Genomic DNA, 70,743 nt, shown 5'->3' on the forward strand with positions numbered 1-70,743 from the left:
ATGTTTTCTCTACACTATTTAATTATGCAGTTTCTCTTTCTCAAAAAAATAATAATAATTATGAAGTTTCTAGGGCACGTCATATATATGATGGCTGATTTAAATGATTTCTTGACAAATCTTTTTTGAATAATTTAATAAGTTAACGTTATATATCTTCGGTTATTTTTTTTTTTAGTAATGGTAGTTTATTAACTTATTTAGTAATAATTTTCTTTTGTGATTCACAAAATGATCCTTAACTAATTATTATTATATATTTTTTACGTTAAAATAACTTTAACCATAAAATGATCATTAAAAATATTCTCATGTATCGCGTGGGTTTGTGACTAGTAATTATTTAAGAAGTGAAGAAATTCTTAATAACAAGAATGTTTTAATGAAGCAAGAAAGAGATATGAATATCACCAGCAATAGAAAAAAGATTGCAACAATGTATATTGAAAAGAGAAAGTCCAAGAAAGTGAGAGAAAGATTGAGAGAATAAAACTTGTATTGATCAACTAAAATTTCTTGCACAATTACAACTAAGCTTAATGCTCTATTTTTATAGCACAAGATAATCCTAACTACTTAATTAACCTTCCACCTTATGTGGATCTAAACCTAGAAATTCAAAGATTATAGTTCAGCTCCTCTAACAGAAATTCGCACCAAGCCAACTGCTCTTTGAACTGAGCCATACGATATCATTTCACTAACACATGTCTCTAAGTTCAATCGTTTAACAAAACGATGTGTTTTGTCACAAACGCTCCTTTTAAATGAAATGATGAGTTTAATGCAATGTTAAACCACTGTCGTTTTGACCATTTGTTATCTTCAACCTTTGCCTCTTTTCTTTACAAGTCTGATACTATCATCTTCAACATCCTCCCTCAAACTAATGGGGGAGGAATCTACCAAAAGTTTGGCACAATGAAATTGAAAAAGAGGAGTAGGGATTGATTTGGTGAAAACATCAACAAAATTGTCCTTGCCAGAAACAAACCCAATTTGCAATTGCTTGCGAAGAACCTTCTCACAAGTAAAATGGTTATCCACCTCAAGATGTTTTGTACAAGAGTGAAAAACAAGATTAGCCAATAAAGCAATTGCAGAAACATTGTTGCACCAAATCATAGGTACATGATGAAGAAAGATACAAAGCTCTTTGAACAAAATACAAAGCTAAGACAATTCCATCGTAGTTGTGGCTAAAGCACAATATTCAGCCTCCATAGAAGAACAAGACAATGTACTTTGTTTCTTAGCAGACTAGAAAATAGGATTGGGCCCAAGGAAAACAAGCAAACCTGTTGTAGAGCGAAGGTCAGCGGGATCCCCAGCCCAATCTATGTTTAAGAACGTAGTAAGTGTCAAAGGACCAAGAGTGAAAGAAATCCTAAGGCTGTGTTTGGTTCGTGTAAAAGTATTTCCGGAAAATATTCTATTTTCCGGAAATGCTATTTTTCGGAAAGGAAAATGTTTTCATGTGTTTGGTTGCATTTCAAAAAATGTTTCGGAAAATATTTTCTGATGTTTGGTTGTGTTCTTGAAAATAGCATAGAAAACACATTTTCACATTTTCTCACATTTTCTTGGTTACCAAACGATTATATAATATCATTTATTCATCAAAACATAAACAAAACCCAAGAAAAAATCATCAAATCCGGACAAACGAAGGCGAGATCGCGATCGGAGAGATCGCGATCGGCGCGATCGTGATCGGAGCGGTCGGTGCATCGCGATCGGCGGCGCGATGCGTCGATCGCGATCGCGATCGCGCCGACGGCGTGATGCGTCGATCGCGATCGCGATCAACGCGTTCGCGCGATCGCGATCTCTCCGATCGACGCATTGCGATCGGCGGCGCGATGCGTCGATCGCGATCGCGATCGACGCGTTCGCGCGATCGCGATCTCTCCGATCGACGCATCGCACTGCCGATCGCGATCGACACATTGCGATTGGCAGCGCGATGCGTCGATCACGATCGACGCATCGCGATCGCGCGAAGATCGAAGCGGAGATCGCGATCGAAGCTCTGGGTGGCTGGATCGATCGGAGCTCTCGCACTTGATCTCGCTCGTTGGCTTCGATCTCGTTCGTTGGCTTGATCTATTCCGCACTTGATTTCGCTCGTGGGCTGTTGTGTTCTTCGATTGTTTTTTTCTGTTCTTTCTCTCTCGCTCTCGTGTTGTGTTTTCTGTTTTTTCTCTCCCTCTCTCTGCGTTTTGCAAGCCACGGAAATCAATTGAAGTGAAAATGAAGGCAGATTTTCATTTCCGTGGTCAAGGCTTCAAATTTCGGTCAACAGGAAATTCATTTCCGGAAAATAATATTTTCCGTCACAGCCAAACGCTCCATTTTCCGAAAATTGATTTCCGGAATTCATTTGAAGTCGAAACAAACGCACCCTAAAATGCAAGGCGCCTTTGATATAACGAAGAACATGCTTAGTTGCCTTTAGATGAGTAGTATTAGGATGACTTATGAACTAGCATAATTGATGAACACTAAATGCAATATCTGGACGAGTGAAAGTCAAGTACTGAAGAGCATCAACCATGCTCCTATACTCAGTAGGGTCTGAAAAAGTAACACCATCATAAGGCACCAATCTTGTGGAAGGACAACAAGGGGTCTTAGTAACTTTGGAGTTCTCCATATGAAACCTGTGAAGCATATCAGAGGCGTATTTGGATTAAGTAAAAGTAAGACCATGAGCAGTTTGAGTAATTTGAATCCCCAAGAAGTAATTAAGAGGGCCTAAGTCCTTAAGCTCAAAAACCTGACCAAGAGCAGCTATAAGATGTGTAATCTAAGCTGAATCATTCCCAGGAACAATGATATCATCAACATACAACAGAAGATATATAATTGTATTGGCTAAGCAAAAAATGAATAAGGAGCTATCTGCCATTGATGCAGTGAAGCCAAGATGAAGTAAGTGAAAGGTAAATCTCTCAAACCAAGCCCTTGGTGCTTGTTTGAGACCATAAAGAAATTTGTGCAACTTACAAACATAATCAAGGTGATTAGGATCCACATAGTCTGGAGGTTATTGCATATATTCCTCCTCTTTGAGATAGCCATAGCAGAATGCATTAGATATATCAAGTTTCCTCAACTGCCCCTTACAACTCACAGCAATAGCTAAAACAAGTCTCACAGTAGCTAGCTCAACCAAAGGACTAAAAGTCTCATGAAAATCTACACCTGCTTGCTGATGAAACCCTTTTGCAACCAACTTGGCCTTGTACCTTGATATTGACCATCACTATTCAATTTTAGTTTAAAAACCCATTTGCACCCAACTAAATTCACATGAGGGGGTGCAGGAACAAGGGACCAAGTTTGCTATCTTTGAAGAGCTAGAAACTCAGCATCCATTGCCTCACACCACTTTGGATATTGAGAGGCAATTTTGTAAGAGGGAGGTTCTATGTAGGTATAATCCATAGTTACCTTGTAACAAAGTTTAGATTTTGGTTTGGTAATCCCACTCTTGGATCTAGTTTGCATAGGATGAGAATTTAGTGTATAGTTAAGTTGAAAAATGGAAGATACTAGTACTGCAGGAGTAGGAAGAGTAGGTAAAGAGTCTGGAAGAGGATTTGAGGTGAACAGGATTGATGGTTCTGCAGATAAAGACACATCAAATGGAGAGGAAGGTGAAATTGTAGGTGGAGAAGGTACTAATGAGGTAGAGAAATGTGGAGGTGAAGTATCTGAGGGAAGAGTAATAGATGAAGAGGAATAAGAACAAAGTAAAGAAGGTTGACTGGTGGAATGTAAGTATAGTTGATTAGAAAACCAAGTGGGAACATTAGTAGCAGTGGAGGAGGATGAAGACACCAAGGTGACATTAGATGAAAAAGGAAATTTAGACTCATTGAAAAGAACATGCCTAGAGGTATACACACGATTTGTTTGATGATCAAGACAGAGATATCCTTTAGAATTAGTAGGATATCCAGTGAAAATGCGTTCTTTAGTCCTAGGTTGAAGCTTGTAATTATTGTAGGGTATGAGATTAGAATAGCATGCACAACCAAAAATTTTTAGTTGGGTCAAATCAAGTGTAGTAGAGTACAGTTTAAACCAAGGAGAATTCCAACCAAGAATTGAAGTAGGAAGAAGGTTAATCAAATTAATAGTTGTTTGAGCTACAAAAGTCTAGTAAGAATAAGGCATAGAAGCTTGTGACAAAAGAGTAACAATAGTTTCAATTATATGTCTATGCTTTCTCTTAACAACACCATTTTGCTTAGGTGTATGAGGGCAAGACAGATGATGAGTAATACCATGTTGTGACAAATAGGTTTTGAAGTCATTAGAGGTAAACTCTCCACCTCCATCAGATCTAAATATTTTGATTTTGGAGGAAAACTGATTTTTAATCATAGCATTAAAATGAACAAATTTAGCAAAGGCATTTGATTTGAAGTAGATAAAGCCAGCTAAATCTAGTATAATGATCAACAAACAAGATGTAATATTTGAACCCATTAACAAAATTCATAGGTGCTAGACCCCACAAGTCAGAGTGAACAAGCTTAAAAGGAGAAGAGTCTGTAAATCGAGAATTTGGAAAAGATAGATTGTGCATTTTACCAAATAAGCAATGAGTACAAGGTTGATCAACAATATTATTCTTATTTAATACAAATTTGACATTAGGAAACAAACTATTGAGAGCTTGATCATGAGGATGACCAAGCCTCATATGCTAGAGAGACTTACTGAAAACGGGCAACATAGAAACATTATTGCAGACCTTAGGTGACAAAGAAAGTTGAGAAGCTTGTTGAGGGTAGATAGGGTAAACACCACCTTCACTCTTGCCCTAGTAGAGAATTTTCCTCGTGGCCAAGGCCTGAATTGAAATAATATTTTCATCAAAATAGCACCAGCAATTATTATCATGACAAAGCTTATGAACAAAAGCAAGATTTGATGTAATTGAAGGGACTCTATGAGCATTGTTAAGTTGAAGATTAGAGATAGATGATGGAATAAGGGTTGTACCTATATGTGTAATGGGTAAATTTTGACCATTTCCAACAGCAAGATGATCTTGAGTAGTGTAAGGCTTTGGGAAACTGAGATGGTTGAGGCTAGTTGTTCCATGATTAATGGTTGCACTGTCAGCAATCCAAGGTTGATCTTGAGCAAGACATGCATTTGATGTTGTGGTCATTGCAGCAAGCTTGGTAGGTGGATGCTTGCCTTGATAAGCATAATCCATCCTATGATAGCAATCAATAGCCAAATGTCCAAGTTTTCCATAGATTTGGCATGTTGGCCTTTTTAATCTAGCATTACCAAAACCAAATTGATTTTGTTAAAGATGAGTGAAAGGATTGAATTGAGAAGGTTGACCATTGGAACCTCTTCTACCCTCTACCTCCTCTATTGTTAAAGTTTCATTTGTCCCTTCCTCTATTGTAAGACTGATTATAACCACTACCATTAGATTTCTGATTAGCTATTGCAGTCATGAGAAAGATGGTATCTTTGACCTCTATTCCTTCATTAAACAACTCTTCCTCTGCATTTAGCATAGTTGAGAGCTCATCAAAACTAAGCTGAGAACTCCTAATTTTGATAGCAGGTCTGAATGCGTTGTACTCCTTAGGAAGTCCCTTAATAGCAATATGGAACAATTCTTCATTATCCACAATCACTCCAACTACTAGCAACTTGTCCCTTACAACTTTGATTTTCTATAGATAGATATCAACAAAATCACTCCCTTTCTTGAGATTATGAAGCTCACCTTTAAGATTCATGATGTGAGACCTTGAGATTGAAGAAAACATATTCTCAAGCACCTTCCAAACTTCTATAGAAGTAGCACATCCAACAATAAGTACTAGAATAGAAGGAGACAAAGTTGAACTTATGAAGGTAAGTAAAGCCTTTTCCTTTGATTTCCAAACTAAGAAATCTGGATTCACAATTGTAGTGTATGAACCAGAAAGATCTTTGAGAAATTTCTCAAGAATCAGTTGAGGCTCTTCAAGTAACTCAAATAAGGAATAAGTTTCAAGAACCATGGAGATTTGATGCTTCCACACAATATAGTTAGTATTGTCTAATTTCACAGTCATCATATTTGACATATTAGACAAATTTACCAGATTCACAGCTAAGCTTGAAGACATTGTAGAAGTAGATGAGGATGATGCCATTGTTGCGCTTGAAGCTACCATTGTTGAATTTTGAGCAGCAACAATAGATGGCTTTGATACCATGAAGAAATTCTTAATGACAAGAATGTTTTAATGAAGCAAGAAAGAGATATAAATATCACTAGCAATAGAAACAAGATTGCAACAGTGTATATTGAAAAGAGAAAGTCCAAGAAATTGAGGAAAAGTGAGAGAAAGATTGAGAGAATAAAACTTGTATTGATCAACTGAAATTTCTTGCATAATTACAAATGAACTTAATGCTCTATTTTTATAGCACAAGATAATCCTAACTACTTAATTAACCTTCCACCTTATGCGGATCTAAACTCAGAAATTCAAAGATTACAGTTCAGCTCCTCTAACAGAAATTCGCGCCAAGCCAACTGCTCTTTGAATTTAGCCATACGATATCGTTTCACTAACACGTCTCTAAGTTCAATCATTGAACAAAACAATGTGTTTAGTCACAAAAACTCCTTTTAAATGAAACGATGAGTTTAATGCAATGTTAAACCACTGTTGTTTTGACCATCTGTTATCTTCAACCTTTGCTTTGCCTCTTTTTCTTTACAAGTCTGATACTATCATCTTCAACAAGAAGAAGTATTAGATAGAGGATGTTATAAATAATGTGGAGATTTAAGGATTAATTATAATATAAATTTTAGTTTTAATGTTAACTTTGGTTTATTCAGTAATTTTTTTTTCAATCTAGTGAAGAATGGTGCTATTGTTACATGTTATTTTCTTTCTTTTCTTTAATTTTCTTGGAAATAAACAAAGACGAAGGATAAATAATTTAGAAACAACCAAATTTGACTTAATTATGCCCTAGACCCCAAGTTTAAATTATGACTTCAACAATTCTAGTCTAATATAACAATTTGGTCCAAATTAAAGTGATCAACTGATTAACATAAGCTTGGGTGATAACATAAACATGAAAAAGCATATAAAATAAACAACCCACAAAACACCATAACACATAGATGTGTTATTGAAGACAAAAATATTGAAGCTTCAAGAAAGAGTCACACAAACCAAGCATGAGTCATGTGTCGGACAAAGTAATCAGGCATCTCAACTCCTTGCTTCTTGAGTTTCAAGTCAAATTCATCGATGGTCTTATAGTTCCGGGCCAAATCAGTGATAAATCCATCGGAGTAGGTTGGTTGATTGCTGTTCTCATAGGTCGTTATGGGTTCTGTGCCTTCGTTTTTCGTCCAACTCAACAGCCAAATAGACAAGAGAAGGCAAAGTATAACATGGGGTATAATACGAGAGGGTAGTGTAATTTTCAACCAAAAAAAAAGTACATAAGGCATAATCACGTCAAAGTAGAATGGCTTTTCAATATTAGCGTATTTCTTTTAGCAAAAGACCAATATGGAACGCTCTCACTCTCTCTAGCGTGACGAAGAAAACGAATTGCTCTGAAGTAATAAGAAAGTCACACCATGCAAGTGAAGATGCATGCCCAAACCGAGCTGGGACACTTGCCAACCTCCCTAAACTCTCCTTTCGAGATAAGCTAGTTGGAGAGATCCCAAGAGCTTATTCTCAAGCTTTTGACTTCTCAGATTACATGGATGCGGAGTTGGACTCCAATGAGGAAGTGGAGGAACTTAGCGAAGGTTTTGCGGAGGTTTTGAGCGGACTAACCCTCTTCATGCTAAGTATGTAGTAAGTTAGACACAGTTTGAAACAAATTTTGAAAATAGCATCTCGAGTTTCAAAAAATCGAGATCCACTTAAAACTCGACCTTCAAATACTCGCTTTCCGTCATTTTATTCCGGCTGATGTGGACAACGTTGCCACCTAGATCTCGAGTCTTTGAGACTCGAGATACTTGAATTTTTAAACCAATTTTATTTAACCAAATTTATATAATTTATTTTGTGTACTAAATAAATTAAATAAAAATACGAGGATCTCGAGTCTTAAAGACTCGAGATCCTTGAATTTTAAACCAATTTTATTTAACCAAATTTATATAATTTATTTTGTGTACTAAATAAATTAAATAAAAATACGAGGACCTCGAGTCTTAAAGACTCGAGATCCTTGAATTTTTAAACAAATTTTATTTAACCAAATTTATATAATTTATTTTGTGTACTAATAAATTAAATAAAAATACAAGGATTTCGAGTCTTAAAGACTCGAGATCCTTGAATTTTTAAACAAATTTTATTTAACCAAATTTATATAATTTATTTTGTGTACTAATAAAATAAATAAAAATACAATGACTTCGAGTCTTAAAGACTCGAGATCCTTGAATTTTTAAACAAATTTTATTTGAATTTATTTAATTTATTTTGTGTGGTAATAAATTAAATAAAAATACGAGGATCTCGAGTCTTAAAGACTCGAGATCCTTGAATTTTAAACCAATTTTATTTAACCAAATTTATATAATTTATTTTGCGTACTAAATAAATTAAATAAAAATACGAGGATCTCGAGTCTTAAAGACTCGAGATCCTTGAATTTTTAAACAAATTTTATTTAACCAAATTTATATAATTTATTTTGTGTACTAATAAATTAAATAAAAATACAATGATTTCGAGTCTTAAAGACTCGAGATCCTTGAATTTTTAAACAAATTTTATTTGAATTTATATAATTTATTTTGTGTACTAAATAAATTAAATAAAAATACGAGGATCTCGAGTCTTAAAGACTCGAGATCCTTGAATTTTAAACCAATTTTATTTAACCAAATTTATATAATTTATTTTGCGTACTAAATAAATTAAATAAAAATACGAGGATCTCGAGTCTTAAAGACTCGAGATCCTTGAATTTTTAAACAAATTTTATTTAACCAAATTTATATAATTTATTTTGTGTACTAATAAATTAAATAAAAATACAATGATTTCGAGTCTTAAAGACTCGAGATCCTTGAATTTTTAAACAAATTTTATTTAACCAAATTTATTTAATTTATTTTGTGTACTAAATAAATTAAATAAAAATACGAGGATCTCGAGTCTTAAAGACTCGAGATCTTTGAATTTTTAAACAAATTTTATTTAACCAAATTTATTTAATTTATTTTGTGTGGTAATAAATTAAATAAAAATACAAGGATTTCGAGTCTTAAAGACTCGAGATCCTAAAAGTTAAATTCCCCACTACAGCTACAGCTACAGCACTTCACTTTCGTAGGTGCAACTGAGGGTAAAAATGCATGTAACTCGAGTCTTATAGACTCGAGTTCTACTGGGGACAATTATTAAAACAGAACACTCTTAACACTCAGCCCGTATATCACATTTTCTAACATTCTACACAGCCTTCTCACCCAAAAACAGAGTATCCTCACTGACTCTCTCAGCCTCACTAGCTCTTACCCTCACTAACTCTCACTCACCCATAACTCCTACACCACATTACCTCTCTCACTCTCACTCATCACACTGCCTCTCTCACTGCTCTTCCCTCTCAACAAATTGATATCTCAGGTAAGGGTTTGCATTATTTGATTGTCATTGTAGTTGGGTATTAGTTGTCTATGGGTGTGGGTTAAAGAGTTTGACTAATTATTTTGTACATAGTTGACATAACTTAGTTAATTTACCTATATTGTGTGTTATAGAAGCTTGTTTTGTTAGTGTTAATTTTTTGAGTATTTATTTGCCCATTTTGTGTGTTACAAGTTTTTTTGACTTTATTCATCATTATTTTGGGTATGAAATAGGTAGTGATTGAATGGAATGAATGGGTATCATAATATCTTAAAATGTAGTTACCTACAATACATGACTGTATAAGGAATTGGTCATTTTGGAAACGGTTTGGTATTTGGAAATGACATTTGAGAATTATTTGATCCTTTTATGATGATCATGTTATTGGAAAACTAAGGCTTGTTTGAAAGCTAAGAAATATAAGTTTTATTTAGAATTGTACGGACTATGGTAAAGGAATTAGGTGATATCATTTGTTTTCTACCTTCGATGAAAATTTTAACATTAGAATTGTTATCATGACTGAACCTTATGAATAATCATAAACAGTTTAGAGTAATGCTCATACCATGTTTTTAACTTGTATTATGGTATATTACTTGCCAAGCGATGGTCTAAGGTTTTGAGTGTGGTAACTTATATTTCTGTTCTAGAGTCTGGATCAGAACCATATGTTTACATAAGATCTACCTTAATTAGTTTGTTGAGTATCAATAGGCGACTCCAATGTTTTGCAACTAAGGTTGGGTGGTTATTACTGTTGTCTGGACCTGTGGGCATGTACTGGTGAAAAAACTAGATGAATTGTCTGTGTGTGTTAGTTGATTAAATTGTGTTCTTGTTATCAACTAACTAACATAGTAACTTGACTTGAACAGGTTCACAATGCCTGAAATTGATATAATCCTATATCACGGTGGTCCGCTTAAGAATGTGAATGCGAACAAGGGATTGCCATTTGAAGGGCCGGGTATAAAGACCTATTATACCCAAATTGATCGTAGGTTGAAGACCCTTGACAAATTGAAGATGATGGTTATGGAAGAGTTGTGTAAGAACCCTGCTGTGCACAACATACACATTACTTATCGCATGCCAAATGAAATCCTGAAGCATCGGATTAATTACAAGTACATGGCGATAGAAGCAGACAAACATGTGAAGATCATGTTTGACAAGTTGGAGAGAATACCTGAAGTAACTAACATTGAGTTGTACATACAGTTGGAGCCACGTGCAGAAGTTGGTATTGAGGAGGAAATCCAACAAACACAAACAAGTTTACAAGTTACAGTTCCAGATGCTCAATACCAGTATTTTACACATGTAGAGCATGCTGATGTTCATGCCGATGATGATGATGATGAGGATGAGGATGAGAATGATGATGAGAATGATGATGATTATGATGATGAGGATGAGGATGAGGATGAGGATGAGGATGATGACTATGTTGATGAAAATATTGCCATTAACGGTGAAGATTTTGGCGATAGAGATGAGATTGAAGACATGATTGAACAAGGGGACTTTAGGGACTTTGAGAGGGACATTGATGACGATGAGACATTGGACGGTAGTCAACCTGATGCATACAATGTTCTTAGTGTCCAAAACATTACAGACACAATCCCTGTGTACTCACCACCTGCGTTGTCATTTTCTGAAAATACTTGGGAAAATTTATTTGATCCTTCACATATTGAGACACCATTTGTGTCTAGTTGGAGAGAGGGGATGAATTTGTGCAAAGGCTTGACTTTTGCCAATAAAATGGAGGTGCAACGCGTATTAACAAAGTGTGCCCTCAAGGAAAACAAACATTTTATCATCAGTAGGTCAACAACGACAAAACTTTGTGCGAAATGCGTTGATGAGTCATGCACGTGGTATGTCTGCGTAGTCATGAAGCCCAAGTTCCACAATCTATGGATGGTCACCGTGTACAAGGGTCCTCACACGTGTATATGGACTGGGGTGCGAAATGATGGTAGAATAATGAGTTGTAAATTTATTGCAGATGACATCCTTAAGAAGTTATGTGAGGATCACACTACCCCAGTTAAGCATCTCAGATCTATGATAGAGTCGAAATATGAGGGACAAAAGCCTTCTTACTACAAGGTGTGGGATGCGAAACAAAAGGCGATTGAGAAATTATAGCTGACTTTTCTTTTGTCACCAAGTAATAGCTCAGCTTGAGCATTGAGTGGTGAAATTTATTATTAAAAAAACAAAAAGGGACAACAACAATTTTAAATCATAATTTCTGGCTCAGAAACCCACAAATGAAAATAAATCGAATCATGAAAAAGAAGTTTAAAAAATCATTCTATAGGTTCTTTTGCATTTTGTGGGTTAAGAAATTTCAAGAGCTTAAGCACTGTAAGGGCAGATCATACACCACCTCCTATGTTGGAGTGGTTGCTGTTTTAACTCTGCCCTCAACCCCACTCTGCCACTTCACATGGAGGAATTCATATTACTACATCTTCAAGAACATGTTAGCTACGCGAAATTATCAGTTTAATCACTAAAAATTGAATCACTACAGTTAAAAAGATTCTGAGTCTACCAATGATGACAGTTGTAAGCATTCACCCACAGTAAATGGAAAAGCAGAAAATCATTTGCGTTTATTATAATGAATATTTCTCTCTAGCAGAAGATTACAAATAGAGATGAGAATTTGTAACACATTAAAAAATTATATAACCTAAAGAATGTCAAGGTGAGTACAAGATGAAAACATACTTAGCTGAGAGTTTGATAGCGTAGAGGACCTTGCAGTCCATTCTGTCGGGTGTCATTCCTTCCCACCAGAGCAGGCATCCAGGGGAACAGTTTGCCAAGTTCCTTGCCTACTGTACTGGGCCTCAGCTGCTTATCATTGATTCCAAATTTTGCTCTTTCAACAGCCTCCATTATATCTTCCCTTGTCACAGTTTCACTGCCTGCAAAACCCAGAAGACATTATATTCTCATTTATTGGTCCAATATTCACTAAGAAGACCAAATAAAAATAAATAAATAACAACACTGAGAAAGATGAAAGAAAGGGAGGAGGGAGGGAAGGGGAGGGCTGCTCTAATGAAATTGAATGTGTTTACTTCAACCTCACCTCTACGAGCAGCAAGTAATGCAGCTTCATTGACGATGTTGGCAAGATCAGCACCTACAAAACCTAGAGTTAGGGAAGCAACTAGATCACAGATCAGCATCTACAGGAACTCCTCTCAAATGTTTGGTAAATCTACCCATGGTTTTAAAATTTCTATGGTGTGAATCCTGCAATTTAACGAAATCTTACCACAAACAATCCAAATTGTTCAAGTCTTAACTGGGGAAATTTTGTCAACATCAGGTATCTCCTTCATCTCAAAAAACATTATTGCTCATCAGGAAAACCATTCAAGAATTTTCAGTTTGGACATGCATGAAAAACTGAATCTGAAGGATTGAAGTATTACATAATCAAAGTTTCTTATCTAAACTTCACAGTCAAAGAATATTAAGATATTTCATTCTGGTATCTACAATTTAATTATTTATATGAACAATGTCAAATAGAGTAAACTATCAGTACAGCAGTACTTTGGTAGAGCCTCACGTTAACTCTTTATACTTGTGAGCTTCTTTATTTATTTATTTTTTTCATTTTGGTATTAACTAATCTCAAAAGATAAGAATTAAATAGAAACATAAGATCCCTCTAAAAGGAAGTTTACCTCATCTTCAGTAGCAGGAACAGGTGTAATATGATGTGAAGCATGAAACATGCTAAAATGGTACATGCTGGAGTTCTGAAACCAGCTTGCTAAACAAAATACAAATAAAAATGCCAAAAAAAAAATGCATAAAATATAATTTTATTTAAAAATGCAACCACAACTCAAATTCAAATAACACATATGTGAAGAGGACTGAAATTTAAAAGCTTACCTTTATCAAAGTACGGCTTAAAAATATGTTTCACAGCCTCCCTGTGGCAATCAAAGCATGTGTGAAATTAAAAAATAAACTACTATATAATTGCTCCCTGCAGCAAGCATGTCTTAATTTGAATAGGAAAGAGAAAAAAAAATAACTATATAAAACTTCCTATGAGATTAAGATGCTAATGTAAAAATGATGGCACTGTGATTAAAAAGTATATAAAACTGAAATTTCATCCTTTTCCCCACAGTTTTTTTTACTATCTTAATAATTATGTTATTATTATCATGCTCAAATTTATATTTTTTCAGGACTGCAAACATTAATCTCATCAAACAATTTGAACCCATATTTCCACTATTCATTTTGTATTCTGAAGACATAGGTTCATTCTCTGATGAGTTTGGGATCAGTATGTAAAACGTTATCATCATTAATGGGTTTTAATGATCTAATTTGCATGTGTTTTATATAATCCTAAATTATCTTAGCGATAAATCACAATAAAAACAATACACAAATTCATTAAAAATAAATGGCAATACATGGATCAAACATATAACAACATACAAAAAACTGTAACAGCATGAATTATGAGAAAAGGAAATGCTTACAAGATGCGCATTGAGTATTCGGTGCTCAGATACAAAACATTAGCCCGTACAGGAGGGTTTGCTGCCAAGATCAGCACACAAAAGAGGCAATCCATCATTTGCTCACTCAATTGAAACAAGAATTAACAATGTAGTACCATGTAATCCAAAAAAAAAAAGCTGATTTGTTCGATTCATACCTTAAGTATGGGTGTTACATATCCATCCTTCAAAGTGAAAATATCCGAAAGTCACAATGACTGAGATGTTTTGCCTTGTTTAAGAAAAGCAGGCCCGTTCTCATCCAAATCCCTCTCCATGTTATCATACAATCTTGACCTCTACTCGTCATTCGAAATTACAGAATCTGATGCAAGTTTCTCCCAAGTTAAACATAAACCCACCACTAATATACGTAATATATGCACCATTTCCGGCCGTAGATAAAAACTATGAGATGCTTAATTGAAAATTAGCTGCAACATTTAGACAAGATTCAAACAGAATGATACCTCTGCATCATTTAGCTCACCCACTCTTTCAAATTCTGCTCCAACACAACACAACCCAAGCTCTCTACTCTCTAGTGATAAATTCATAATAAACAATTCTGAGAAAAAAAATTAAGAAACTATGACAAGAATAATAGAAGAAGAAGAAATGCCAATGCTAAAATATTATGACTTTAGCACTTACTCAAGGTTCGCCAATTTTGCGTTTTTTAACCCTGGTGTAATGTTTGGGCGGGGGAGGAGACTGCGGGGCATCATCCTTAGGCTCATCGTCATGCTGCAAATTCCATTAGAAGTTAAGCAATCAAGATTCTAATCAATGTTATCATTAGAAGAAAGTGAACTACAAAATATGTGCATTTCAATTGTAATTAGTGTTATCATACCATAGAGCTACCTCGGTGTCCTATTTTGTGTCCACCTGTCCCACAAGTGGGTGCTCTTTTAGTGCGCTGTGGTCTACCTCGTGGAGGTGAGGGCTGATGAGGGGGATGCTCGTTTGGTACATCAGTATGTGGCTGTACAGTGTCAATCCCAACCGGAGGTCCTAGAGGGTCAGATGAGGATGCGGTAGGTGGGTAATGATGCTCTAAGTACAGGCCAGGAGTGGGTGCAGTAGAGCTGGTAGGTGGGTAAGAGGGTGTCTCGGGGAGTATAGGAGGGGTCACAGTGTCATCAATACCGAGATCAAAATCCGGCTGCGAAGATGGGCTGGGTGAACGGACCTCGGGCTGAATAGATGTAGCTGGGATGTGTGGAGGGACCTCAGGCTGAGGAGATGAGTGCGGGATGGGTGCAGGCATCTCAGGACTAGTTACAACCCGAGGGGTTGTTGCACGCCGACCACGGCCCCTACTTGCACTTGTGCTTGGGCTTGCTGTAGCAGGCATAGCACGGCCCCTGGTTGCACTTGTGCTTGGGCTTGCTGTAGCAGGCATAGCACGGCCCCTGGTTGCACTTGTGCTTGGGCTTGCTGTAGCAGGCCGACCACGGCCCCTAGCTGCGCTTGTGCTTGAGCTTGCAATAGCACGCTGAGCACGGGTCCGTGTACTTACGGGTGCTGCGCTTGTGCTTGGGATTTCAGTAGCTGTTGGTTCACTCTCATGGCCATTGTCTACCTCCTCATTAGCTACAAGATCACGACCAAGGCCAACCACACTATCTAGGACACGCCGAACATGGTTGTGAGCTTCACTACCTTCAGGAAGCATCGCCAACAGTGCTAAATGGCTTTGAATCTGAAACGGAGGAAGAACCAGTACAATCATATTTGAGACAGTTATGTATAAATTAATGAATGGATAATATAGTACTTACGAATCTACTCAAATACTCAACTAGAAACTAACAGTTTTATTAGAGTACTATATGTAACAGAAACTCTGTAATCAAATATGTTTTTATAATTCATAGAAACGGATTCTACGTTCATACATGTACTCAAGTAAAATGAAATAGGTAATAAAGTATAATTAGAACACATTACCATTATATGTAATTTAGCGCTGTTGCGGTCGACATACTTTCGAGTGACCAGACGGTACCAAACGTAATAGGCATGATCGCGGGGCATCTCACCAATCTGAGGAGGTGCGTGACAAAGTTGTTGTCGTCTCATTTCCCATGAAATGATATACGGTCCATGCTCCTCCCTCCAATTCTTTTCCACCTTCCCACGTAAGTCAATTTTATGTAGTCTATCTTCGTAGAAAACATTGTCAGGCTGCTGCTGCGCCAACCCAAACTGTCGAAGGACACGGTCCGGGTAGTGTCTCTCTACTATGCAAAAACATAGAAGCGGCACCCTGGCTGTCCACGTATCCCTCCCTGCAACGCAGAACTCAGGAAGGTGGCCAAAGTCTGCCTCGTATGGCTGCCACACAATCTACAATAGAAACAAAAAACAATTATCATAGCATCTTCAAAGGTGAAACAAGGGAGAATACATACATAAAAGGAAAAAACCAAAATTTTAACAAAACATATGTTAAAGGATGAATGTTATTACCTGGTCTGGCTGCATTGTCACTAATTGCTCGCGATAGCGGATCAAGGCCATGCCACCTGGCCTACTCTTCGGGCTTCGCACCCGCACCCATCTACAATTACGAGCAAATAACATAAGAACGATAATACAATTTAGTTATTAAGAAGAGTACATTGTATAACAAACTAAATATTAGGAAAACACTTACTTAGATGCAAGTGGAGCATATGGCCATGGGCCATAATCACATCCAGGTGGGGGCTCTATCCTCGGGCACAAGAATGGCAACCTTGCCCATGCCCAATACTGGATCAAGGTGCACGCCCCACCAATCTGCGATGTGCCTTTCTCACTTGCCCGACACAAGTCCCTGTACAACCAAGCCAAGCAACCACTACCCCAACTATACTGCCGCGGATCACGAAGGTTGCGCATAAACTCCAAGAACATAAGATGCACCCTATCTCCTGACTTGTCCATGAAAAGTTTATCCCCTACTAGCGCTAAGATATAGCAACGGGCATACCGGTGTATCTGAATCTCTGTTGCGTCCTCAGGCAGTGGTGCTGCAATGGCCTCAACAAGTCGGCTAATGAGAATTCTTTGGCCCACCAAAGTTTTATTGTCATTCGGCGGAGTAAATCCAAGCAACTCCTCACACACTCGCCTCCAAGTCCCATTCTCCACAAAGGTCGGTCCAACCAAGACCTCACCGTCTATAGGAAGTCCGAAAATCACCTCCACATCTTGTAGGGTGATTGTCATCTCACCATGTGGAAGATGAAACGTATGAGTCTCCGGCCGCCATCGCTCAACTAGGGCCGTTATTAGGCAATTATCGATCTCTTTGGAAGGGGCTCTAAACAATCCTTCCAACCTTAGCAATTTGATAATGTCAATCACCCGATTATCTTCCATCTGAACGTTTGCCATCTCCTTAGTGCGACCACGGCACACAAGTGGCCCCGGGTCCTACAAATTCAATACAAATTTTAGCGGTTGTTAGAACTAGAAATATAACTTTGAAAGAACTTGCTAACTAAAAGTCAAAATCAACGTCAAAATTAAAGCAGTTGTTAGAACTAGAAATTTCACCTCGCCATTCCAAATGGCCTCTGATCGATGATATGGTTGTCGCGTCAACACTGAAGGCTGAAGCGGACCGGGGTGCAAGATCTCTAACTCCTGATCGATCTGAGGCTCCATACTGCAAAGAGTATAGACAATTAAAAAGGTTATGAAAACCCCAATTTCTCTGTGCCAATGTTTGATAAGAATTCATATATTTTCATTCCATCACCTTCAAAATTATATATATATATATATATATATATTTCTAATTCAAAGGGTTGACAGTTAAACATTACAAGTGCATACAAACTAGATAAGAACATAATTTTTTTTCTAAATAACAATAAATATTATAAAATTTAGGTAGTTGTCACGTTTCAAAACAATGTTGAAAACTAGCATCCCGAGTGTTCGTCCACTCGAGTTCGAAGATAAAAGTCGAGTTTGTAAGTCTCAATTTATAAGAGGATGGGTTTAAAGTGAGCAAAAATTGACGTAAAAATCGAGTTGTAAACACTCGATATCCATAAATTGCAGAAAACGCTGCTATAGGGCTTAAAAACGCCACTGTAGGGCTCCCTAAACCTGATACTTATAAAAAAAATTTGTAGAAAAACGCCGCTATAGGACTTTTAAATGTCACTGTAAGGCTTCAACAGAGGGTAAGTGAAGCACTTACAATTCGCCCAAACAGAGGATAACCTCATGTAATTTTCCAAGAATTTCAGTTTGTGAACTTAAGGCTAATTATTCTTTACAGTACTTTTTAAGGCTAATTCAGTGGATCTCTCATCTCTTTTTTTTGAAATAGCATCAATTGATTCGTCAGCAGTACTAAACAGGTACAATTCTCTCTCTCACAGTGTGGTTTTTTACCTTAGGGTTCTAAACAAAAAGAGCTTCCATGTTTACCAAACCAATTCCTCCATCCAAAAAGTAAATCCCCAACTCTCTTTATTAATCAAAGTATTTCTACCGTATCATATCCCAAGTTTTAAAAATTTAATGTATTGCCACAGGTGGTCCTCATTTTTATCACTGAAATTTGATTAAAAGAACATGCCATTCAAGCTAGTCGAGTATGAATCATGATCTTGAAATATCTACAACTTGATTAGTTTCTATGTGAAATATCAGGGGACTTTCTTGCAATTACATTGTTGTTCCTATTGCACATAGGTATTGATTTCCAATTATATTTTGTAGGACTCAGTGTTTGCTTGGTGAGAGAAGTGAGGTTAGGAAATTTAGGAGAAAAAGTATTGTTAAATGAGTATTAAATGTGGCAGCACTCCAAAGCTAACCTGGTACTCCATCTATAATTGCACTTCCTACTTGATTTTTTTTTCCTAGATTTAATTAAATAGTCAAGGCCAGGTAGGAGTTTCACAAACTCTAGACTACATGTTGAAACTTTAGAGCAGGATTGCTGTGATCCACTTCTTGAATTATTATTATTTTTTGGGGGGGGGGTTGTGGGGGGTTGGGGGTGTTATGATGGAAAGGATGGGAATTGTTATGAATATAGGGATTGTGCATTTATAATATCTTTGGTAAATCTTGATAAAAGCTCTCTCAGAAACTTTGAGGCTTTTGACTATGATCTTCATAATGATCATAATTCATTGCTAATTATAATTGATCACAATAATGTGAAAATTGAGAAACTTCTCAGAATGTTGCTTATGTAGGGCTTGTCTCCATGATCTGTTTAATACAGTTTGAGTTTAGTAACTGACATGGTGATTCAAAGGAGTGTAGTTGGAAGAATTAATTAGCTGATTCTCTAAATGTAATACAGATATATATTTATCCGGGTGCCCCATGACCAAAATATACATATTTTTTCACTTTGTATTGAATATTTCATAGATCTAATCATTTGTATTCTCATTATTTTTGCCTATGGCCATTGACCTCAACGTTTATTGTTGATATACTGCAGAACTGTGGCCAAATTCTGATCCAAGTTTCCTCAACAAATTAGGGCTTTGGACAATGATCTTATTGTTAGTTACTCCAACTCACTTCTTTATTATTGTTTTTTTAAACAATGAGAATCATGAACCCCATCTCCAATGAGGGAATTTTATCAAAAGTAGCTTAAAATCTCAGCCTCTATATTGAAAAGCAAATATATTACTTATTGATTCACAGCATACAAAACATTAATAAATATAAACTTCTATGGAAGAAATTGGCTCTGGTTGCTAAGTTATTAATGTCAGTCTCTTATAATCTTAAAACATTCAAATTTGATCTCAGCAGGACTGCTGTCCATCCAATTTTTCCATTCAATTTATCATGGACTGACATTATTATTTTCAAATTAACACTGCGCCTATAATTTCAAAAGAATATACTAACTTAACAAGCTTTTAACAGGGCAGTTTTTTTATTAAAAAAATGTATAAGTAAGATATTCTATACGGCCAAACAAAAAATAAGAAGAGTTTTGCCACTAATTTTCTAAGCCCACATAATTGAATACATTGATATTAAGGCTGCCGATAAAATGCAACTGACAACAATAATTTTTCCTGTTGAGGAACCAGCACCCAGATTTCATCCTCAAATCAATCAACAACACTTTCCTTATTAACAGAAACTTCAGATTTTAACCTAGGTGAGAAATAATAGGAAGAAAAATAATGCATAATGAAATTGAGAAACGAAAAACCCTAGGTAACATTATGAAATTCCAAACTCTAAAATTGGAGAAACTAAGACAGAGGGTACCAGAAACCCAAATCATGCAACAAGTAACAAAACAATAAAAACTAAAGCACTAACAAGGGAAATTATCAACCACAAACACTTGGGCTAAACACAGATGGAATAATTCTTTAAAAAGCTCAAATTTTTATAAGAAAAACATACCTTCAAACTTGAAAAAATTTGAACTTCCGTTAGAAGGGACAAGAGGGATTTTCACGGTATGGGTGAGGGGATCGTCTGAAGCCGATTGTGAGGAAAGAGGAGAGCATTTAAGGGTGAGGATGACGGTGATTTTTGTTGCACGCCGACGGGTTGAGGATGACAGATTTCGCCGTTTGAGTGAGAGGGTTTGAACTGAGAAAGAGTGTTTGAGAGACAGAGAAAGAGTGTTTGAACTGAAGCCGATTGTGAGGAAAGAGGAGAGCGTTTGAGGGTGAGGGTGAGGGTGATTGTTGTTGCACGCCGACGGCTTGAGGATGACTGCTGTCGCCGTTTGAGTGAGAGTGTTTTGAACTGAGACAGTGTTTGAGAGACAGAGAAAGAGTGTTTGAACTTAGAGAGAGACCGTATGAGTAGGCGTTTTGAAACTTAATGTATTTTTCTCATAACTCGAGTCTTATAAACTCGATTTCTACTTTATCCAGCTGGCAAATTTGTCCACGTCAGTGTATTGAGAAACCGGGCAAATTAATAGGATCTCGAGTTTTAAAAACTCGAGATGCTATTATCACAAATTCTTTCAAAACCGGCCAACTAACTATATTGTTAGATATCCTTTGCTATTTCGCAACGAAAATCAGGTTTTGCGTTAGTTAGTCTTTCGAAAGAGACAAAACAGCGCATTAGAGCCCCCTGTTCTAAAGCACTTATTATGAAAGTTTTTGGTAGAACAGTAGGATATAAGTTTCTGATGACGTTGAGAATTGTCACCAATAAGTCACACCGTACTCGCGAGTCAACGAACCTGCACAACAAGAACAAACGGAAGAAAAACCCTTAGAGAGCACCGGTGTGGCGCCGGCCAAAAGCCCTCCGAAGGTCAAGTCAGAATTCGTCCCTTGAGTTATTTTGAGGCGTTTGAGAGGGTCAAATCATCTTACCTTGATTTGCGTGAATATTACTCCTTTTTATAGTGGTAGAGAGTTGCTTTTCTTCTTAACCTCCAGATCTTTCCAATGTGGGACTTTGATACAATTTCCCTTATTGGATCTTAGGGCTTTTCTAGGCAAATAGAGATTTCGGATCATGGGCCCTTACCATGTCTGTGCGATGGGCCTTCAGAGCGCGTGGGCCCATCTTTACAAAGGTCCAAACAGTGCCCATCCGTCAGGCCCATTAAGATAAGCCCATCAGACTAAATTTTACTATCTTCAGTTGCCCCCTTCACCCCAATGGTCCGTCTGCTTTTAGGTCAAAGGACCAATGGGGTGACGATTCTAATGTATGGGCGTGACGGGTATTTTGATGACGGAGTGGGATTCGCGAAACAGAAGGTTGAAAATGTTTGACGGATCCAACCGTCAGATAGGACGACGGTTTCATATGGATTTAACCGTCAGACATGATGACGGGTATCTTGCTATTTCAGACGGTTTAATCGAGTCGACGGTTACAAACTGCTGATGCGAGCAGACAGGTTGTCAGCATTTATTAGCATGCCACGTGTCAATCTCTGAATGGCCGTTGTATAGGATCGAAGCGTCGCTTCGTCTTCCGTGCATCTCCTATATATATGAGGCGTCTCAATCTCTCATTTTCGCATTTCCAAACAGAAAACGTCTGTCGGAGAGAACCGTCAACCTTGTCAGAGCAATCCGTCGAGTACCGGTAACCACCAATTACCACAACCGTCACCCGTTCTGCGCCAGGTGTGGTAAGTATTTACTTCAATTTCTTAAAGTTACATTTTCGTCCAAGCATTGTTGTTAGGCTTACTATACCCGTCAATGTTTTTAAACCCGTCAAGTCTTAGGTTTCATCATTAATTGTAGGAAATGTCTAGTGCGTCAAGTAACCAATCGGTGGTTCGTGACGTGACGGAATACGAGAGTGTATACCCGTCCGGTCATAAAGACCAAGATAGTCCAGGCGAAGATAGGAGTCCGTCTGCATCCTCTTCGTCCTCAACAAGTGAGGATGTGGAGATAATTGGAATAGGGGGTCCTGCTGACGACGGGAATAAAGCACCGGAGTCCGTTGTGGGTGCTGATGGACTAAGGCAGTTCATCATGTTACCAGAGTGGACAGTGCATAGGTTCACGTCCGTCATCCGGGAGAGACACTTCAGTACCTTTAGAACCAATTTTCAAATACCAGATTACATTCCAATCCGTCTCCCCTACGTGTCGGAGAAATGTTATTATGACGGGGTAGAGGGCGTTGGAGTGTACGAGCAGGTGTTGAAGGCTGGACTTCGGTTCCCGCTCTCTACACTCCATAGAGAACTCTTACATTACCTGGGACTGTCCGTCACCCAGATCTCTCCGAACGCCTGGAGGGTCTTCATAGCAATGGAGATTCTTTATGGTGCATAGTCAGACGGAGAAAGGAGATTGACGGTCCGTGAATTTCTTCACTGTTACCGTCCAGATGAGATTGACAGATCAAGGGGGTTGTACCGTTTTGCTAGTCGAAGTCCCCTGTTGAAGATTATATTTGAGACCCCAGACTCAAATAGAGACTGGAAGAGTCGCTACTTCTTCCTGGAGGGTGACAGATGGATGAACCGTCCAGGAGAGACGGAGTACATGCCCGTCGATACAACTTGGGGAATAATAAGCCAAATACGTATACACCCGTCTTACTTGTCCTTTTTTACATATCCGTACACTTTTATGTGCGTATTTTGACCGTCTGTCTTTGCAGGTAGACAGCGTCCGCAGATTAGCCTCGAGGAATTTAGTTTCCTTGAAGAGATTTGCAGAAAAACTAGGCCGGAGGAAAGGACCTGGGCTAAGTTAGTGAATCCAAAGACAATACACTGGTATTGTGACGGTCCAGAACCCACCCGTGAGGCCATTGCATACGACGAAAGAATACACAAACGTGAGTCCGTCTACTTTTACCCTTGAAATTTAAATTTTATTTTTGAGAAAATATCATCATCCGTCCTGTATTGCAGAAATGGACGACGCCAAGAGAAGGGCAATGATAAAATCTCTAGCCGTCGAGCAAAAGAAGACGGGTGAGATCGTTGTTCCCAGTGTGCCGGGGTCATCGGGTAAGAGGAAGCAGCCACCCAAGTCCGACCGTCCACTCAAGCAGCCAAAGGTGTCAATGGAGCCCGTGGTGGGCTTGATGGCTGAGGGCCCTAAGGCCGTCACCCAAGTTAAACAAGGGGCCGGTAAGGGCCTAATGCATGCTCCACCCGTCAGCGAGGAGAAGCCCCCTCCCCTTCTCCGTGAGGACTCGAAGTTTGCTTTGGAGAAACTCACGTCCATACTTTCTGCAGAGGACTATGAGGATCTTGGGAATCACTCGACGGAGGTGATGGGGGAGACGGGGTTATTTGCCGTCGGACAGGTAACTTTCCTTATCCTTCAGTTTATGTCCGTCCACTCCCTAGTTTCATTTTTGACACTTCTAATTTTGTCTATTTCAGTCCTTGGTTATGATGAAGGGCTTGATGGACCGCTGCCTCAACCGTGAAGCGGCTCTGGAACGGGTACGGTCAAAACTTGGGCAGACGGAAGAGGAGCTTGGCCAGCTGCACAAGTGGAAGGCCACGATGGAGCAGAAGTTTGCACTCTCTGAGAAGACGAGAGAAGAGCTTGAACAGAGGACGGAGGAGGCTGGGAAGGCCTTGAAGGTTAGAGCAGACGAGGTGAAGGATCTGAAGAAAAAACTCCGTCATGCAAGGGATGACGCCGTCAGCGAATATCGCAACTCCGAGTCTTTGTTGAAGGAGCTGGCAGGATCGTTCCTTCAAGGCTTCGACGATTCGCTCCGTCAGGTGAAGAAGGCCTACCCAGATCTGGACTTGTCCATGATAACACTAACTGATCAAGGTCAGACGTCTGCTCTACCCGCCGCCTCCGAAAATACGGAGGATCTCTTTGGAGAAGAGGCAGCTCAGGGTGACGGAAAGTCCGCTATGCCGAATGAGGTCGCTGTTGTCGACCCCAATAAAGCAGAGTGAACCATATAATTGTTGATGAGGATCCGTCTCCCTTTTTATGTATTGTTAATAACTTGTAGACGGTTTCGTTGAAGTTTCATTTGTACTGAACAATGCTTTTCATTAATTGTCTTTTCGTGATCTGTATCCGTTAAGGATCTTCTCCGTCTATTTTTATTTTGAATTTTAATTTATATGTTGATCCGTCCACTTATAAGCTATATTGAAGCTAACTTATATCGTCATGTTGTCCGTCCACCTTGTGGGCGTTTTAGAGCCGTCTGCTTTGTGTATGTTCGTAATTTATTCACCGTTTTTGCTATGCCGTTCATTTTACAAACACGTAGTATTACTAAACGTTTTGTTGGTCCGTCTGCTTTTAGACATGTAGAATTATTCACCGTTTTGGGTGATCCGTCCACTTTGAGGAGTTCACCGTCCAATTTGTGGAATTGTGTAACTACTCACCGTTTTGGTGGTCCGTCCACTTTATGGACGTGGAATTATTCACCGCTTTAGGTGATCCGTCCACTCTGTGGACTCAACACCGTCCAATTTGTGGACTTGCATAACTACTCACCGTTTTGGTGATCCGTCCACTTTATGGATAATTTTATTCGCCGTTTTGGTTACCCGTCCACATTATGGCGCATATACCGTCCACTTTACGGACTTGTAGAATTTACTCAACGTTTTGGGTGATCCGTCCACTTTTGGACTTGTACTGTTCTCACCGTTTTGGTGACTTTGTGGACATGTAGAATTCTCACCGTTTTGGTGATCCGTCCACTTTATGGTGCATATACCGTCCACTTTACGGACTTGTAGAATTTACTCACCGTTTTGGGTGATCCGTCCACTTTTGGACTTGTACTGTTCTCACCGTTTTGGTGACTTTGTGGACATGTAGAATTCTCACCGTTTTGGTGATCCGTCCACTTTATGGCGCATATACCGTCCACTTTACGGACTTGTAGAATTTACTCACCGTTTTGGGTGATCTGTCCACTTTTGGACTTGTACTGTTCTCACCGTTTTGGTGACTTTGTGGACATGTAGAATTCTCACCGTTTTGGTGATCCGTCCACTTTTGGACTTGTATTACTCTCACCGTTTTGGTGATCCGTCCAATTTATGGACTTTTAGAATTTCTCACCGTTTTGGGTGATCCGTCCACTTTTGGACTTGTACTGTTCTCACCGTTTTGGTGACTTTGTGGACATGTAGAATTCTCACCGTTTTGGTGATCCGTCCACTTTTGGACTTGTATTACTCTCACCGTTTTGGTGATCCGTCCAATTTTTGGACTTTAAACTAGCATTCGTTAAGTTCGTGGACAATTGTAGTGACATCAAAGTAGAAGAAGATTATAATGGTATCTAATTGCGTAAAGGAAAAGTGCCTGCCCCCTTGGGCTTAAAAAAGGCACGACGGGATTGTAGCAAGAGAAACACATGTTAAAGAAAAAACTTATAAATAGTTAATAAAAAGCCAAATGGAAAATTGGTTGCCGTTCGCCGTGTTACTATCACTGGTAGTATTTCCTCAAATGCTCCGCATTCCATGGATGCGGTAGCTTCTCCCCCTCCGTAGTCTCCAAGTGGTATGTTCCTTTCCTTTTCCATGCCGTGACTCGGTAAGGTCCTTCCCAGTTGGGGCCGAGCTTTCCCTGTGTAGGGTCTCTAGCTGCACCCATGACCCTCCTGAGTACGAGGTCTCCTACTTGGAAGTCTCTGTGTCGGACCCGGGAGTTGTAATGTCTGGCCATGCGTTCCTGGTATCTTGCGATCCTTTGCTCCGCTGCCGACCTTACCTCATCTATCAGGTCCAGCTGTAGCCTCATTGATTCGTCGTTCCTGCCTTCGTCATGGTTGTGAACCCTGTAACTTGTGAGGCCAACTTCTGCGGGGATGACCGCCTCATTCCCGTATGTCAGTCGAAATGGCGTCTCACCTGTCGGAGTCCTCGCCGTTGTCCTGTACGCCCACAGTATGCTCGGTAATTCTTCGGGCCATATTCCCTTTGCCCCCTCGAGCCGAGTCTTGATAATCTTTAGCAGGGATCGGTTCGTGACTTCAACCTGGCCATTGGCCTGAGGATGGGCGGGTGATGAGTAGTGGTTTTTTATTCCCAGCTGTGTGCAAAAATCCCGGAAGTGGCTGTTGTCGAACTGCCTCCCGTTATCCGAGACAAGGACTCTAGGAATACCAAACCTGCATACGATGGACCGCCAAACAAAACTTCTAACGTTCTTTTCTGTAATGGTGGCCAAGGCTTCCGCTTCTACCCATTTTGTGAAGTAGTCAATACCCACTACCAAGAACTTGAGCTGCCTTACCGCAGTTGGGAAGGGTCCCATGATATCCAGTCCCCATTGTGCGAACGGCCATGGAGCCGTCATAGGGGTCAGTTCCTCAGCTGGCTGTCCGATAACATTGCTGAACCTCTGGCATTTGTCGCAGCTCTTAACGTACGACTCGGCATCCTTCTGCATGGTTGGCCAGTAATACCCAGCTCGTACCAGTTTGTGCACCAACGACCGCGACCCAGAGTGATTCCCGCATATCCCTTCGTGCACTTCCCTCATTACGTAGTCTGCCTCTTCAACCCCGAGGCATCTTAGATAAGGGCGGGAGAATCCTCTCTTGTAAAGAACGTCTTTTATCAGGACGAATCTCGCTGCTTGGACTTTCAGCTTCCTCGCTGCCTCCTTCTCTTGTGGCAGTAACCCGTCCTTCAAGTATGAAGTTATCTGCGTAGTCCAGTTTCTTTCGGAGCGTATCTCCTGCATATTGTCGGGGTCTATTAGTGGGAAGACTTGAACAAAGGAAAGTACATTACCCGGTGTCGTCACATGTTCTGCTGAAGCGGCTTTGGCTAGGCGATCGGCGAGCTCATTCTCTCCTCTGGGGATTTGTACGACCGTTGCTTTTAGCCCGTTGATTCTCGCTTTCACTTGATCAAGATATCTCTTCAGCCTTTCCCCCTTACATTCATACTCTCCGTTTACTTGATTGGTCACGACCTGAGAGTCGCAATGAACGGCTACACTTTCCGCTCCGGCGGCTTTGGCCAGGTCGAGTCCTGCCGCCACTGCTTCGTACTCTGCTTCATTGTTGGTAATGGGAAAGTCGAGACGGACCATACATTCGATCTTGTCCCCTTCGGGCGACAGCAACACTATGCCGGCTCCTCCAATTCGCCGATTGGATGACCCGTCGGTGAAGATGCTCCACTTGAGTGGTTCTTCTGCCCCCTTGTCCTCGTCACGCGTAAACTCCGCTATGAAGTCGGCTACGGCTTGTCCTTTAATGGCCACACGCGGACGGTACTTGATATCAAACTCACTCAATTCTATTGCCCACAGTGTCAGTCGACCTGCGGCTTCAGGATTACTCAGTGCCCTTCGCAAGGGCTTGTCGGTCATTACGTTCACGGTGTGGGCTTAAAAGTAATGTTTGAGCTTGCGAGCAGCCGTTATCAATGCGAAAGCGAGTTTCTCCATAGGTTGGTATCTTTCTTCGGCGCCGCGGAGCGCCCGGCTGGCGTAGTATACAAGTTTCTGTGCATTATCTTCTTCTCTAATCAAAGCAGCGCTGACGGCGACAGAGGAGACAGCCAAGTAGAGGAAAAGTTCTTCGCCAGGTTGCGAGGGACTCAATAGGGGTGGTGAGGATAGGTATGCCTTTAGTTCCTCGAACGCTCGCTGACACTCGTCCGTCCACTCGAATGATTTCTTTAATGTGCGGAAAAAGGGCAGGCACTTGTCCGTGGCTCTCGACACAAATCTATTTAACGCCGCTACCTTGCCGTTAAGGCTTTGTATCTCCTTCACATTTCGCGGGGGTGCCATTTCTAGTATGGCTCGGATTTTGTCCGGGTTAGCCTCAATCCCTCTCTGGGATACCATGAAGCCTAGGAATTTGCCTGCCGTTACGCCGAATGCGCACTTTCCCGGATTGAGTTTCATGTTGTAGGATCGTAGCGTACCGAACGTCTCCTTAAGATCTTCGAGGTGGTCTTCCTCCTTCTGGCTCTTCACCAGCATGTCGTCGACATAGACTTGAACATTCCTCCCGATCTGCTTCGCGAACATCTTGTTCATTAGCCTTTGGTATGTTGCCCCCGCATTCTTCAGGCCGAATGGCATTACTTTGTAGCAGAATAGTCCTTGGCTGGTTACGAACGAAGTCTTTTCCTGATCGGCCTCGAGCATGCGGATCTGATTATAACCCGAGAAAGCGTCCATGAAGCTTAATAATTGGTGTTGAGCCGTCGAGTCTACTAGGACGTCGACTCTTGGAAGGGGATAGCTATCTTTAGGGCACGCTTTGTTAAGATCCGTGAAATCCACGCACATACGCCATTTACCGCTCGCTTTCTTTACCATTACCACATTCGCCAGCCAATCGGGATAGTAGACTTCCCTGATAAAGCTTGCCTCTTGGAGTTTGCGGACTTCCTCCGCTATCGCTTGGTCTCGTTCCGTTGCGAACACTCTCTTCTTTTGTCGGACGGGTGGAAATGAGGGTAATACGTTCAATTTGTGTACCATGACGGAGGGATCGATTCCCGGCATATCGTCATGGCTCCAGGCGAACACATCCTTATTGCTCCTCAGAAAAGCTACGAGCTCTTGACGGATTTCTGGTTTGGCAAGCGTTCCGATCTTGGTAGTTCTGTCCGGATTGGAACTGTCAAGAGTTATCTCCTCCAGCTTCTCTGTTGGTTCCGCCACCGTTCGGTGCTCTTCTATGTTCAAGGCCTGGATTTGGTCTTGCATCTCCATCATAGCGACATAGCATTCTCGTGCGGCAACTTGGCTTCCGCGTAGCTCTCCTATCCCATACTCCGTTGGGAACCTGACCATTAGGGCGTAAGTTGATGTTGACGCCTTCCACGAGTTGAGCGTAGGTCGTCCAAGAATAGCATTGTAGGCGGACGAGCAATCGACCACCAAGAATGTCACGTTCCTGGTGATTTGTTGGGGGTAATCTCCTACTGTCACCCGTAACGTTACCGAACCCAGAGGGAATACCTTACTCCCCCCGAAACCAACGAGCGGGGCGTCTGTCGGTATTAGCAGATCCCTGTCAATCCTCATCTGCTGGAATGCCGGATAGTACAATATGTCGGCCGAGCTGCCGTTGTCGATCAACACTCGGTGCACGTTGTAGTCTCCCGTCCGCACGCTGACAACGAGGGCATCGTCGTGTGGATGGTGTAGGCGCCGTGCATCCTCTTCCGTGAACCCAACAATAGGTTCTTCTCCGTTTGCTATCCTTGGCACTCTGCTCGTCAACTGGACATTCTGTACCATCCGAAGGTATGTTTTGCGAGCCTTCTTTGACGATCCGGCCGCAGTAGTCCCTCCGACTATCATTCTTATGTCTCCAATTGGGGGTCTTGGTCGCTCGTTTTCTCGGCGGAGGTGTTGTTCTTGTGGGGGTTGATCCGTTCTCCCCTTGTTGACGAACTTCTGCAGCTTCCCTTGTCGGATAAGTGCTTCGATTTGCTGCTTCAAGTCGTAGCAATCGGCCGTATCGTGGCCGTGGTCACGATGAAAGCGGCAATATTTGTCTCTGGACCTTTTGCTGGGGTCACTCTTCAGCTTTCCTGGGAACGTCAGGGACCCTTCGTCCTTAATCTGCATTAGGACTTGATCAATTGGTGCGTTGAGCGGGGTGAAATTTGCGAACCTTCCGCTCATTGGTTTTGGACGTCTGTCCTCCCTTCGGTCTCCCATCCTTCCTTTCTTCCGCCCCTGGTCCTGTCGGGAATCCTCCGGTCTGTCTCTTTTCTTGGGTCTATCTTCTCGCGATAGCAGTGCGTCTTCAGCGTTCATATATTTGGTGGCCCTGTAAAGGACCTCCGACATGGTCTTGGGGTCGTTTTTGTATAGTGAGAACAAAAACTTACCCCCCTTCAGCCCGTTTGTGAATGCTGCTACCAATATCTTGTCGTCGGCTTCGTCGATCGAGAGTGCTTCTTTGTTGAAGCGTGATATGTAGGCCCTTAACGTCTCCTCTTCCCGTTGCTTGATATTCATTAAACAAGCCGTGGATTTCTTATACCGATGTCCTCCGATGAAATGCGTAGTAAATTGAGCGCTTAGCTCCTTGAAGGTGCTGATGGAGTTGGGTGCTATCCGGCTGAACCAAATCCTTGTTGCGCCCTTCAGGGTTGTAGGAAAGGCCCTGCACATGATCGCGTCTGCCACTCCCTGAAGGTGCATCAGGGTCTTGAATGTCTCTAAGTGATCTAGAGGGTCCTTGACTCCGTCGTAGCTATCCATACTTGGCATACGGAACTTACTTGGCAGGGGGAAGGAGTTGACGGCTGCCGTGAATGGCGAGTCAGTCCGGTTGACAAGGTCGTCGAGATCACTTGACACTCGCCCCTTGAGAGCGCTCATCATCACATCCATCTGCTCCTTCATCGCCTGCATCTCCGCGATGATGGATTGTGGAGCAGTGTCCGTCGGGGAAGGGATGCTTACGTCCCGTCGTACTGGTTTGCTCGGGGCGTTACTCCCCTGTGGTCCGTCCTGATTTCTCCTTTCGGCGCTGTTCCCCTCTTGATCCGCTCCTTGGTTATTGACCGCGGCATTCTTTTGGTTCAGCTGCTCTTGTAGGTCGTGGTTTTGCTTGGTGAGGCGCTCCACGGCTGCGGCGAGCGTCCTGACCTGTCTCTCAAGGGCCGTCGTAGGGGCTTCTTCCTGAACGTCATTCGTGGTTGCCATTGAGCGAGTGAGTACCATGTAACTCTTTTGTCTGGGAATCTAGGGAGTACTATACGTCTCTGTTTCCCACAGACGGCGCCAACTGATGACGTTGAGAATTGTCACCAATAAGTCACACCGTACTCGCGATTCAACGAACCTGCACGACAAGAACAAACGGAAGAAAAACCCTTAGAGAGCACCGGTGTGGCGCCGGCCAAAAGCCCTCCGAAGGTCAAGTCAGAATTCGTCCCTTGAGTTATTTTGAGGCGTTTGAGAGGGTCAAATCATCTTACCTTGATTTGCGTGAATATTACTCCTTTTTATAGTGGTAGAGAGTTGCTTTTCTTCTTAACCTCCAGATCTTTCCAATGTGGGACTTTGATACAATTTCCCTTATTGGATCTTAGGGCTTTTCTAGGCAAATAGAGATTTCGGATCATGGGCCCTTACCATGTCTGTGCGATGGGCCTTCAGAGCGCGTGGGCCCATCTTTACAAAGGTCCAAACAGTGCCCATCCGTCAGGCCCATTAAGATAAGCCCATCAGACTAAATTTTACTATCTTCAGTTTCTACACTCAAGACTGATGAACCTTTGGAAGCCATCTGGGAGAGTAGATATGGTCGACCTAGGCTGAGATTTTTTCCTGTTGAGGTTCTCAATTCAGGAAGACTTGGAGTTGGTGCTAAGGAAGGGTCTGTGGTTCGTTGGTGAACATTTCTTGTCAATCCGTAAGTGGGAAGCAAATTTTAAGCCTTTAGAGGCACAAGTCACCTCTGTTGCAGTGTGGGTTCGTCTTAACAAGTTACCCATCGAATATTACAACACTATTGTGCTCAAGCAAATAGGTCAAGCGCATGGTAAGGTATTAAGGATAGACACTCACACGGAAATAGAAGCAAGGGATAGATATGCTAGAATATGTATTCAGGTGGACATAGCTAAGCATCTCAGCACCACAGTGCGTGTCGAACAACACAATCATTTAGTCTCTTGTGGCCGTCTTGGGCATCAGAAGGAAATATGCCAATCCACCGTTAGACCACTGTCCTTGATGCCTGAAGATTCTTTGGTGCAAAACAACAAGGATAAGTCTGTCCATCAACTACCCTCCTCACCAACGCAATTCGAGGATCGAGGCAAGGCGAAAATCGAGTCAAATGAGACATCTTTTGGCCCCTGGATGGTTGTTACACGCAAAAGGAAAGATAGTAGGGAATCCAAGAAAAGTGGTTTCAACCCTTTCTTGGGTTTGAATAAATTTGAATAGCTAACGCCTTAAGAGCCATTAGTGCGTGACAAGGATAATAGATCCACTAGTGGGCCGCATGCAATCTCATCTAATTAAGGAAAAAGAAAAGCCCAGTCTGACCTTTTGACAAGCATGACCACCCAACCCACGCATGTGGAAGATAGCCCAAAAGTTTTCACTTACCCGGACCAAAGCTCAAGCCTAGATTCTAACCAAGCCACAGGAAAAGTCCACAAATGCCAAGCTAAGGCAAAACCTTTGGCCAATTCAGTGAAGGATAAAAAAGACTATGCACACGCAAGGGTACATCTCAATCTTCTTGTTTAGCTGAGGCAATACCAAGACCGAGCTCCATAAGTCTTGAGTGGTCATCTAACATCACTAAGTTACATTCAACCCCAAATGGAGAATTTAAATTCAGCATCCCAACACAAAATGAAGTGGGCAATAAATGTCAAGGGTTCAATAGTGGAGATACCAAGAGTGATCATCAAGGAGATAAGAGCTTGACCAACTCACTCCTTGGGTTGGTTCAATTCAAAGCTATGCAAGGCATGGAGATTGGTGTTCCCATTGACTCCAGTGAGTGCAGCACAAGGGTTTCTTCATCTGACAGAGCCAGAATGGGGAATGATGAACAATCCATGGTGGAAGTTTGTGGCACATTGTGTGACGATGATGCCGGGCAGAGGCCAGATGATGGAGTTGGTGAGGAAGACTGGATGGAATCTGATGGAGGAAGCGAAGTACCTCCTTTCCTTTGATGAGTGTCCAACCCCAAATCACTGTCTAGTCATGAATATCATTACTTGGAATTGCAGGGGTGCTTTGAAGCCCTCTTTTCAGAATCATGTGAGGGATTTGGTACATAACCATGATCCAACCATCATGATAATTATGGAAACTCGTATTGGGGGAGACAGAGCCAGAGACATCAATGATTGACTTCCTTTCAATAGTGCAATTCACATAGATACAATTGGATTTACTGGTGGTCTGTGGATTTTATGGAATTCTGATCGAGTGCATATCACTCAGTTGGTCTTGTCGAAGCAGGAAATACACGTTCTGGTGAAGGTAACTTCCTCAAATTTTGAATTTATTTGTACTGGCATTTATGCTAGTCCTAGATTTCATAAACGTTGTATTTTGTGGAATAATTTAAAAAATGTTGCTAACCTTCACAGTAAGCCTTGGGCTATTGCCGAAGATTTTAATGAAGTTCTGGTGGAAGAAGATAAGTATAGGGGAAGAATGATTAGCACTAATAGATCCCTCCTATTCAAAGAGTGTCTTGATACATGCAATATGGTGGATTTAGGTTTTAATGGTACTAGATTCACTTGGACGAATCGGAGAGATATTTTTGATCTTGTTCAGGAAAGAATTGACAGGTTTTTCGCCAACCCCAGTTGGTGCACCAATTTTCCCAATGCCAAAGTGACTCACCTTACCCACTGTTTATCTGATCACTGCATGGTCCTTTTGGAATCCAATCCTAGCAGTGGGGTTCATCTTCCTAAGCCGTTTATGTTCCATAGCTTCTGGCTGTCAGATTTGTCTTTTCCGTGCATTGTTTCTGAAGCTTGGGGTCAAGCTTTGCCTTTGCAAACAGCCATTGACAGATTTGCTAAGAAAGCCACTGATTGGAATAGGTATCACTTTGGGAATATTTTTGGCAAGAAAAAGAGAATTATGGCTTGTCTCAACGGTATTCAAAAAGCCATGGCTGACTGTCCCTCTCATTCCTTAGTGGTTCTTGAGAAGAAGCTTCACAGGGAATTATAGTGCATTTTAAACCAAGAAGAGGAGCTTTGGGTGCAGAAATCCTGCATCACTCGCCTGGTGGAGGGTGACCGAAACACGGCTTTTCACCACAATTTTGTGTTTCGGGACAGGTCTGCTTAATCAAACATACACCACGACATTGTCTTTAGAGCCTCGGAATTTCAACATTGCATTTGTAATGCCAAGCGTTTGGACAGCAAGACCGTGGTGAGAGTAAGATGGGAGAAACCTCAAGTTGGGTGGGTTCGGCTCAACACTGATGGGTCAGCAATTGGGAATCCAGGCAGAGCTGGAGGAGGCAGCATTCTTCAGGATGATCGAGGGCGATAGATAGCAGGTTTTTCCAGGAATATTGGGCTTTCAACCAGATTTATGGCAGAGTTGTGGGCTCTCTGTGATGGGCTCATTTTTTGCAATCATCTTTATTATAGTGTTGTTGATATTCAAATTGATGCTAAAATTATTGTTGGTCTGCTATCTAATCCCTCTTACTCTAATAGTTTTGCCATGCCAATCATTGATGACTGCAGGCAGTTGATTTCCCAGATTCCCCAAGTCCGGATAGGACACTGCTACTGTGAAGCAAATTCTTGTGCAGATTTCCTTGCCAAGATGGGCTCTGCACAAACTAGGTAGTTTATTTTGTTTAACGATCCGCCTGTGGATCTTGAAGAGCTTATAAGCTCGGATGCTGTTGGAATGTACCATAATAGACTGCTCTCTGAGCTCTCCCTTCCCCCTTAGTTCTCCGTTTTAATTAAGTTTCCTTTTCATCAAAAAAAAAAAAAAAAAGGCTTTTCAATGGCCAGTTCAGTACATAATGCAACTTGATTGCAAAACAAATCACCAAATAGTTGCCCAATAAGTAGCTACGTACACAAAAGTATATTATAACGGTCTTTCCTATAACCTTTTACACTATTACCATTTTTTGACCGAACATTTACGGAAGATACATTTCTTTGGTATCCTATAAGTGTGGTACTAAAGCTCTCATCTATCTGCAAGAGAAAGCAAAACCACTGTACAACTTCAAAGGTATACAAATAAAGGTTCTCTACAGGGTTTCCAATTATTTTTAAGTTGCAGAAGCAACGATGAGGTTTGCTTCATGCACAGCATCAGATTCATTATCATCTTCTGCGACCATCCAGTGTAATTTAGGTCCCTGAATCAAATATAAGTACAATAACAAACTCAAAGTCAGCCAATAATGCATTGTAGTATGTTGAGCACACAAGAACTTGAATGTCCCATCTAGTCTAAAGTCTAAACTACGATGGCAGTGAAATGCTCATACAACTAGCAAATTTCAGTGAAATGGCTAAAGCAGATGCAGGGGCAAAGCTGTCAGTGGCCCATAAAATTGTAAATGAAAGCATTCATCTCTTATTAAATAGGGAACCATGTTTATAAAATGCAAGCACTATGAAAGTGAACTTGGTATATGTTATTTCTAGAGAACCCTTGTTTCTTCAGAAAATATCACATGTGAGAATGCGGCATGCTTCACATTAGTGATAAAATCAAGATTTTATTTTTGGAAGGCCAAAGCATGAAGTCATTAACCATAACATTTTCACCCTTCCAAATGAGAAATATACCAATATTCAATACACATACATGACAATAATTACTTTGTCGTATATTTTAAAACAATCATATATTAAAATGGAACTCAACATTTTATCATCTCATTATTTGTCAAATATTCTTCTAATAAAAAAACCAATTAGTCTTGCCAAAGTTTTTATAAAAAAAAAAAAAAAAAATTTAAAAAGGGAACACACAGACAAAACAACAAAAACCGATACCGAGACAGTTAGAAGTCCAATAATTGAAAGTTGGAAACTGCTCAAGCTCAGCTTTATGTTCCATAATATGTCCAATATTATTTTAACTAAAAAACCAATTAGTATTGCCAAGTGAAAAAAATACCAAAAAAAAAAAACCCAAATGATGATTTCTACAGGACCAAAGAAACTTAATTTCGTTAATTTATTCTAAAATCTAAATTATATTAGTACTCAAAGATTGGGTCCCAAACAAAAAAGTCACAAATAGGAGAGAGAATCCATGGAGGTGAAATGATGGAGCCATGGCCCATGGAGGGAGGAGGGAGGAGGCAAGAGCCAAGAGTCTTTGCAGTAGATTCTCTCCTCGGTTGTACCACTTGAGGTCAATGGTCCACTGTGGATGAGCTAGCGAGTGGCAATAGGTGGCAGTCATGACACCTCTGGATCACTTAAGGTGTACGTTCTTTTTTTTATCAAGCTTTAGGAATTTTTATTTATTCTGGACAAGCTTTTAGGGATTTGTTAAAGAAAATAGATTTGGCAACAACAGAACTCTTTCCCGTTTAATTACAAAAAAGCAATAGAGCCCTAATGTTATACAACAAATGCTATATCATATTATGTAAAATGAAGTAACTAACTCAATACTATAGAGAATATACTTCATCAACATTATGGACTTCATTACCTTTCCCTGCCGTATTATTTTTGGAGGCATCACTGTCATGTCAACTACAGTGGACGGATCTGCCACTCTTACCCCACCATCAACAACAAAGTCAAGACCCTAAAATAGATTAAACTAATTAAGTCAGGTGCTAACTTTTATAATACTAATAATATATATATATATATATAATATGTGTATATTAAAAAAAAAGAACCTGCAATTATGCAGAAAGCTGTCATAAATTTATACATTTTCTTTTTTCTTTGCCGCCAATAAATCATACCCAAAAGCGAGGATTATATAAATGGAATGTAATGATATAACTTCCATAATGCATCCACTTTAATTTCTTTTTTCCATTTTGCATAAATATGGGGGCGAAATAATAACCTGCAAAGCAATTTTAACCTTAGAATTTAAACTAAAGCACCCACAGACAATAGACTCATACCTCTGGTCCATACATATCAGCTATTACAACCGGATCGATCAGCCACTCATTCTCCTTTGGGCACTTGACACTGGAAAAATGGGACATACATTCAGAAATAACATCATAGAGTATATGTGAAATGCAAACAGTTGGTATAATATTTTTTCCTGCTTAAGCATCAATGATTGATTGAAGAAAAAGAGTTTTCTTATCCATTTAGAGTTATCTGTATTAATAAAGAAAAAAAAGTTTAAGGCACACATCGCTTCCAACAAATGCTATCCCTTCCATTAAAAGAAATTGAATAGACAAATAAAACCAACCTCGTGGAAATTAAAGGTGCATCTGTCTTATCGAGTATTGCTTGACATATGGCATCATCAGGCATACGAACACCCACGTTTTTCCTCACTGCATATTTGGCAGCTGCAGTTCTATTCCTTATACACTGCTTAGGTAGTTCTTTACTTGCAGTTAGGATGAAAGTATACTGTTGCATAGAAGATGTGTTAGGGAATAAAATATTCACAAAAGTGAACCTAAATTGTATCCCATGCATTGTCCTATGACCCCCAAAAAATCTTCAGGCCATATAAATTCATTAATTTGAAGATTTCTTTTTGAAAATTCACCATTCTCTCTCTCTCTGACTCTATTTATCAGGGAAGAGAGAGGGGGGGGTGGGGGGGGAGTAACAGGAGGGACGCTGCAAATACTTATATCTATGTGATCTTTTGTATAGACAATAGACAGCTAGGTATACCGGTGGATGATGGGTCCATCCTTGAGCAATAGCTACAAGATAGTTGAATCAGTACCCAATGGGTACCTCAGGTTTTTCCCAGCAATAATCATGTGATCCAGAAAACATACTTACAGGCCCAGGTAAGCAATGCTTAACAGCTCGGAATATATTGGCATGCCCTTGACCATCACCACGAGGAAATCCTGTTGTATATGTATCAATGTCCCGGAAAGAGTGGCATAAGATGCTAAGAGGCTGCACTCATTATATGAAGATAAATAAAAATATGCATACACAAGAAGTTCTCAACAAGCAAAAAAGAATTGTCAAAACACAAGAATACAGATATTTTAATCAATGGCTTCAACATGTTGAGACCATGCACCTTCCAACTAGATTATAATATTCAGTATCAGCATATTTTCTCCAGTGGCTAGTTTTCTCACTTTCTAAAGCGTAATAAAGGAGTGATTTGGGTAAGTATTGTTATATTATAACTTTTTCTAACCTTTTGCTGAAGCATGAAAGTTATTCAAGGAATTGAGGAGAGTGTGAATTTGGCATGGGGAATGCTGAAATCAAGTTGAATTTGACATTCTTAATGCCAAAGTCAACGTGAATTTAGTGTTGAGAGTGTCAAAATTGCTAGCTCCCCCCCCCCCCCCCCCAACGCACACATACACTCTTCTTTTAATGTGCTGGCTCATTTCATTCTTTTTGAATGCTGAAATCAAACATTTGGAGTTTGATGGCACTGAGCTCAGAACATAATGATAATGACAAGCATAGGATCAGAAGACAAGAGCTTGCACTTAGATTAGTCTATTTGACACAAAAAAAAAATGGCATTCTGTGTGCTTATTGGGACTAGAAACTGATACTTCCATTGTTGAAAACTCTACCAGAAATCATTTTGTTTTACTGAAATTACTACTTTATGAGAGTTTGGAACTCATTGGTTGCCCAAAAAAAGGGAGAACTTTTTGTGTGCAGAGAAAATTGTATGGGAATAAAGGAATTGAAGTTTTGAGTCTTAATTTTTAACTGTTTTGGACCAGAGTTCTTGTTTCTGTTGCTAAGAAAGTTTATGCTTTCAAATATTTAAAAAAAAAAAAAAAAAAAAAAAAAAAAAACGAAAAAAAAAGAGAGATCTTGATGGTTACACTTTAAATTATTTGGATTCCAAGAAAATAACAAATCAGAATGTTTAATGATAAATCATACCAAATCCAAAAGTTGATTTTGGCATTATCATTGTGTTGGACTTCAGTGCAGTTTTTGGTATGCTTTGTCATTAACATTAAGTTAGGATCTCAGTGCCAATAAAGTCCAAAGGCTGATTTGAATTCAGCATTAAGGAAAAAAAAAAATGATCCAGCGCATTAAAAGACAATACTAGCTAGCAGTTTTGGGACTCTTAACATCAAATTCATGTACTTTGGCATCAAGAACATCAAATTCAACCTGAATATGGCACTTCCCATGCCAAATCCACTCTCTCTCCTTGATTCCCCAAATAGCTTCACTCACACTACAGAAAAAAGTTTTAAAAGTTTATAATATAACAATATTTACCCAAATCTCTCCGTTTTAAACAAGAAAAGCAGTGTCATGCCTTTGAAGCTTCTATATTCTTGATCCTGCAATGGAAAAACATATAACACTCTTGTCAACAGGAAGCAAAATATGTAGTATCTAGTGATAAAAATCTTTAAAATTAGCATAGTGTCTACCTCCGAAGACGTTCAATTGCTAATGGGCTTTTCAAATCACAAACTATAGCATACCTATAAACAAAGAAAACTTCTATACTCATCAAATAGGAATGGGAAAAAAGAGAATAATCAAATGTGAGCCAAAAAAAAGATTAGAAAGGATAGGAATATCGACATAATTCTTTTCATTGACTTCAATTAATAACTAGTTATAAATAAAAGATAAAAAAGAAAAGGGCACTAAGGAAAGGTCAAAACGAATAATTACAGAAAGGAAATATCCTTCAAAATTAAGTTGACCATACAGCCACAATTAATATTACAGCAATAAGACACATCAGAGGGTCCAGAACAAGCACAACAGCTTAGGTTATTCTAGAAACATAATCATAGCCTACCAATCATAAATATCTGTCAAATATATTAAGCAATGACACTTGATGCAGCCTTGAAATAGCTGAGGCAAAACCGAAGAAGAGAGGGGGTGGTGAGAGGACAAAGTGCAACATACAAAGTGTCTGTCGGAATGACCCCAACAGCTCCCTGTTTCAAAAGATCGACAAGCGGCTCCAATTTCCAGCTGTCTGCTCCTGATGAATCGGCTTCAACATAAAGCAAGCCACCCTCCTGAAATTTTCATTCCAATAACAACAACAACAACAACAACTAAGCCTTACTTTTTTGGGGTCAATTACAGATTCGCAATAGATTAGTTAGGGTCAGTCGCATCACATGTAAGAAAATAAATATTTCCTTCTGCCTATACATCAACTCCGAGTAACTTCCGCGGGATTTATAGCACAAAATCTTGTAAGTAACGGCCCATCTCGCAGTGCAACAATACACTTGATTCATTTTGAGAAAAAAAAAAGGGGGGGGGGGGGGGGTGGGGATGCTTCTTCAGCCCATCAGAACTTAGGGAGCAAAATATACCCCGTGAATTCAGCAGACTACCTTGCAATGCATGACATTTTAACATAAACGATACAAATTACTGCCTACAATCAACATAGCCATCGAAATGGCATACGTACAAGGTCATTTTTTAATTACAATTCTCCAATGCAAGTGTCAATAGAACATATGTCTCCCATTCAATTCCCAATATTATATATATATATAACTGAAAATCACATAAATCTATTTCTCAATATGCTTTTCATTGAACCCATAGATGTCCAAACTTATGAATTAAGTGATCGTAACGCCTAGTTTTTTTAATTAATTGGCAAAAATATGATACACAAAAATTCTGTTGAGAGTTATGTCAGTTAAGGCAATGCAAACAAATGGATATTAGAGCAACGGATTCAACTAATTCAGCTATTATGAACAAAACCATAACAACTGCATAGAACGGAATCGCACCATTTTCTAGGCAACCAAACAAAGTCTTTACAAGGAGAGAGAGAGAGAGAGAGAGAGAGAGAGAGACCTTGGTGAAGCGAGGAGTAGAGTATTTGAGACGCTTAGGGCTGCGCTTAACGGCCATGGCTAAGACTACTAGTCGTTGGGGTTGGGGAAACGCCATTAACGTACGGACACGTGGCGGACGCGGGAAATGTATAGAAAGCGATAACGAATCGTGTCCGTACAGTTTCGCTTGCCAATTAGACATTTTTCGTTTCGGTTTTTGTTGCTTTTAGCTTTGGCTCCACTGCTCTTAATAAAACTCTCTGAGGCGCTCTCGTATTTGGACTCAGACAGAAGAGACAGCTTGGAGTTCAGACTGAAGAGGAGAGAAACTTCGAGTCTCATTAAAAGAAACGACGGCGTTTCCAATTATCGTTCTTGCCATACAAATGTCGTGTATTAGATAAGACAATATCTCCATCCTAAATATGGAAATTTTTTTTTTTTTTTTTTTTAGAGAAGAAATTTCCATCCTAAATATGAAATTAGTAAATGAAAAAAAAAAAAAAAAAGTTAAAATATTGTTTTCGACTCTCCGTCCTTGAAGTTTACACTAAATTTTGAGGAATTCCTTCTTTTTTTTTTTTCTTAAACTATAATTTTTTTAAGGCATGAGCCCCCATACACCAAAAAATAGTTAATATATTGACTTGGTGATAAAGAACGATTATTATAAAGTAGACTTTATATATTAAATTCCTATCACATCATATTATATATATATATATATATATATAGAATGTTTTAAGGACAACATTTGACTTCAAACATGTTTCAAACTATCTTCCTCCAATTTATTATATTACTACTAGAGAAACCATTAATGCATAATTTTGGTTATATAAATTTTTTTTAATGAATTATGTGACTTATTTAAATAATACAAAAATAGTTTAAAAAATTTTAATGGGTTCAAAAATTAGCATAACTTTGTCCATACAATATTATCACTTCAATTATACCATACAACATTTATATATATATATATATATATAATTCAAAATTTACAATAAGAGATGGGGAATTTGAAATTTGGATGTCTTCATTGCAAATACTTTGAAGTGTCAATTGGTTAAGTTATAAGGCTCTTAGCATGACATGTTGACTTTTAATTACATTCTAAAAATAGAAATGACAGATAAATTATTAATCTAAATCCTAAAATCTAAGCTTGAAGGCTATGTCACAATATTGGAAGTTGTAAGGTATTCATCTAGCCCGACCTTAAAATTGACCTTTTAAAGGTTCATTTGGTTGGAAGTGAAATAGGGAGAATAGAAAAATGGGAGAGAGAAAAGTGGAAAGAAAATTAATTTGATGAGTATTTGGTTGTAGGAAATGAGACTGTAGTGGTGAAGCCAGATTATTTTCTTAAGGGGGGCCAAAATATAGATAATTTTTATAAAAAATAAAAATAAAAATAAAAAAATTCATAGAAATTGCAAGGAGGGGGAAGGATTTATTCAAAATCCAAGGGGAGGCCATGGCCCCCTTTGCCCCCCTCCCTCCGCCAATGACGTGCCTTCTGGTGGCCATTCAAAGGAAGTTGAGGTAAGTGCCATTGCATGCAAAAGAAGTCATCGCTTTCTTTATTATATATTGCCATTTGCACCAAAAACTGCTTCTTAACCTAAAAACTTTTGGTTTCTTCTTTCTTCACACAACCAACCACCAGGAAAATGTCATTTTGCACTGAAACATTTTCCCTCCAGTGAAACAAACCAAGAAAAAATGGCTTAGTTACAGTTGTAGTATCACAATACAAACATAAATTGCATCCAGAAAACAGCTGCCATTGGGAGAAAAATCCATATTTCATATAGAAAACATTACTAGGGTGAAAAAAAATAACTAATGGACGATGAATCAGATGTGATGCTCAATTTTCTACATAATCAGCTTGAAACTCATGATAAATGTTCAATCTCTGCCTGAGACAACCAAATGCCTAACTCATCTTGGTGGAGGTGGAGGTGGAGGTGGAGGTGGAGGTAACTGGGATTTTGCAAATCCCACCCATGCAACAATTCCAACAGCAAGAATTATCCATCCAAATATGTCATACTTGAGATCACTGCTCTTCTTTTTCTTTAAAGTTGTCTGCAATAGAAGGGAAAAAGATAAGTCAAAATTACAATGTGTCAACTGATCAAGAATATTAACAATAATGCAAAGTATTGGAAATCAACACATTACAGAAATCTAAAACCGGATATGCAGAATTGACTGTCAAAAGGGGTACAACCCTATTATGAACTGAGCAACCTACTCTGCACTGCACTCTAACAAACACATAATGTAAGCATTCAAGGAGCATCCCAAACAAACACACTGATTAAGGATCCTGATAATTATGAGTGCAAGAAGCATGCTTGTCAGACAAGGGGTTGCATTTGGTTGGCAACTGGTCTTCATTCACCAAACCATCCCATATAGATCCCAATATATAGTTTAAATCTTAAATAAAAAAAAGATATGTTAAAACAGTATCCTCATAAAAAAGCTTCGTACTTACAATAACTAAAGGCATACAGCATGGATACAGAATATATAGCATAGAGTCATAGACAGTTTCTACTGTAACAATTACACACAAAATTTGTGAGTGTGGTATGTAACTCTCTTGACAGGAAGTGCCAGTATGCCTGTGCCTACCTGTATGTCAGACGCTTGATCCTCGAAATGGGTGGTTGCATATAGTGGTACCCAAGGGCAGAACCAGAAATTTTTGTTTGGGGGGGGCCAAGACTAAACTACGGCCTTGTTTGGTTTAAAAAAATGGTCACTCATCACTCAATTTTCATCACCCATCACTCATCACTCAGTTTTCATCACTCATCACTTATTACTTATCAATCATTACTTAAAACACCCCACCCTGTTTGGCACCATCACTCACTTGTCATCACTTAATATTTTTCAATTATTTGTGGGCCCCATACTTGTACCTTGTGTAGCTTTTACTTTTTTTTCTTTTTTCTTTTTTTCCTTCAACCCCCAGTAGCTAAATTCACCGATCCCAGAGAGGAAAAAAAATAATTAAAAAAAAAAACCAAACTCACTAAACCCAGGAAAAAAAAAAAAGGAGGATGAACTAAAGACCGAAAGTGAAAAAAAAAAAAAGAGAGAAAGAGACGAAGAACTGAAGAAAGAAGTGAAGAAAAAAAAAAAAAAAAAAAAAAAACTGAGACCGAAAAAAAAAAAAAAAGAGACGAAGAATGAAGAAAGAATCAGTGAAGAGAAAAAAAAAAAAAAAAAAAAAAACCGAAGTGAAAAAAAAAAAAAAAAAAAAAAAAGAAGACCGAATAGTGAAAAGAGAACTGAAGAAGAATCAGTGAAGAGAAAAAAAAAAAAAGAAGACCGAATAGTGAAAAGAAGAACTGAAGAAAGAATCAGTGAAGAGAAAAAAAAAGAACGGAAGACCAACCAGTGAAAAAAAAAAAAAAAAAAAAAAAAGAGTCAAAGGTCAAAAGTTACGGCTGTGGGTCCCTCCATGTGTGTATAATTACAAAAATGCCATTGAGTTATGAGTTATGAAAATTGAAAACAGCTAAAATGTGTTTTCAGTTTTCATAACTCATAACTCAAAAATCAGAGAATTGAGTAATGGAAACTGAGTCACGGATCATGAGTGATGGTGTCCAAACAAAAAAATTTCCGTGGGTCCCACAAATTTTGGATGATGAGTGATGAAAACAAAATCATATCACTCAAAACTCACTCATCCAAACAACACCCTATTTTGAATCACCATTCAAGTAAAAACTCAAAGCACTATGAGAGCGTTATATCTTTCTAAATCCTTCTGAGTATACAAAAATTTTCTAGTTTGCAATACACATGTATAAAAAATATTCAAAAAAAGAGACTCGGCATCTTGACCTTAAAGTGGCAATGTGGCATTATGCTACAAGAGTAAAACATTTGGCATCAAATTTAACTCCTCTTTAAATAATCCAATGACTAAACATACCAATATAACAAGAAAATGTATTCATCAACGGATAATCAATTGGCTTAATAAATGAAAAAGAAAAAAACCAAAATCATAAGCTACAAGATAAATAAATAGAAATTGAACTGAAATATAAATAAAAACAATAAGAAAACTTTGTACCTCTCAAGATTTAAAATTATTTTCCCTTAACTTCAAGTAAGAAAACTTTTTATTAAAAGAAAAGGTAATTGAATAAGAATGTGACTATGAGACTACTAAATGAATGGAAGTCAATGAAGAGTGAGACTAGAAAAATTGCAACAAGATGAGACTTTTTTAGAATTGAGTGGTTCATGGCTAAAAAGTAAAGTACTTGGAAATGGAAATTATCAATTTGAGGCTCGAGAGGGACACGGACAGGTGGGGCCATGCCCTTCTTTTTTTGGTTGTGGGGGGGGAGTCACATTTTTACCTAGAGTTTACCTACAATAAACTTTTTTGTAGGGACCATGGCCCCCCTGTTATACACACAGTTCCACGCCTGGTGGTACCTGCACTTATGCCAACCAAACAAACCCATGGGCATGAAGGAGGCATATCATGGCCTGATCAAGGTGTTTTGGGCAGCACCAGGCCGTGCTGCCTCTCATTGTAGTGCATGCATACTTGTGTTGGCTAACGTTGGCAGCGTGATGTTGCCCCTGTGATTGTGTTAGAACCATGGTCTTGGCCTGGGAGGTCGCAGGCTATGTGTGTTGTGGACTACATGTGCAGTGTGTGTTGTGGTAGCCTTGTATGGGCTTGACCATGGACAAGTTGATGAGAATTCAGTGGGCTACTTGGGTGCGAGACAAGATTGGACAGCCTGTGTTGTATGTTGGTTCATGTGGTAAAAACAAGTTTGGGTTGTGGCTTGCTTGAAAATGCACGACTGGGTTGAATATGGGTGGTGATGATGTAATGTGCTGTGTGGCTGAATTTGGGAGATGACATTGACATTGGCCAAGCCCTCCACTTGGTGTGCATGGACCAAGACTGAGTATCAGGCAATTAACTTGGGCTGTCAGGTTGGTTTGCATGGCCTGTGGTGAGCTGAAACATGTACACAGGTAGCAAACGTGTTAAACAGGTGGCAGCAACATGGTAGAGAGATTAACAAGAAGTTGCATGTCAAAAACAACCTTGTTGATGCGCTAGCAACGTGAAAAGGCTCTAAAGAAAGCAAGCAGTTGTATTACTGCCTCAAATTTGTGCAGCAAATCTACAGGGGGAAACAGAGTATGCTGTGACAGTTTTCCCACTCGATCTTCGAAGCCGCTGAGGGGGAAAACAGCATGTGCTATGTAGGAAAGCAGTGTATTATGTGTGTTTGTATGAGCTTGTAAGCCTCGGTGGCTGAATTGGACTAAGACATATATCAAGGCAGTGTTTTGCGTAAGTGAACCTCAGTATCATTTAAATGTTGTGCTAAAATAATAATGGTTACAAGTTTTCTGCTATAATTTCTGTGTTGTGCATTTCAAGAGCCTTGTAGCTCAACTAGTTGGACCTCAACGAAGACATCCAAGGTTCAAATTCCCCCTCCCCCGTTGTAACAATCAAATTATCATAAAATAATTTGTGTTGTGCATGTTTTGATACACAAAAAGTTTCCAGGTTTTTTGGGTTCAAGTTATAGCCCAGTTGTATTGGCACCATTTATGGTGATTGATGTCTAGGATTCAAACCTTACCTCCCCTGTCCCCCACTATTTATCTAGCAAAAAAATATTTGTTTCTAGGTTTCCTTGTATTGGTGTTCGGTTGTTTGTTGAGACTAAGTAGGGTTTATTTAATGCCATCACAAGGCAGAAAATATGGATGAAAATCTGTCCTGTGACACTATACAAGCCTGTGGATGGCACTGAGAAATTTAAAAGTGATGTTGGTCTAGCTTATAAACTAATATTCCAATGGATGGCACTGAAGCTTAACCACTGGAAGACAAACTGCAATGCCCTGTAATTTATTTATCTGTCAGCAGCAGAGAATCAAGTAACAAATGATGTCCATATACAATCCATTCACTTTAATTAAATCAACAATATTCCAAGAGCAGGACTATTAATCTAAATTCTTATTATCATTATGTAAAACAGAACTAAGACAAGAAGAACAACAAAACCACAACAAAGTGAACAGAGAAACAGCAAATGTAAGAGAAGTTTAACTTTTAGGATCTCACCTTTGAACCTGATGAAGTAGAAGGTCCTGCTGACCCCATTGCTTGTTGTGCTAAACCATGGGCATGGATTTCCTTGTGCAATTCAGGGGCCTAAGAGTAGAGTAATTCAAATTTTTAATAATGGATTAAAAATTGACATCAAAACAAGTATACCATGGATATGTGAGACCAAGTGCATTCTATAAATGATAAATTAAAGGAAAAATATAAGCAGCCAACATTTTGAAGAATTCACTTCAACAAAGAAGGCATATCAGTCAAAAAAGTTCACCACACTGAATCTTTCTTGTGACTTAATAGATGTTCCTTTAGACCTTCCCCCCCCCCCCCCCAAAAGCAGTTGGGAGAGATTAAGGTACCGGTGTACCGTTTCAGGATTATGCACCATATATATATATATATATATATAAAAACTCTAAAAAGCCCATGAATAATAAAACTAATAAACTTGCCCAACCATTCAAATCCATGATGACCCAAAAATAAGGCCCACAAAGTTAATTTCATCAATGGTTTTTAAAATCTATCTTTTTATTTCTTTTATCTCTAGCCTGTCAAACTCTTGTTCTAGACTATTCTATTTCTTCATTTCTTTTCATTTCATATCATCACTTTTTTAAGTTTTAAACATGTCAGCTTGAGCTTATCTTGTCTTCTCTCTTATCTGTAACCAAATCCCCAAGTCCCAACCCCATATTTAAAACATCTCTTTCTTTTCTATTCCGGTTAGTTTTGCTTTTTCATAGAATGTCTCAGCTTCTTTTTCTCTCGTTTGATCTTTGGTCCAACTCTAAAAATGTCCAGTGCAGTTTCTCTTCCAGAAAAGCTAGACTCAGTTTCTCTTCAAATGACGATATAGAAAGATTTTAAGATGTACTCAGTTTCTCTTCAATTCCAGTCTAGAACAGGATTTTCGGCCGGAAAAACGGAATTTCAGGCAGCACAGCTGAACAGTCTGGCACAGGCTAGAATTTGAGGCGAAATGAAATTTGGGGGGAGGGGGGTGGGTGGTGGTTAGCTGCACCAGTCCAAGCACCAGAACGCAAAATTCCGCCCCTTCCGGCTGGAACAAAGAGGAATTCAAAACCTTGGGAGGGATTCCTTTTGCATACTCACTGTATAACTGGGTTGCATCCCGACACTTTCTTCATAGAAAAATTATAACTCATAAAAAATGCTCATATTTGGGAATATTCATATGAGACCTAAGAAATCTAAAAGGGTAAAATGCCCACCATCGAATGGTTAATTTTTTGTCTAGCGAAACACTCAAACATTAAGAAGCCTAGATAGCTCATCAAGGTTATGAAACAAGATGCACGGACAGGATAAAGCTACATCCTTCCTCTTATGCCTACAACATGCACCTAGAGGATTGTTGCCAAGCAACAATACAGTTTTCTAGCTTTTTCTTTTTATTAAAAAGAAGGGACTCAAAGCAAGAAGTACTATAAAAAATTACAAAATAGTTCAACTTGTACTCCTATGAGCATGCACTCCCTCAATGATATTTGTAAGCTCACTGAAAGTGCATGAGGATGAGCTAATCCAAAACATTAACCAAATCTGAGGTTCTACATCAGCAGGCACAAACTACTTCCTTTATTTTCATCCCATCCAACAAACCTACAGGGCCAAATCATTTACACTAAAGATGGGAGACAGGTGCCTATGGGTTGGTTTCAGGGAAGAAAGGAAATTCCACTAGGTGAAAGAAACACAATTTATTCTGCAATTTAATTGGGAGGGCATTTGAAGGCTCAGAATCTACAACCAAGATCTTTTAGAGAAAATGGTTTTGGCATTATGCCACAAAAAGAAATTCTATGAAGAGAAGGGTTATGGGGGCTTAATATGGGGAAGTGGAGGGACAAGAACCACAGATTTAATGCGAAATCCTTCTATGGGGCTTTTCAAAAAGACCATAGAGTGGAATTTCCTTGGTGAGCCATTAGGAGACTAAAGTTCCAAGGAAGGATGTCATTCTTACCATGGATAATCTTCAAAAGCAAGAGATCATCATTGTAGATTCGCATTGTATGTGCAAAATGGATGGGGATACTATTAACTTCTCCTAAATTCTGCTATAGATAGGGACCTTTGGTCTATTGTTCTCTCTTTATTTGATGCCTCTTGGGTCATGCATTATTCGGTGAAAGATCTTCTGGCTTGTTTGACAGGTGGCTTCAAGGGCCATCAAAGTTCTGTCATGTGGAATGCTATTCCTTTATGTCATATGTGGTGCATTTGGAAGAAACATAATTCAAGGTCATTATTGAACATATTGAAACTGATGTAGGAATCGTGGGAAGCCTAGGTTGTCCTGAATCAGAAACCCTATTGCTTCAACTAAAGTTCCTCTTTCCTAGATCGTTGTTTGATTGGCTAAAAATCATTATTGATTTTAATTGTTCTTCTCTTTTGGAGTTCCTTGATCTTTGTAATTTTAGGGTTTAATTTGTTGCATGGATCTTGCATACTCCCCATGTACTTGCGCTTTGCCCTTTTTCTTTAAACAAAATTGTTATTACTTCTTAAAAATAAAAATTTTAAAAAAAAGTTTTTAACTGTTAACGTGTATAGTGTTGTGGGCTTTAGGCCTAGTTAGATTACTTGCATAGAACACATTCTTGTACTACACTCTTACTTGTATTGCACACATATGTCTCCTATATAAAGGCACTCATGTATATTTTTTTATGAGGAATACAATACGACAGATTTCAGTATTTCTAACATTAACATTTCATTCAAGCATTATAAATCACCATTCATTCTTTTTTAAGACTTAAAGCATGTGTTCCATCTCCAATAGTGCAACCTCTCGCAGCTGAAAAACTATAAAAACCACACTAAGGTAAAAGTCATGAACACATAACCGTGTGCCTCATACTTCATTAGCTACTGTTGCGGGTATCCATCTAAAAGCAAGAGAAATTAAGAAATCCAAGAAATGAAATCTCTACTAATGCAACAAACAATGGCATCTCATTTTTCACCTGGACATGCTAAGAAAAGCAATGATTTCTAACAAACCAATCTGAACAGGTCAGATTTAAGATAAATAGTTTCTTTCTGGAACACTTACATGATAGTATACAACATAATGCATACGGACATTTCCCAGAATAAGAAATAGTATATTACCTTTGCAGCGACTTCCAAGGACTTGCGATAAAGATCATTCCCCGGATCCTACCAAAAGGCAGAACTACACTGTTAATAAATCTACAACAGCACGGCATTTACAAACATAATACACAAGCATATGCTTAATTTCCTGTGAGATTTTGCAAAAAATACCTCGTCAAGAGCTTGCTGAAAGTAGATAGCTGACTTGTCAAAATACTCCCTTGCCTCATCCAGGTCCGGAGTCATAAAAGCTTGAGAAGTATGAGCATTTCCCAGGCACCATAGAGTATCATGCTTCTTGGGATTAACCAACAATGCCTCCTCAAGCTTTGAAATTGCCTCTATAAGTCAAAAAACACATCAACCCCTAATCATAAATTTTGAACCCAGCTGTGAAATAATTCTGAACCTTGATACCCATCACAAAAATTAATCAAAACAAACCCAATAACCCATAGTGGACTGGAATGTAATAGAAGCAAAGAATTATGCTGACAATAAATTTATAGTGTCATTCCAATATTAACTGCAACAAAACACTACTACATGGGTTGCCTTCAAGTCTAACTCATTTAATGAAGAATCCAAAACCATATATAAACCATCAAACCTATAGGTCCCAAAAATCTTATGTGAAACTACAGTTTGGTAAACCAGTAAAATTCAAAACAAAGTTATTAAGAAGAAAATAAATCTGAAGCACCTTGAATCATCTTTTTTGACTCAGCCATGTTCTGAAACTGAGACAACTCTAATAGCGCTCCTCCCCACCTTGTCAAGTTCTGCATAATCAACCAAATTACAATAAGCAATCAAAAAAAAAAAAAAGACTATTCCATCTATTTCCCACAGTTTCCCAGGAACCAAACAGACTATTCAGAAAAAAAAAAAAAAAAAAAAACCGAACATCGGCATCGAGAGGGTCCTTAGCGTAGGTAGCCTCGGCGGTCTTACGGGCGTGCTCGAAGAAAAAGATTCGATCGAGATCACCTTGCTGCATATCCATGGCAGCAAGCAAAGTTTTTTTTTTTTTTTTTTAGGGTTTTGGGAATTTGGGGCAGAGAGAGAAGAGAAACTGCCAGTAAGATTTTGCACTGTGGGGGGGGGGGGGGGGGTGCTCTTTTGATTTTGAATACAACAAGAAAGAGAGAAACCGAAATGGGCACGACCGCCACGAATCGGTTTCCGGAAGCCGGTTTCTTGGTCCGTACTCTGCCGTTGGATTTGGGAATATCACACTAGATTGACGGTCCAGATTTTTTATAGAAACTTTTTTTCTGCTTAGACTGTTTGTTTCGAGTGAAAAGGAAATTTGGAAAATATTTTACACTCTTGTTCGAATTTATTGCACTCCCTTTAGGCTCTAACTTTTGTTCAATTTTGATTTTGCTTCGTATTAATAAAAAAATTTTGATTTTGCTTCTAATTATTTGAATTTGAAATGACTAATGATAATTTGAATTTGAGATATTGGAGATAATGTAATTATGTTCTAAAATATTAAATATTAAATGTTCGTAATTATATTGATATCCCTTTCTCGTTTATAAAAATAATAAATAAATAAAATCCTATCATTTATAAACGATGTTTCTTACAATTTTACATTTATTTTTGTGTTCTAATTAAAAAAATTAATGTTTATACTATTTTTTTTTTTAACAATGTACTGAGCAAAGCATGGCTATTGGCTAATTTCCATGAAAAGAAAGATCTTTATTAAATTTTACTGGTGCCTTTGGCTCTAGCAGCCCCTCATTAGGTGTGATTTGATCTTTGATTTAAGAAATTAAAAAATATATATATGATGTAGGGTGGAACCTTATTATACAATAGGAAAAGTTTTGTTTTTATGAATTCTTATACTTTCACATGTCATCATTCATAAATTCAATGGTTTCACATATGTTCCAATCTCATTCATTAGACTTTAGATGAACCTTTTTTCTTTTTTTTTCTTTTTTTCTCTTTCATTGGAGAGAAACTTTAGATAGACCTAAATTGACGTGGAATAACCTTTTTTACCCTCCAATCCATTGCTCATTTCTATTTCCCTTTGTTAGTTGCCTCTCACTTTAGTGAGCTTGATTGACATACGAGGGAAATACTTGGATTTGAAGTTTTAAACTTCTTTTACTCTTGCCTTTTTTCTTTTTTTTCTTTTTTGCTATCACAAATCACAATTGTTGGTCTTGCTTTGCTCAAAATAATAATAATAATAATAATAATAATAACTGGCCTCATCACATGCGCTTTGCACGATTGATGAGACTTTTTTTTTTTTTTTTTTTGTCTAGTGTTATAATTTTCCTTTAAAAAACAAATTTGGATAAGTTTGTTTTGAAAACATGGATTAGTAAGAGAATGTCTTATTTTGTAAGCATTTTAAGTAGAGTTGAAGATATATTTTTACCATGTTATTCTTAAAATTTTTTCCCGTTAAACGTACAACTTTAGATGAACCTTTTTTTTTTCTTTTCTTTTTTGTTGGAGAGAAACTTTAGATGAACCTAAATTGACGTGGAATAACCTTATTTTCCCTTCAATCCATTGCTCATTTCTATTTCCCTTTGCTAGTTGCCTCCCACTTTAGTGAGCTTGATTGACATACGGAGGGAAATACATGGATTTGAAGTTTTGAACTTCTTTCGCTCCGGCCCTTTTTTTTTTTTTTTTTTGCTATCACAAATCACAATTGTTGGTCTTGCTTTGCTTGAAACAATAATAATAACTAGCCTCATCACATGCGCTTTGCGCATTTGATGAGACTTTTTTTTTTTGTCTAGTGTCATAATTTTCCTTTAAAAAAAAAATTGGATAAGTTTGTTTCATGGACCTTTTTTTTCTTTTCCTTTTCCTTTTTGTTGGAGAGAAACTTTAGATGGACCTAAATTGACGTGGAATAACCTTTTTTGCCTTCCAATCCATTGCTTATTTCTATTTTCTTTTGCTAGTTGCCTCTCACTTTAGTGAGCTTGATTGACATACGGAGGGAAATACTTGGATTTGAAGTTTTGAACTTCTTTTACTTCTGCCTTGGTTTCTTTTTAGCTATCACAAATCACAATTGTTGGTCTTGTTTCGCTCAAAATAATAATAATAATAACTAACCTCATCACATGCATTTTGCGCGTTTGATGAGACTTTTTTTTGTTGTCTAGTGTCATAATTTTCCTTCTAAAAAAATAGATAAGTTTGTTTTGAAAATATGGATTAGTAGTAAAATGTCTTATTTTGTAAGCATTTTAAGTGGAGTTTGAGATATATTTATACCGGGTTATTTTCAAGTTTTTTCTCCATTAAACGTCAGATTTAGGGGTATTTTCGAATCATATAAAAGTTCAGTCCAAAGAGGAAAATAATAATTGCTAGTCTTGCTAATTCCATGGGCTATGTTAATGGCTGGACTTTGCTGGCCCAATTTAGATTAAATGCTTACTGCCCATTTGATCAATCATATGGATTAAAACTCGCAGTGTGCTCTTTACACAACTTGTATGTTTACATGGGCTACTTCAGTGACCTGGCCTGAATCGAAGGGGTTGATTGATAGCTTGGGAAATTGTGGGCTTTATTCCATGACTTATAAGCTCTTTTGAAGATCCATCTTGGACCCATTTTAAGGCTTTATTTGCATCGTAAATGGGCCCATTTTATTTTGGGCTATGGGTTGATTGTTGTGGGTTTCAGCCCATGTGATTTTTTATTTTTTTTAACACAACCCATGTTGTTTTGTGCAATGGAAGGCAAACTTTTCAAGTATTGCCTATCATATGATGGAGTTCAGTAGATGCTGGTTTCTTTTAATTTTTTTTTGGCTTCTATCGTATTAACTATCAATAATTAAAATAATTTAAAAAAAAAAATTTTAGCCTATGACATTCGCTTCTGATGATAACTCTTTATTATCAGATCAAGACATCAATCAGTTTTGGGTGTAGGCAGGAATTGAACCCCAAATTTCTAATTCAACTATCAGAAACTTTACCAGTTGAACTAACTACAACCCACAATAATTAAAATAACTTAATTCTTCAAGATGGAGTATTTATTCTTCTCCATACCATATTGGTCATAGCTCATAGGTTTGAAACTTTGCCTCATATGTATGTATGCCTGTGGCATAAGCTGGACCCATTGGCTATCTACCAAGTTAGCAAATTGGTCAGCTTCACTTAAAAGTGCAAGGAAGCCCTGGTGATGTGATTCCATACCCTATAAGTTACACTACAACCAATCCCACCAACTCTATGAAAATCATTAAAAAGACAATTCATCAATGCGAAATATGATTACAAGTTGATGATATTAAAAAGGGTTTTGGTCTGCAGCTCATGGGACATAAAAGCCTTGTTTAGTTTTCTAGTTAAAGAACAATTTTTTGGATTACTAGAATTGTACACTTCCTCTCGTGGAACAATGGATATGGACCTTGTAGCTTCATAAAGAAAGTGATTTGCCAGCTAATTTCAGACGAGGTTCACATTCTGTAATGAATTTGGAGTTACAAAATTGTCCCTTGAAAGTTTTAGAAATAGCAATTGGAGTCAGATTCAATTCTTTACTTGTTTATTTAATACTATAAAAAAGAGACTTATCTGATTATGATTAAAGGCAAATTACATTCTCTTATCAGAAAGAATATGCGAGACTGCGAGATAAAGCAAGAAGGGCAATGCCTTTATCCCAATGTACCGAATGGAATTTTTTTTTTAAACGTGTGTCCTTTACTCCTTTTAGTGTATGTGAAGATATCCTCCCAAGTTTAGGTGATAAGTTACACATTTCAAGGGTTACGCGTGTTCCACCATTCAATGAGAGTATATTGTAAGCCACTTAAAAAGATCCAATCAAAGGTGGCTCAACCATTAGGTCTAAAGGCCTTCAAATGGAAGAAGGCTTATTCAAATAAAATATAGTAATGTATTGATTTGTCTTGTAGTATTGCAAGAAAATATTTTTATTTTTTATTTTTTTATTTTTAAGTATGACCTCTCATCTAGCCCAAAAAAAAAAAAAGGTTTGGCTGGCCACTGGACACGTTGCGATGCGTACACATGTCCACTCTATTAATGCGGACACGTGTCCCTTCTATCGGCTAATATAATGCCTTGTCTATTTATCTCATAGTGTTCAAATTTTAATTAAGGCGGTTTAATGAATACAAATTATTTTTTAAAATAATTTATTCTTTTTGAATGGTGTGCATTCTATTAATATGTTTTACTTGGTTTGCACTAGTTTAAGAGTGTGCAATTTTTCATTCTCCCAAAAATATTACTTCTTTTCTCTCCCTATTAAAATTAAAATTGGAATTAATAGTTTTCTAGACAAATTCATTACTAAAACTCACAATACAGTGACCATCTCAAACAAGATATTTTTAAACAATTTATTCTTATGCTTATTGTTTAGATTTATTTTTAGAATTAAAAGTGTGGGGACCGGCCCAGAATAATAAGTTGGCTGGGCCCTAGGCCCGTCCGAGGACCAGTTCTTTTGAGGAGACATCGTGGCCCAAGCAATCCTTATTTAGGCCAACTGGGGCAAAGAGAGTCTGAGGAGTAATTACTCCTCGGACACTGCAAAATCCAGATCAAAGGTGCGTCCAAGCCACTGTAGTCCATCCCCCAAATACGTAAAAAGGAAGGAAACCCAAAATATCTCAGCAAAGGCTGTCACCACCACATTAAATGCATCACAACTACTCTCCTGGCCGCATTAATAAAGAGAAGACCCCTGAACAGTGCTACCTTGGCCACTGCAACTCACAAAGAATTGATAAGGGTGTCTAATGGGACAGGTGCTCAAGTAGGGGTTTGGATGATCAACAAGTGTAAAACCCAGATGATAGGAGATGGCCTATATAATATGTAAAAGTCCCCCAAGAGAAAGGGACGGAAAAAAAAGGAGAGGAGGAACACAGAAGAGAAATTTTACTGTGTTAATATATGCCTAGGAATGAAGTTTCGAGCCTGATCACTTAAGAGGGATCTTTCTTCACGTCCATCTTTTTCGTTCTTCTTTCTATATTTTCTTAACCCATGCAACAAACCGTTTAAGCTAACTGAAACCAAGTTCTTTAGCCCATACTCTACAAAAAGTTCATTGTGTGAGACTTTTTGGACCAAGACTTGACCAACAAGGATTGGGCCACTAGAATTGTGCACCTACAAAAAGGTTTAAACTTCTTTTTCTAAAACATGTATCGCTTATAAAATATTAACTTACAATACATTTTACATTTGCACATACAAGAAGAAGTTTGTAAGGACACGATTCTCTGGCGGCCCAATAAGGATGTTGGGCTCGCGCACGGAAGATCCCTCACAATATAATTTGTAGAGAGTGGGCTTAAAAAGCTAGCCGCTGGTCGCGGGGCGATGTCCGATCCTGGTTTTAGAGGAATTCAGGTAGAAAAAGGTGTTGGGCCTGAACATTTAAGCCCTAAGACGTCGCACCATATGGGATGGGACTCCTCGGAGTTGATCCGAGGACCATTGAGGCCTAACCCCGGTTATCCAAAGACGGACTTTCTTCAGTGAAGTCCGGTGTTGTTGAGATGTTCTCTCCCATGTGATCCTCCTTTTTCGGAGGTGGGATGGGATCCCCTTTAGATTTACTTGCTTTCTTCTTTTATACTCGTTTGTGTTAATTGTCCTTCGTTCACGTGTAGGGTCAATCTTTACAAGACTGATATTTGTCCCATCAGTCTAATCCCAGAATTGTTGGGTATGGTTGATAAGGCTGCAGAGTACAGCTCTGTCATGTGTTGGGTCTTATCTGGAAGGGTAGTAAGGATAACTTCCCCAAGATTTTTGGATCTCCTTACAAATTCGTCTCTATACCAGTTTTACCCCTTTATTTCGGTGGGATTCAGGATCTGCCGAGGACCAAACTGTCCTCGGCTGCCTTCCAAAATTGTTTTGTGCTCTGTACTGTAGAGCTTGGGCCACAACTCTCCTCGGACTGGGCCTTCGGATTTTCCAGGAGCAATCGGGCTTAGTCCTTAAATTATTGGGCCCCACAATAGCCCCTCAAAACCCTTCTATCCGACTTCCGGGTTGGAAGGGAGGGTTTTGGCAAACCCGGGCCCTTAATACGGTTTGTTTAGTTCAACCCCGCATTTATGTGAGCGGTTTTCCACCTGTCCAGGAGGTTAGCCGGTTTTCTAGGGATTCTGTTTAATTTGCTCGTGATCTACTCCTGTTGCTTGGCTGTCCCAGTCGTGCCCTTAATGAATCCCCTTTACGAGGCTCATTTATGTCCGGCGGCTCATTTGATAAGGTGGGGAAGTGGAACGGACGCCTCTTTTTTCTTCAGATTCCTTTGGGAAACTTGAATGCATTTAATACCCTCCGTTCTGCCCTTCCTATAAGAAGGCAAGCAGGAGGCCATCACTTTCGTGCAGACTCCTCTCCTTCCCTCTGAGATCTGAAACCCGTAGCCTCCTTTAGCGCCTGCTTAGCCCATTTGTTATACGCCATATCAGTACACGCCTGCCATAACGAACGATGAAGGAACCATGCCCTTCCTCAAAACACCATGTTCCGATAAAACTTGAAATGGCTCGATCGGGGCAAGGGTGGCGTAGACTTAAGATCTGTCCCGCCTCTCTTTCAGCCAAAATCCGAAGCAGGGGCTCGTCATGTCAAACTCTTGGCGTGACTGAGTCGAGAACACCCAATATCAGCACCACTCGGCTCCTCACGAGCGTACCTAACATGGCACCAGTGTGTTAGGAGTCAGGGTTGAGGCAGGGGCGAAGTGCTTCTGCTTCTCCCTTTCCTTGCTCACTGGTGCCCTCCTCCGTCTTCCTCTTATAGTCTTCCCAGCACCAGTTCCGCCTTGGTGCTGTCCTTCTCCCTCTTTTACTCCTCTCTTTGTCTTTTCATTTCTCCCACTCTTCTTCTCCTCCTTCTCTTACTCATGTCCTCCATCTTCTTCATTGATTTCTTCCTTACTATTTCCTTCTTCTTCGTTCTCTTTTTTTTTTTGAAGTGAGTTCTTCTTTTAGTATGAGCAACACTAAGACAGAGATTGGAGAGACTTTGAAGACAAGTTCAAAAAGGCGCTTGATCGTTTGCTTATCTGTACTGTGGATGTTAGTATTGCTTCAGCAGCCCCTCTTTTGTATAGGCTTGTTGAAGCCTCTTTTTGTACATTGTAATAATTTTTCATATTAATAAAAGTTGTTTCTATTTCACTTTACATGTTCTGTCTCTTTGTTTTTATAAATTTGCAAGTGCTGCTCTGCTCAATAATACCGCATCTAAATCAATGACGACTAAGACCAAAATACTTAATAATAAAAAGATGTTGCCATAATCTTAATAGGAGTGCTTGGCACAATAGGGCAGACCAATAAAAAGTAGTACTTAGCACCTTGGCTTGGGTCCGAGGACCATACAAGGCCTCGGTTATGTCCAGAACTTGTAATAATAATAATTTTTGTACTTGGTTTCCCCATAGGTTTGAGTCCGAGGACCATACAAGGCCTTGGTTCTGTCCAAAACTTGTAATAATAATAATTTTTTGTATTTGGTTTCTCCATAGGCTTGAGTCCGAGGACCATACAAGGCCTTGGTTCTGTCCAAAACTTGTAATAATAATAACTTTTTGTACTTGGTTTCCCCATAGGCTTGAGTCCGAGGACCATACAAGGCTTTGGTTCTGTCCAAAACTTGTAATAATAATAACTTTTTGTACTTGGTTTCCCCATAAGCTTGAGTCCGAGGACCATACAAGGCCTTGGTTCTGTCCAAAACTTGTAATAATAATAACTTTTCGTACTTGGTTTCCCCATAGGCTTGAGTCCGAGGACCATACAAGGCCTTGGTTCTGTCCAAAACTTTATGCCCTTCCCTTTTTCTCTTTGCACCTGTCTTTCCTCAGGTGTCTCATAAGTTGCCGAGCAGGAAGTTGTCCTCGGTAACGGTTATTCCTTGGTGTGGGCCATAGTCCGCGGGCTTCCATGCAGAACGGGCCTGGGCCGCGAATTTATTAGGCCCACAGATTTAGAGGCATTTCCGTAGTCTTTGGTCACGTGGTACTTTTTGGCGTCCCAGTATTCGAGGTGCGTCTTCACGAGACTCCTTTAATCTCAGGGTTGCAGACGGCATTGGAAATCGAGCCGGAGACATTTTGTCTGTAGCGTTCCTTGGGACGCTGCGTGAATTAAATGCCATCACCTCATCTTTTAAATAAATAGGAGAGAAGGTTGCTTTACTTTCACACGAATTCTTCAGTCTCCCCTCTTAGTACATCATGTTTGAGGCGAGGATTGGGGCAAAGGAGCTCTCTCCGCCACGAAAGCGTCGTGTCTTCCTGCGACTCCAGATAGTGAGGTGCGGGCCAGGGAGGCGTAGACTCAAGAGAATATTTCAGTTCGAGAGAGGGGAAAGGATGTTTCTCCCTCTTTTAGTCAAAATCCGAAGCAGGTTCTGGTCATGCCAGATTTTTGGTATGCCCGAAGAAGGAATTTCCGCCATCAGCGCCGTTTGCCTTGTAGTAGGCAAATTTCTGCGGGGGCTTCCCAACTTCCGGCTCCCTGCATCTTTTCCGTAGATGGTGTTAGCCTGAGGTCAGGTTCTTTGGCTGCCTGAGTTATGGGCATGTAGAAGCGTCGAGGAATAGTTTCCTTAGACGACATCTTGGAACAGTAGCCAACCTTTCCTCTGAGATATCTCCTCGGCACCATCTTCACTCTTTTGTACTTTTCTTTTGCTTACGCAGTTAACTCTAATGTAAGCTGGTTTCAGCTTTTATTGTACACTGTACTGTTCTTTTGTCTTAATAAAAGATGTGTTTATTTCTTTATACATACTTTTTTTTTTTTTTGCAACTACCACTTTGGGTCTGAATATTAAGTCTAAGCCTGCCTTTAACAATATTCTGGACGGAAGAACACTTTAATACAAACCCTTATTAGTTTAAACTCGCAAATATTATCAAGTATAACAATGGCAATCCTCAATAGATTGAATTCATGGAACTAACCGAGATAGCTGCTGAGCGCTGCGTGATGCACGCTAGACGAATATCCGAGAGGGCAGCCGAGCAGCGATGGATTTGGATCGTGCCCTTGGGGTAACATACTGTGCCGTATCGTATTAGCCCCTTTGGCACTGGGGATCTGAGGGTAGACCGGGGAGCCCGTGCAATTAAAGATTGACCCAACTGTTAACGAGAAGTTCTCTTCGGATGGATTTTGAGGTTTATATGCCATAGTAGTTTCTTTCTCTTTTTTTTTAGTTGGTTTCCCCATAGGCTTGAGTCCGTGGACCATGCGAGGCCTTGGTTCTGTCCAAAACTTGTGGTCTTTTTTATGTACTTGGTTTCCCCATAGGCTTGAGTCCGTGGACCATGCAAGGCCTTGGTTCTGTCCAAAACTTATGATCTTTTAATGTACTTGGTTTCCCCATAGGCTTGAGTCCGAGGACCATGCAAGGCCTTGGTTCTGTCCAAAACTTATGATCTTTTAATGTACTTGGTTTCCCCATAGGCTTGAGTCCGAGGACCATGCAAGGCCTTGGTTCTATCCAAAACTTATGATCTTTTAATGTACTTGGTTTCCCCATAGGCTTGAGTCCGTGGACCATGCAAGGCCTTGGTTCTGTCCAAAACTTATGATCTTTTTATGTACTTGGTTTCCCCATAGGCTTGAGTCCGAGGACCATGCAAGGCCTTGGTTCTGTCCAAAACTTATGATCTTTTTATGAACTTGGTTTCCCCATAGGCTTGAGTCCGAGGACCATGCAAGGCCTTGGTTCTGTCCAAAACTTATGATCTTTTAATGTACTTGGTTTCCCCATAGGCTTGAGTCCGAGGACCATGCAAGGCCTTGGTTCTGTCCAAAACTTATGATCTTTTAATGTACTTGGGCCACAGCTCTCCTCGGACTGGGCCTTCGGATTTTCCAGGAGCAATCGGGCTTGGTCCTTAAATTATTGGGCCCCACAAAGTTATTTAAAATTAAAATTGACAACATCATATTTAAGATTGCTTATCTCACAAGAAAGATTAAGTGAATTAACGACATAATTAGTTAAAAAGGAAATCTTAGCAGACCTTGAACACAATACATAATTAATAGCAATCTTGCATCTCAAAAAGTGATAAAAATATTTTTTAAATGAAATAAATATCAAAACATAAATATTATTAAATTAATATTTAACAAATAAGAGAACACTCCAAATGTTTTGAGTCAATCCTAAATTGGGCCTTATTATTGCATGCCACAAATTTGAGCAAAGTTTGAAATGAATATTTTGAAGCTAAATTGAGGTATTTGACAAAAAATATATCATTTAGAATTTGCAAGTTTATATATATATATATATATATATAGATAGATAATGCTCCACACATATGAAAAATCATCATAATAATGTGGCCATATATTAAATCAAATGTATTTAACATGCCAATAACATGGTTAATATTTCATGATTTTTGCATCATAGTATTAGTACAAAAAAATCAATTCAATTGAGGGTAAAATTGTTTTAAAAAAAACACAACTATTTATTTGATAGTTTTGCAAAGAAGTGTTTAGCAAGAACTATATTTAGGATATTGGAATAAACTAATAATTTGCACATAAAAATAAAATGTAAATTATCCTCTTAGGCCCCAAAATATGTTGAGTCGACTCTAGATCCAACATATAATATTTTACACATTCATACATTGATTAGACCATAATTTACGTAAACTTTGGCCAATAATTATTTTTTCTATTATGAATTTAGCACCCTAGCATAATAATTTAGTTTCACATGAACGGATTCGAATACTATCCTATTAAAATTTAAGAACTTTATCCTAACCTATTCTATAATCCTATTTAAATCTATCCGTTTAGTAGAGACAAATGGTTGGATGAGGTTAGGTTGACCAAAAATTTTAACATTTAAAATCCAATTAAATACCAAAATAACTACAAATAACAAAAAGATTGACAATCGAACTCGAGCAAGAAAGGATAGGGAAAAAAGTCATCTTTATTCAATGGAGATCCTTTCTGTTAACATGAGATCCAACAAGATTGTCCCGATCATAATGGAAAGTGAGATCGCTTTTTGATGGAGCTGGATCAAGAAGGCGAGAAGTTTGCCAGTCAATGACAAAGACTGATATTTCTGGGCTCGTGGTTTAGTTTACTCGATAGAGTATGCAAATTTTACTCATTTTGTTTTAAAATAAAAAATGAAAAAAAAGGTAACTTCTTAACTTAATTTTTGTTATATAATACAATAAATTTATTTCAAGTTTTTTTTTTTTTTGTTCAAATAAAATATAGAACGTAGTAAATTTTTTATTAAAATTTATATTTGAACTAATGATAAGTTTTATAAGAAAACACATTGAAGTGATTTCAAATGGGTTAAGTTAAGAAGTATTTGGCTTATGTCCATTGCTTTAAAACACTAAAAGCCACACATAAACACTCCCATGTTCCTAGGACGAAGCGAAAAACTCACTAGACCCAAACTATCATTATCCTTATATTTTAAGCGAGAAAGTCTAAGACTCTAGAGACGAAATATAATCTCATAACATATTCATAACATTCTTATTTTGAATTTTGATTGATTTAAGTATAATTTTTAAATTTATTTTATTTTATTCTAACATATGGTGGTTTGACGCATCATTTTTTATGTACTTTGAAAACTCATTTTTGGCTCAAACTATCCATATATAAGACTAGCAAATAATATCCATATATAAGACTAGCAAATAAGATGGTGCAGCGTGTGTTTGAAAATTAGAATTAAAATTGCTTCAAAAAAAAACAAAGAGAACCTGTCACAGGTAAGATGGCATTGGCAGCACGTTCATAGCATGACATCAACTAGAACCCGTGAAAGATGTATTCAAAGTCTTTGTTTTTTTTTTTTATTGGTGGGTGGAGAACTGAAAGTGGATGGGCATGTGGATCCATGTTTTAAATTTGAAGTTCACTGGTTTTGGCATTTTGTTGAGGGCTTTGCTTTACTTTTGAGTGGTGGAATTCCAATTAAGAATGATCAGCAAAGCTGACTGAGTCATCTGTGTTAGGAAAAGGTGTTCAAATTCGAGTTTGAAAATGCAGCAAAGTGTTAGCTTTTAGAAATACGAAAAAGTTGTAGACTCGAGAGTTATAGTACTACTATGTAGACTCGACAGATTACTGGTACTATTCAGATCACCTGGCCAGTGACAAAGAGCTCAATTACAACTTTACAAGTACTCTTCTGTTTCTCGTGGACCCATTTATGACACCAATAGGAGGCAGCTCCACTATTTTGCGAGGCATTTCATGTGGGTTTGAGTTTTTGACCAATATTGTTAAATGTCAATGCAACTTGTTTGTGCCTGTGAGGACTTTGCCAATTCTTGTGATTTGTGATTGCCTTGCCCCCAAGAATACTAGACTTTAACATTACAAAATCTTAACGTGAGTGGAAAATTAAGAAGGGTTTTATACGCCCTTAGCACATATATTAATAAACTATATTAGAAAAAAAATTTATAAAAAAATAAAAATATGATTAATTTTTTTGACAATTTTTTTAATTTCTTATAAAAAGTCCTTAACTGGAACCAATTAAGAATTCACAGCACTGATTTATAAAAAGTACAAAAGATAAAGTGATATGGAATAAAGAATACTACAAATGAGTTTTAATTAGTAACATTTCATTGTCTTATAAAAGAAAGGTAAATCACTATCTTATTGAAAAATAAAGGTAAATGATAAGGTTGTGGTGGATTAAAAATATGTTGAATATGTGTAGTTTACCAATTAAAAAAAGTTTAAGTAAACCTTTTGGAAGAACTTTAAAATGTTATTACTAATAATCTTTTTTTTTTTTAATTTTAACTTATTTTTGTAGATTAAATAGTATAAAATAAAAAATTTCACCTCAAAGTCTCAAACAAACAAAATAATAATCATTTTATAATATGGGTTTTGAACTAAATCTAAAGACAAGTATAGATTTAAAAATGCATGGACGTATCACGTATCAACAGCTCTTGGTAACAAATCTTATCCGTAACATTTACAAGAAAGTGTAGAGATGACAATTTGTCTCTACTCATAACCCGTGATAGTTGCCACCACAGTATACCTAAAAACTAAACTAAATGACTTTTCATTATCTTGATAAAAGAAAGGTAAACGATGAGGCTGTGGATTCAAAATGTGTTTTATGTGTGTAATTTATAAATTAAAAAAAAAATCTAACTAGACTTATAATTTTAAAAATTATTACTATCAATGCAACTTCTTAAATTTAAAATTATGCTTTGATGTTAAGATTTAAAAAGTTATACAGTATAAAAATAAATAAATTAACCTCAAACAAAAGAATGCAAATTAATAATCTTTTTAAAATATGAGTTTTGAACTATTTTTGGTGACAAATTGGCTTGTTTGGTAATGTTGTTAATAACGTTGTTTGTATTTTTTAAAAACAAATATAGATGAAAAAATATGTGAAAATTCGTATAATGTTATTTAAAATTGAAAACTATTGTTTAAGTACATGTACCAAACAACGAGATTTGAAAAACTAAAAGTAAAGATGTATGAATAGCTTTTGGCAACAAATCTTATCCATATCATTTACAAAAAAAGTGTAGAGATGACAAATTATTTCGACCACACACCTTAACAATTGCCACTAAAGTTTTTTTTTTTTTTTGAAAAGGAGCCACTAAAGTATTTGAAAAGAAGTCAATAACTTTATGCAATTTAAGAAGGTACATTTTGTTTTAACATGGTTTTTTTTTAATAAAAATATTTTTATCTAGTGACGGGACATTGGATCTTGCAAAATATTTTTCAACAGAAAAATAATTTCAAAAAAGTGATTAACTTTTTGTTGTTTTTTTGTCAACTTGAAAATGATTTATAGTGTCAAGTAATTACAATGGTGATGACAGCGAGCTAGTGGTGGTCGGTGGCAATTATAATGACCGATGGGTTCAGTGATGGTAGTTAATGAACGATAACAACGGGTAAGTTAAGTGATACGTAGTGGTGGTCGATAGTCGTCTGACAACTAGTGATAGTGGCTAGGCTAATAATTATAGACTTAGATAACAAGAGAATGTAATAATAGCACCATATAAGAGTTGAAGATTGCAAAAGTGGAAAAATAAAACACAATCAAGGTACTTTAGGAATCGTTAGCATCTTGAGGTCATCTCCGAGGAATTCATTCATATAATAATTCAGTATGTGTGAGACGGGGTGATTGCACATGTCTAAAAGAATAGTCAGATACTTAAAGAGGTTTATCAAAAAAAAAAAAAAAAAAAAGGAATTGTCTTCCACCATTTTAATGTGAATTTGTTTTAACCATTAATTTTTTTATTATTAACATTTTCAATTATATTAATTATTAAATACTAGAAGATATAGAAAACTTTTTATCTTAAAAAGAAAAAGAAATGGCAGCCCCGTAATTGAGTAAATTAGAAAAGGGTATTTCGGGCAAACTGAACTAAATAGATCTAAGCAGTAAGCATAAAAATCCAGCTCCCATTTCCTTTCTCTCTCTCTCTCTCTCTCTCTCACACACACACACACACGCACGCACAGTCTGTTGTGCGCTTCGGGTCTCACAGCCAAGCAAGCAAGCTAAGCTTAGATAGAGAAAAGATAAAAGGTGAACTCTTTATCTTTCCTCATTCTTTGAATCCCCACCCAAAAATCTAGGGCTTTCTCTTTACTCTTCTCTCACTTCCCATCTCAGAATCTCACTCTCTACATTATTAACTTCCTTAATTCTCGTCCTTTACTACTACTAAACTCTCTGCTTACTTCACCTTTTACGTTCACCTGGTAATTTACTTTTCAATATTGCATTTTTCTCTTCTAGATTTTCTCATACTCTGCATTTATATATTTTTTGTTATTATTTTGGCTGCATGTGTTGGATCTTGAAGCAGTGGAAAAATTTGTTTGCTTTATGTGGTTTTTTTTGTGTTTATTAGCCCGATTTAAGTCCAGATTTGGAGTAATGTTGGTCTTTCCTTAGTCAAATGATGTTGGAGTTTGAAATTTTTGTTTTTGTTTCTGGGTTTTTTTGGGTCGGGGAATTAGGTTTGACTTTGAGTGTTTTTTTTGGTTTTGGGTCCCCCATTTCCCTTGTTTGCTTGCCGAGAAAGAGAGGTAAAGTATAGGAAAATGTGATCTAATATAAAAATTAAAAAAAGAAAATTGGGTAATAAAATATAATATAATTGGAGTAATGTGGGTTTTGGAATGTGGGTGTCTTTTTCAATTTGCGTTGAAGAGTTGCTTCATAAGTCGCTGAATGGCTAGGTAGGAATGGAAATACTAAAGCTGATTTTTTGGTTGAGGTGTCTGAGTTCGTTTTGAATGCCTTTAAAAAATAAGGCTTTAATCGGCTCTTTGTAAGTAGTTCTGAAAAATTAATAATATTTCCACAATAACCCAGTTGCTGTTATGGTCTGTGCATCTTTTGGTCATGACACGTTGAAAGAAATGAATGGTCTTTTCAAGGATCTGATTTATAGTGTAATCTTTGATGTTTTTCACTTTTTGAAGTGTTGGGACTTGTGATTTCTTCGTGTACTGCTAGAATGATATACATGATTTTCATAACATATGTCTCTTCTCTGATGCTGATCCTCGAAGCTTAAAATGATCAAACCAAGTAACTTGATCATGAACATATAATTTTTTTCTACCTTGTTTGGCAGTTTTTTTTGGGTACCAAATTTTGGGACTAAGGTTTTTTTGTTGTTGTTGTTGTTTGGTAAATATGAGTTAGTTTATCCTTTTTTAGATCATGAGAAGCCCAAATTCTTCTTCTTCTTCTTTTTATTTATTTATTTTTATTTTACAGTTAAAATTGTTTTGTTCTTTTTCTTTTTATGCATTGGATTCTTTGGTCATACTTCTTGGGTGAAATAAGTATTTTCTTCTCTTACCTTAAAATGATTTGTTCTTTGTGTCAATGAAATTAGGTTTTGCAAAGATGGAGAGCATGCATAGCTTTTGGCAATTGGGTGATGAGCTTCGAGGACAATCAAAAGTCTCAGAGGATCACAAATGGTTAGTGGCTGCTTCAAAATTGGCTGAGCAGACAAGGATAAAGGGCGAGCGCATGAATAACCTTGATCTCTCCAAGGGCCCAACTGAAATGAGGATAAGGGAGAAGTTTGGGTTCCAGGAAGACAACAAATTTGAAAGCCTCAACTTCAACATGTTGAACTTGGACTCTAAATTAACTGAAAGTGTGAACAAAAGTTCTTCCCTCAGGAACGGTATTTATAATATGAATGCAGTTTATCAGAAAAACAATGCAACCCTTATGGGAAACATAATGGGTACCAAGTATAGTGGCAATAACCTCATCAGCAAAGCATCCAACGACAACATCAATAACAATAACTCCAACAACTCCACCACCAACAACAACAATGAAAATGCCAACTCCAACAATGCAGTTGACAAAAGGTTCAAGACCTTGCCAGCAACAGAGACACTCCCACGGAATGAGGTGTTGGGGGGATACATCTTTGTATGTAATAATGACACAATGCAGGAAGATTTAAAGCGACAGCTATTTGGTAATCTTCTCTTTTATATCTTTTCCTGGACTTAAACAGAAGTACCTAGGCATCAATAGTTCTGACATGTATTTAGGAATCTTTTATATAATGTTGTGATTATACTCATCCATCAAAAGGAGTTTGTATGTTTTTGCCAGTGATTGAAGAGGGATTTTGAAATTATAATCAGCAGTTCAATGGTCCAAAACCGAGTACTTAATACTATAAGATGGAGTGCCACATATTTGAGGAAGATGATTGCACGTATTCATATTAGAGTGTTATTATAGTGGCTGTTTAAGTTTAGTATTTTTTTTTTTTTTTTTTTTTCAGTTATTGATCATATCAGGTGAATGACTTGTGTATGTTATTATTGCATTCATTTTATAGGTTTGCCTCCAAGATATCGGGATTCTGTTCGGGCAATAACCCCAGGCTTACCACTGTTTCTCTATAATTACACTACTCACCAGTTGCATGGAATCTTTGAGGTTTGTTCTCATTTGTTCCTATTTATTGCATTTATTTCCTTTGAAATTCTCTTGGTAGTACAGGGTCAGTTAGATTGTCAGATTTTCTGCAAAATTGATTATCATATCATTATTTTCCCCGTTATTTGATCGAGAGACCACAGTTTGGCTTTAGATTGTTTTATTTTCATTCTTTTGATAGTTGGGGTAATAACTGATAAGTTTTATCTTATAAAAAAAACTGGCAAGTGTTGTATTGGTCATCTGCTTTTGTATTTTTCCTGCCTGTTAATGGGCACAAGCTTGTGAAAAGAGCATATTAGCAGTTGTTGAACAAGGTTTAGGGGGAGGATGGCCAATGGGCAGTAGGAGTTATTGTCCAGTATATTACTGTTTTCATCAGAGATTGTTAGATATCTGGAATCCATGTTAATTTAGTTACCTCTTTTTGTTTCCTTTTCCTGTTTTCTTTCCTCCTTTCTTCTTTACAATATGTCACGCATAGGCAAAGTTTCTCTCCCTAGAGGAATTATGAGGTTAATTAGTTTTATGCTCAACTTTGAGATTGATTGCGTGTTTTTTGATAATGGTTAGGCAACAAGTTTTGGGGGATCCAACATTGATCCAACTGCTTGGGAAGATAAAAAATGTAAAGGCGAGTCAAGGTTTCCAGCTCAGGTATAATTTAGATTTATGAATTGGAAAGCTTTGTTTGTTTGGTGTATATGGGAGATATCAATAGCTGATGGAACTGTTTAACCCATTTAAATAGGTGAGAATCCGTGTTAGAAAAATATGCAAGGCTTTGGAAGAAGATGCCTTTAGGCCAGTCTTGCATCACTATGATGGCCCCAAATTCCGTCTTGAGCTCTCAGTTCCAGAGGTATATTGGATATCCTTGATTATCATATTCATCTTCTTTCTTTTTTTATTTTCATGTCATTCTGATGACCATAAATTTTTATTCCATGATTTTGCAGACCCTGGATCTATTAGACCTCTGCGAACAAGCAGGCACTGTTGCATAAGCAATATGTAAGCAGAATTGCAATGTAGTAGGTTTTTGTGGTGCATGTCAGCTGTGTGCTTTTCACAGATTTTCCATAGAGCGCAAGCTTCGGGGATAAGTCTGGTTGGGCAAATGTTCTTGAAAAAATATAGGTTAAAGTGTGTGTGAGCCAGCTGAATAAATAGTCTTGTATCTTGTGAGGATACTTGTTAAGTTGCATGACATTTGATAGCATTATAAATGTTACAGACAGAGTTTTAAGATGTAAAAGAGAACAACCTCTGTGTGTAATGCTAATAGTCCTCTAAATATAAAGGGCTTGACGCGTTTATCATTTGTGATTATGAACACAGTTCCAAAAAACTATTTTCTGTTTTTTTATGTGTTTGGTTAAAAATGGACAGCATTCTCGACCTTGTGGTGGTGGCTAGTAATCGAATTCAAATCCTATTAGTTTGGCAGTATCGATCTTCTAGCATTTAGAGGCCGGCCCCTTAGCTTTGTTTAGTGTGAACTATGATTGGCAATTTGGCATATTGGAATGCCCCTTCAAATTTTTTTTCTCCTTTTTCTTTACAAGCAATAGAAACTTACTATATGCTCATTTAATATGAAAATAATCGGACAAAAGTATTCATAAATAATAGAAATGATCGTTAATGCCAAGGAGTTGGTCCAATGCTATTTCGCTAGTCCTGAAACTCGCCGTATACTCATTCAATATGAAATTAATAAAACAAAGTGTTCGTAAATAATATGAAATGATCGTAATTCCAAGGAGTTGGTTCAATGGTTTCCATGTCTTATATGATCCATGACTCTTCGATTCAATGTATTTGGAGTCACTCCTAAGGAATTTGTTTATGTTATTGTCTGATATGTGGGGTGGTGAGATTATAGTCCCTTAGAGATTAGTCAAGCTCTCTAAGATTTTTAGAAATGTGCCTGCCTATGTTTCTCCATGCCATTTGAGCTATGCCTATATTTCTCCAAAATACTAGAAAATGTCAATTGAGCGCGAAAGTACCAACAAATGTCAATAATGTCAATTGAGCTCTATCCTATTGGCAAATATCACCTTGTTATTCATTTAATAAAGTCAAATAATTGTGTTTATATAACCAGTTAAGACTCAAATGTTTATCAACAGTGTAACACCTAGCATATTTAGGAAATTAGGATTCCAGCCTTCAGCTAAAGCCTAGTTCGGCTATAAGATATTTTCCCTTCTAGATAAGCCGACTGCCGA

General features: G+C 38.2%; 6 protein-coding genes and 1 pseudogene across 7 annotated transcripts; 2 read left to right on the forward strand and 5 right to left on the reverse strand.

Moving 5' to 3' along the window:
- Window positions 1-12,878: 12,878 nt before the first annotated feature.
- On the reverse strand, window positions 12,879-14,520 carry LOC115969889 (annotated as a pseudogene).
- A 376-nt stretch (window positions 14,521-14,896) lies between these two features.
- On the reverse strand, window positions 14,897-15,980 carry LOC115969899 (leucine-rich repeat extensin-like protein 5). The gene is made up of 2 exons (XM_031089537.1): window positions 15,099-15,980; window positions 14,897-14,989 (listed from the first exon to the last, which is right to left on the reverse strand). Exons 1-2 carry the CDS (start codon window positions 15,978-15,980, stop codon window positions 14,897-14,899), a joined length of 975 nt encoding a protein of 324 aa, XP_030945397.1.
- A 923-nt stretch (window positions 15,981-16,903) lies between these two features.
- Window positions 16,904-17,464, reverse strand: LOC115969907 (protein MAIN-LIKE 2-like). The gene has a single exon (XM_031089547.1). It carries the CDS (start codon window positions 17,462-17,464, stop codon window positions 16,904-16,906), a length of 561 nt encoding a protein of 186 aa, XP_030945407.1.
- A 4,225-nt stretch (window positions 17,465-21,689) lies between these two features.
- On the forward strand, window positions 21,690-24,626 carry LOC115969916. The gene is made up of 4 exons (XM_031089558.1): window positions 21,690-22,361; window positions 23,354-23,533; window positions 23,610-24,010; window positions 24,090-24,626. The coding sequence occupies exons 3-4, from the start codon at window positions 23,612-23,614 to the stop codon at window positions 24,624-24,626; spliced, it is 936 nt and encodes a 311-aa protein (XP_030945418.1). The 5' UTR covers window positions 21,690-22,361; window positions 23,354-23,533; window positions 23,610-23,611.
- A 10,551-nt stretch (window positions 24,627-35,177) lies between these two features.
- On the reverse strand, window positions 35,178-41,492 carry LOC115976438 (uncharacterized protein YciO). The gene is made up of 9 exons (XM_031097711.1): window positions 41,163-41,492; window positions 40,239-40,354; window positions 39,746-39,799; window positions 39,628-39,652; window positions 38,145-38,267; window positions 37,591-37,757; window positions 37,286-37,355; window positions 36,853-36,951; window positions 35,178-35,536 (listed from the first exon to the last, which is right to left on the reverse strand). Exons 1-9 carry the CDS (start codon window positions 41,343-41,345, stop codon window positions 35,447-35,449), a joined length of 927 nt encoding a protein of 308 aa, XP_030953571.1. The 5' UTR covers window positions 41,346-41,492; the 3' UTR covers window positions 35,178-35,446.
- A 1,214-nt stretch (window positions 41,493-42,706) lies between these two features.
- LOC115976439 (mitochondrial import receptor subunit TOM20-like) lies at window positions 42,707-51,667 on the reverse strand. The gene is made up of 6 exons (XM_031097712.1): window positions 51,340-51,667; window positions 51,136-51,214; window positions 50,604-50,773; window positions 50,448-50,495; window positions 47,301-47,390; window positions 42,707-43,240 (listed from the first exon to the last, which is right to left on the reverse strand). Exons 1-6 carry the CDS (start codon window positions 51,436-51,438, stop codon window positions 43,094-43,096), a joined length of 633 nt encoding a protein of 210 aa, XP_030953572.1. The 5' UTR covers window positions 51,439-51,667; the 3' UTR covers window positions 42,707-43,093.
- Window positions 51,668-65,982: 14,315 nt separating this feature from the next.
- On the forward strand, window positions 65,983-69,898 carry LOC115976440 (B2 protein). Of its 2 annotated transcripts, none has more exons than XM_031097715.1 (6): window positions 65,983-66,276; window positions 67,428-68,033; window positions 68,406-68,506; window positions 69,080-69,163; window positions 69,258-69,368; window positions 69,466-69,898. In XM_031097715.1, exons 2-6 carry the CDS (start codon window positions 67,439-67,441, stop codon window positions 69,511-69,513), a joined length of 939 nt encoding a protein of 312 aa, XP_030953575.1. In that variant the 5' UTR covers window positions 65,983-66,276; window positions 67,428-67,438; the 3' UTR covers window positions 69,514-69,898. The 2 variants fall into 2 exon arrangements, with proteins under 2 accessions (XP_030953575.1, XP_030953573.1); XM_031097713.1 differs by having other exon boundaries at window positions 65,983-66,100; window positions 69,466-69,897.
- The last annotated feature ends 845 nt before the right edge of the window (window positions 69,899-70,743 follow it).

This window comes from Quercus lobata, chromosome 2, assembly GCF_001633185.2.
Source record: "Quercus lobata isolate SW786 chromosome 2, ValleyOak3.0 Primary Assembly, whole genome shotgun sequence".
Lineage (NCBI taxonomy): Eukaryota > Viridiplantae > Streptophyta > Magnoliopsida > Fagales > Fagaceae > Quercus > Quercus lobata.

Excerpts from the sequence above, each read along its gene's own strand:
- LOC115976439 (XM_031097712.1), bottom strand. The coding sequence starts at position 51,438 with ATGGATATGCAGCAAGGTGATCTCGATCGAATCTTTTTCTTCGAGCAC. Across the intron at positions 50,774-51,135 it reads GTCAAAAAAGATGATTCAAG|AGGCAATTTCAAAGCTTGAG; the intron begins GTGCTTCAGATT and ends TTTGACTTATAG. Across the intron at positions 43,241-47,300 it reads CTACTTCATCAGGTTCAAAG|ACAACTTTAAAGAAAAAGAA; the intron begins GTGAGATCCTAA and ends CTTCTATTGCAG.
- LOC115969907 (XM_031089547.1), bottom strand. The coding sequence starts at position 17,464 with ATGACAATCACCCTACAAGATGTGGAGGTGATTTTCGGACTTCCTATA.
- LOC115969899 (XM_031089537.1), bottom strand. The coding sequence starts at position 15,980 with ATGATTGTACTGGTTCTTCCTCCGTTTCAGATTCAAAGCCATTTAGCA. Across the intron at positions 14,990-15,098 it reads GACACCGAGGTAGCTCTATG|CATGACGATGAGCCTAAGGA; the intron begins GTATGATAACAC and ends TGGAATTTGCAG.
- LOC115976440 (XM_031097715.1), top strand. The coding sequence starts at position 67,439 with ATGGAGAGCATGCATAGCTTTTGGCAATTGGGTGATGAGCTTCGAGGA. Across the intron at positions 68,507-69,079 it reads AGTTGCATGGAATCTTTGAG|GCAACAAGTTTTGGGGGATC; the intron begins GTTTGTTCTCAT and ends GATAATGGTTAG. Across the intron at positions 69,369-69,465 it reads TTGAGCTCTCAGTTCCAGAG|ACCCTGGATCTATTAGACCT; the intron begins GTATATTGGATA and ends ATGATTTTGCAG.
- LOC115969916 (XM_031089558.1), top strand. The coding sequence starts at position 23,612 with ATGGACGACGCCAAGAGAAGGGCAATGATAAAATCTCTAGCCGTCGAG. Across the intron at positions 24,011-24,089 it reads GGTTATTTGCCGTCGGACAG|TCCTTGGTTATGATGAAGGG; the intron begins GTAACTTTCCTT and ends TGTCTATTTCAG.
- LOC115976438 (XM_031097711.1), bottom strand. The coding sequence starts at position 41,345 with ATGTCTAATTGGCAAGCGAAACTGTACGGACACGATTCGTTATCGCTT. Across the intron at positions 39,653-39,745 it reads GCAATTGAACGTCTTCGGAG|GATCAAGAATATAGAAGCTT; the intron begins GTAGACACTATG and ends TTTCCATTGCAG. Across the intron at positions 38,268-39,627 it reads AGAATATAGAAGCTTCAAAG|CCTCTTAGCATCTTATGCCA; the intron begins GCATGACACTGC and ends TAATGAGTGCAG.